The 69745-nt window shown below is 46.2% G+C and overlaps 3 protein-coding genes across 3 annotated transcripts; 1 reads left to right on the top strand and 2 right to left on the bottom strand.

Annotated features, from left to right (window-relative positions):
• Positions 1-22412: 22412 nt before the first annotated feature.
• LG07H18orf54 (linkage group 07 C18orf54 homolog) lies at positions 22413-36298 on the bottom strand. Its single transcript, XM_048504689.1, has 8 exons — positions 36269-36298; positions 34298-34543; positions 31146-31916; positions 29782-29929; positions 27879-27981; positions 25827-25958; positions 25524-25594; positions 22413-23626 (listed from the first exon to the last, which is right to left on the bottom strand). Exons 2-8 carry the CDS (start codon positions 34521-34523, stop codon positions 23551-23553), a joined length of 1527 nt encoding a protein of 508 aa, XP_048360646.1. The 5' UTR covers positions 34524-34543; positions 36269-36298; the 3' UTR covers positions 22413-23550.
• Positions 36299-36536: 238 nt separating this feature from the next.
• STARD6 (StAR related lipid transfer domain containing 6) lies at positions 36537-49777 on the top strand. Its single transcript, XM_048504069.1, has 7 exons — positions 36537-36611; positions 38948-39037; positions 39628-39677; positions 46291-46417; positions 47792-47906; positions 48998-49091; positions 49620-49777. Exons 2-7 carry the CDS (start codon positions 38948-38950, stop codon positions 49762-49764), a joined length of 621 nt encoding a protein of 206 aa, XP_048360026.1. The 5' UTR covers positions 36537-36611; the 3' UTR covers positions 49765-49777.
• A 676-nt stretch (positions 49778-50453) lies between these two features.
• Positions 50454-69106, bottom strand: POLI (DNA polymerase iota). Its single transcript, XM_048504068.1, has 10 exons — positions 68950-69106; positions 66937-67062; positions 64981-65145; positions 62813-62965; positions 60855-61091; positions 60139-60317; positions 58591-58682; positions 56748-56878; positions 55586-55785; positions 50454-52359 (listed from the first exon to the last, which is right to left on the bottom strand). Exons 1-10 carry the CDS (start codon positions 69062-69064, stop codon positions 51541-51543), a joined length of 2217 nt encoding a protein of 738 aa, XP_048360025.1. The 5' UTR covers positions 69065-69106; the 3' UTR covers positions 50454-51540.
• Between the last annotated feature and the right edge of the window lie 639 nt (positions 69107-69745).

The raw sequence follows: 69745 nt of genomic DNA, 5'->3' as shown, positions 1-69745 counted from the left end.
TAAGTGGTTGTTTCAGTGGTGAAGAAAAGTGCTCTCTCAGAATTGCTTGCCTCCTCCGCGCTTCTCAGCTTTCATGCACAACTCCCCCCTTCCAACCTGAATATATAGTAGGGTTGCCAGCCTCCAGGGGATACCTGGAGATCTCCTGTAGTTACAATTGCTCTCCAGATGACTGGAGTCAGTTTTCCTGGAGAAAATGGCTGCTCCAGATGATGGATTCTCACTCCAAAATTACTCCACCATGGGCTGACCATTGTATGTGAGTCTGGTGAAGTGGAAAAAAGAGGCGAATGGTTCGAACATGTGTCATTGCACAATGATTGCAAGGGAGGGGGGACAAGGGGGCCTGCTCCCTCCCTCTCTCCTGTTCCCTTACGCCCGGCAACTTGGCTGGTCCCTCCTAACGTTCCCCTTCCTCTGCTAGGGGTGGAGTGGACCATGTCAGGTAGCTGACCCTGCTTACTGCTCCCTTCCCTTGCAGGCCGAATTATCTAGCTTAAAACAGCTGGGAGGCATGAGCTTTCTGGTGTGACAGGAAATTTCCAGGCGTTTGGTCAGCAAACCCCTGGACCCTCCCGCACCTTCCCCTTCCTCCGCTAGGGAATTGGGTGGGCATGCAGATGGCCCGCCCCATCCCTTCCTCCATAAAGGAGGCATGGTTGGTTCCCTTGTATCAGAAGGTGTTGCTTTGGCAGCCAGCCAGATGGCTGTTGCAGAACAAGAACTGGTTTAACTCTCACAGGTCTGGCATGTACCTGGCCAACAGGCACAGTTGTGACATGCTTACACAGCAGGAGGTGTGGAAACAGTATGGAAGCCTGGCCGCCCGCGCCAAATCTGTGTTATTAATGAAAATTTCAATCATTGTTGATAGTTTGGGAGATTACCTGTCAGCAGAGAAACACACTGATAGATTTTTATATATATAGATTCTGCTGCCCTCAAGAGTCTGCCCCCAAAATCCTGCAGTATTTTTCAACCCAAAGTTGGCAACCCTAAAATACAGTCTAGAGGACACTATAATTTTATCCAACAGTAATCCTAGCCTCCAGGTGGGGCCTAAAGCCCTCTGGGAATTGCTGGACGGATCAGTTCCCCTTGAGAAAATGGCTACTTTGGAGGTAGCCTAGTCTATGGCATTATATGCCCTGTTGAGGTCTCTGTCTTCTCCCAACTCTTCCTCCACAAGCTCTACCCCCAAATCTCCAGGAGCTTCCCAGCACACAGTTGGCAACCTTAGTTTTAATGTATGACAGCTTATACTTGGGAAAACGTTGTTGGTCTTTAAGGTGACATGGGACTCAACTTTTGTTCTAATTCCACCGAGTAACCGACCTGGAACTAATGTCTCCTTCTCAGTAGAACTAGCCAAGGTCCTTTCTGCTAGCAGGACTGTCAACTCAACTGACTCTGCAAACCCCTTCAAAAAAAACCAACTGCCCTTTTGGAATGGAATTTATGTAAATAAACCTTAAAGTACCATCCACGCAGAGGTGAGATCCAGCAGGTTTTCACAGGTTCCCGAGAGTAGGTTACTAATGATTTGTGTGTGCCGAGAGGGGTTACTAGTGAAGTGATTTTGCCCGTGACTTTTTTGCCTTGATTCATGCCCCTCCTCTCAGCAGTAGCGTGCAGAACTTGAAGCAGTCTGGCAGGAGGTGCACAGTGGCGTGGCAGCCTGGCATTATAGATGCGTCGTTTCCATGGGACTGCAGCACAGCTGGCTGCGTCCTTGCCACAGCCCACGCCAGGAATGCCCGCCCCAGAATGCCGGCCATGCCGCCCGTGGAGTACCCGCCCAGCCCCATTGGTGCTACGCCACAGTTTGAATCCCACCACCATGGGAACCTGTTACTAAAATTTTTGGATCCCACCACTGCATCCACGTCTATCCTCGTGACTGTACCTGTCTGTGGAAACGGAGAAGACTTGAGTTTCTCAAAAATATGTTCTTCCATTTGCTCTTTGCTCTGAGTTTAGGATCGTGTTTTTCAGATTCTACTTTCAGGGAAATCTTTTCACATGGACTTGGCTGAAGGGATTTAGAAGATGTATTCAGAGTGCCTAGTTTTTACCAAGCCAGTAAACATGGCTTGGGATCGAGGTATCTGAAGGACCATAATCTCTCACATGTTTCTTCCTGGGAACGAAGGTTTCAGGAAGAGACCCCACTTCACTGTTCCATCAATTTAAGTGGCTCTTCTGGTGGAACTGAAGTGGCTCTTCCTGAGTGGCTCTTCCTGGTGAGAGCGCCCTGAGATGGCTGTTTCAGTGGCAGCCTCACATTTGTGGAAAAATCTCCCCAGGAACGAGTTCCTGGTCCCCTCATTGTCTATTTTCAGGAGTCAGTTGAAGACAGTTTTATTTAGAACTGCATTGATCGATTTAGTTTTTATTGGCAGTTCTCATTGGAGTGTTTAAATTTTTGAACTTTATTGAGTTTTTATTGTTGTTATTTTATTGAGCTTTTAAAAGCTGCTTTAATTATGTTTTATTTATTGTAAGCTGCCTTGAGCTGTGGAAGGGGAGAAAGGGAGGTAATGTTTTAAACAAACAATCAGACTTGCATCTGGACTATATCACTCCTGGCCTCAAGTCAAAATCCACATGAATGAGTTCTTCTCCATAAAGCTCTGCACTTAGAAAACTAGTATGTCAGGGAGGAAGCTAGACTAGAACTCTTCCCCCTGAGTTTTTCTTTTCTATGTGGAAAGAATGTCTTTTTCCAAAGAACCAAGCAGCAGTGGGAGATACGTTTTTTTAAAAAAGCTACATCACTTCTGGGGAAAACCAGGAAGTGACACTGAGTAGAATTTTCAGCAATTCCTAGAGCTACCCTACATCAAGTCCAGATGTAGAGTTTCCTGAGAAGTCATAGAGAATGTCATTGATGTTGTACATAGCTGGTGTGCTCATTGAATGTGAATGTATACCAATATGCACGGTAAGTATATTACTACAAGGGGCATCTTGTTTCCCCCCTCCCTCATTATTTCTCTTTCCTGAAAGCCCCCACAGCTTCTCCCCAGAGCCAGTGTGCTGTAGTGGTTAAGAGCAGGTGGATTCTATTCTGGAGAATTGGATTTCCCACTCCTCCACCTGAATGACAGAGGCTTATCTGGTGAACCAGATGTGTTTCCACACTCCTACATTCCTGCTGGGTGACCTTGGGATAGTCACAGTTCTTTGGACATCTCTCAGCCCCACCCACCTCACAAGGTGTCTGATGTGGGGAGAGGAACCCCCTCCTCACATTTCCCCCATTTCCCTTTTCTCAACAGTCCTGATATTCTCTCCCTATTCCCTGCCTCATTCTCTCCTTCTAATCCAACTCTGCTGTCCCCAACATTTCTCAGTAAAGACTGCAGCCAGTGCTGGGGAGCGTAGAGTTTGGGCAGGATGTGGTGGCACATCTAGTTACCCTATAGGCCCCCTCCCCTTGTCTCTATGCTATTTATGGTATTTACCACAAAGACTGAGGGAAGTTCCTCCAATGTCCCTATGTGGAGGCCATTTTCTTTTTTATCCTGTTCCATAGTTCTTCAGGGACGGGAAATCAGGGTTGTGGGCTGGTAGTTCCCTACTGTGTTGCAGGTAAATAGGATCTCTGGTTCTAGATCAGGGGTAGGGAACCTGCGGCTCTCCAGATGTTCAGGAACTACAATTCCCATCAGCCCCTACCAGCATGGCCAATTGGCCATGCTGACAGAGGCTGATGGGAATTGTAGTTCCTGAACATCTGGAGTCCCTACCCCTGTTCTAGATGAATCAAACTTTCGGGCACATACCTATTGTAGTCCCCTGACTGACAATGTTGCCTCAGAATAAAACAGAAGTTGCGACCAGTTTAAAGACAAACAGTTTTTTAGATATGGAGACTGAGGAGTGTAGGGTTTGGGGAGGGGAAGGGTATAATGCCATAGAGTCCACCTTCCAAAGCTGCCATTTTCTCTAGGTGAACTAATCTCTGTTGCCTGGAGATCAGTTGTCATAGCAGGAGATGTCCAGCTACCACCTGGATGGGGCTTTCCCCACTGACAGAGTTGAACTGGTTTCTACCTAGGTTCGCCTCAGTGAATCCCCACTGCCACCGAGCTCAACATTGTTTTGTCTCAGCCCCCCCCCCCACCCTCAGAACTGTGACATTCTTGTCACAGTTATGAATTCCCCCTTTCTGCCCGGAACAAAGGTGCGAAATGCAGCTTGAAGTGGGAAGCATCCCGAAGCTTGACACCTCATCTGTTCAACCAATCACGAGGCAGCTTTTGTGGCATGCGCCAGAAGCAGGAGAGTCGTGGCGGGCAGAAAAGCGCATGTAACTTTGTAAACTGCTTAAAACTGTTGTTGCCCAAAAAGGGCGGCTCCCGTTTCCTGCCCGTAACACAAAGCTCCAATCCGCGATCAAAAGGCGAATGATAGGCAAAAAGATGATCCAGCTTCCATTTAGCTGGGCAGGTTTGGGGGGCCAACTCAGTTGCTGTGAGGACAGCCTGGAATATCCGCCCTCCACTGGAAAAGAGGAACCCGAGTCGACCCAGAGGGCGTAGCTACCATGGGGACATCCGAGGACAAAGTGCCCCAGGCGCCACCCTTATGGTGGGGCGCAAAAGAGTGCAAGGTTCGTTGAGAGTAAGCCTTTTTTCCTATTTTTTTTTTCAGGGTTTTCCCATTTTGTAGCCTGCAGGGGCGCAGTTTTGCAGAGCTAGCAGCGCCAAACTTTCAGACTATTGTCAGGGTGAGCTCTCCTGATGTTACCAGCCAAGTTTGGTGCAGTTTGGTTCAGGGGTCCAAAGCTATGGACCCCCCCAAAAGTGGAAGTGACCCCATACTCCATTATTTCCAATGGGGAGCTAATGAGAAGTAAGCGGGGCTACCATTTTGAGGGGTCATAACTTTGGATCACCTGAATCAAACTTCACTAAACCTGGGTGAGGTATCATCGCCAGGATAGTCACCTGATGATACCACCCCAGGTTTCTCAGTGCGAGGGATTTAATTCAGAGGAATCCAAGATTATGGACCCCCAAAAGATGCTCCATCCTCCATTGTTTCCAATGGGGCCTTCAAATGAGTAGATGGGACTTACCACTTTTGAAGGTCCCATAACTTTGGGCTTCCTGAACCAAGCTTCACTAAACCTGGAGTGGTTTTAATCAGGAGGAAGTCTTCTGAAGACTAGCCTAAAAGAAGTTTGTTACTGTTAGCTTAAACATTGCTCCCAGCCAGGCACCCTCAAATTTTCCCCAGGTTCTCTCTTTAGAAGTCCACCTCCTTTGGAGTGGATTTAAAGGGAGAATCTAGACTCTCTAGGTAAAAAAAAGAGCATTAAAAAAGGTATTGTTGAAACTCCAAAACCAAGATTCAACTGGTAGTTGTAGAGTTTTACGGGCTGTGGTCTGATAGATCTTGTTCCTAACATTTCGCCTGCAGCTGTGGCTGGCAATGCTTCAAGAAGTGTATCACTTTTAGAGAGAAGTCTGGTATAGGAGAAGGCTGGACACAGTGTATAAAAGAATTATCGCTGTGATACACCCCTGAAAATCCCAGCCACAGGAATTTTGCAGGTGAGCATTAGGTAAAACAAGATGCACGGATACCCGACTACTACCAACCAGAAAACCACAATATAACCAGCATTGAAAATGATGCGCACTGTTTGGGGTGGGGAATCTACCCTGAAACATCACTCAATATTGTTTTAAACTTAAAGGGAGCAGAGTATCCCCTTAAGGTGGATTTAAAAAAAAGGAGAATCTAGGGCTCTGTAGTTTAAAACAACATTAAAAGTGATGCTGATGTTTCAGGGTGGATCCAACAACTAAAAAAACATGCTTTTCAATGTTGTTTAAACTAAAGGGAGCCCTGGGTGTGTTCAGATTTTGTGTGTTAGAACATGTTCTATAATGCAATGAGACTTTGAGATGAACTGGTGCAAAAAATGTTGTTTAATTAGGTGGTGGTGGGGAGGGATGCTGCCCAAATGGAAGCAAAGGCGCAAAACTCAGATTTTGCCCCGGGCTCCATTTACCCTAGCTACACCCCTGAGTCGACCTTAGCTCCCTTCTGTAGTGGGGAAAGCCCCGATGTTGGTAACTGTATGTCAGGGAGAAGGCTAAACGAGACCCAAGAGAGGACTATACCATTTGTTCTTAGGAATGTCTGAATGGCCTCTCCATAGTGTTTTCCTTCGTTGTCATGGCAATGCTCTCCCGCGCCTGTTGCCATGCAACCATTCCAGAACAACACCTGTTAGATTTTTCCTTTCCAGGTATGTTACCTATTGACTTTTTAAACGAAAGGTCACTTTTGAGAGCTGGCTTTCAAAGGCCTAGTCTGGTCTCACAAAGACCTTCGTCTGCTGTAATTCCTGCCTCCCCGTTTTCTCCTCTGGGCTGCATTGACTTTCGGTTATATTCTCAAGCTTCATAATCACAGACTCAGCAGTCCACGGAGACCGTCTGAGCAGGATCTTTGGGGGACAGTAAACATTTGCTTTTATTAGGCTGTATTTTAGAGAAGCATCCAAACTATAATCCAACTGGGGGAGGAAAACTGTGCCCTTTGATTACTTCCTGTAAACACTATAAGCTGGTGATCTTCTCGGCAATAGGGCCCGTTCTCTGGCTAAGCCGTCCAAACAGCTGCCTGAGGTGGCACAACGAAAAGGATGCGGATGGAACATGACGGGCATCACCTCCCTAAAGCCAGATGATGCCAGTGCAGGAGAAGGGGTGACAAAATACGGCCATGCCAATGCCAATTAGCAGCGCGCCTGTGCAAATAAGCTTTGAGGCAAGCACTGAAGTTTCTTTGCGGGTGGCGCTTCTGTATCAACCCTGGTAGGCCCCAACAACTGCAAGTGACATCTAGTTAAAAGCAACAAGAAGTTTAATGAGTATGTAAATCAGGAAATTTCATCTAAGAAGGAAAGAGAAGTGATAACTGAGTCCCAAAGGTGAGTCGTTGAACCTTTTGTGCTTGCCAGTAAAGTAGAAAATGCTCAATTAACAAGGTTGCCAAATTCCAGATGGGGGACAGGAGAACTTCTTGGCATTTCAACTAATCTGCAGACTGAATAAATCCCATGTTTATTTATTCAAAACATTTATTCTACTTCTATTGGAGAAAATGGCTGTGACTAGCCCAAGGGGCACCCAGCAGGAATGTAGGAGTGGGGAAACACATCTGGCTGTCCAAATTAGAGTTCGCCACTCATGTGAAGAAGTGGAGAATCAAACCCGGTCCTCCAGATTAGAGTCCACCTGCTCTTAACCACTATACCATGCTGACTTTCAATGGGGGAACCCGGTCCTGTGGACAAATTATATTTGCTGTGATTCATTCACCCAGACAAGTTACTAGATTAGGCTGACCAGACGTCCCGCTTTTGGTGGGACAGTCCCGCCTTAAAACAATTGGTCTTTTCAAGTGTCCCGGTTTTTGAAAGGCTGCCGCACTGCCTTCTGGGGCGCAAGGCAGTGCGGCAGCCTCCCGCGCATGCAGCCGCAGGAGCGCACGGCCTTCTGTGACAGGGTGGGAAACGAGAGCGCCACAGAAGGCCGTGCGCTCCTGTGGCCGCGCCCGCCTACCCGCCCGTCCCGGTTTACAAAGGTGACCATCTGGTCACCTTATACTAGATAAGGTTGCAGTTATCAGACAATAAACATTGATGCACAAATAAATAAGAACACCCTAAATTTATATAGCACTGATATAATTTTATATTAGAGTCAGCTTAGTGTAGTTGTGGTGCCCAATACTTCTTTACCAAATATCAAGCCAACAGAAGAGAGTTTTAAGTAGCTGTATTTGCAAAGAAAGGGGAACTGTCCCAAGGGCAGACTTCCCAAAACAGTATATCCACAACATATTTATTCCCTTCTCCCGGATTTTCCACACCCTCTCTGTTTTCCCATTGGCTAAGGGTATTTAGAGTCACAACTTTCCGGTCCACCTATTTACATGTTCCTCCTTGATACGTGGTCCCCTGCCATAGTCTTCCTGTATGTTCATTTTAATACAGTTTGCCGTCAGAGCAGGAGAAGTTAATATGCATTAGCCTATTAAGCATGCTCAATACGTACAGTCTGATACAAACCTTGCCTTCAGCCCAGTCATCCAGCAGTCTTATCTTGTCCCACCGCAAGCATCCTCCCTTATGACTCATCTCCTCATTCCTAATAGAAAACACATTTCTTGTTTATCATTAGTGATTAAAGCAACTGGAAGATCCAGGTTTGAAGTTCCACTCTGCCATGGGAGATCGCTGCAAGATGACATTGGCCCAGTCACACGCTCTCAGCCTAACCTACCTCTCAAAGTTTTTCTCAGGATAATGAGGAAAGGAGAACAGTAAACTGCTTTGGGTACCTGCTGGGGAGAAAACCACAGTATAAATAAAGTAAATACAAAATAATTTTAAGGCGGCTCCATTGAATATTTGTGGGTAAAAATATTTGTTCTACAAAGTAGGCTTTTGGGGAACAGAAATCTTCGCTGGCGGCCACAAACTGTAGATTCTTCCCTTTATTTGACTGGCAATTCATCTCACCTCAGTAAGATTATTTCTGACTTTCAGTCAGCCATTAACATATACCAGTGGTGGCGAACCTTTGGCACTCCAGATGTTATGGACTACAATTCCCATCAGCCTTTGCCAGCATGGCCAATTGGGGCTGATGGGAATTGTAGTCCATGAACATCTGGAGTGCCAAAGGTTCGCCACCACGGACATATACCATTAAGGAAATATCCTAGAAACATATTCACCGCTTTTGCTTGCGATGAAAAAGTAAAATAGTCAAAATCTTGGCTTGGAGGCAGTAGCAATATTAGACATATAACTCTTGAGATTGTCTTGGGCAAGTTGGAATAAAACCTAAAGCTCCAGAAAGCATCAAGTTTCTTCTTTTTAAAAAAATTACCACTGTGCAAATTGGAGGCTGAAGGGGATTTGGGGTGCCAGTAAATCAAAAAGCTGCACGATTATTTCTCCATGGTGTTAACCCTTTTTCTCCTCCTCTTCCACTCCTCTTCCTTCCACCTCAACTAAAAGCGCCAAAGAGAAGATTAAGATTTTCCAGCTGTCCCATTTCATTCTCTTGAGATAGATGGTTCTTGCAAAACCATTTTCCCTGGGTTTTTTTTTTAAAATAGTGGCAAGTTAGGTGAAAATATTGTTAGTGTGATTTTCATTGTCTGTGGCTCAGTGGCAGAGTGAATGTTTTGTATACAGATGATTCTCGGATCTCAGGTAGTAGAGTGCCAGCGTGGTACAGTGGTAGAAAGCAGTGATAGGTAGGCTAACCCAGCCTCCAAGACTTCTGCTATAGCACAGGTGTCAAACTCGCGGCCCTCCAGATGTTATGGACTACAATTCCCATCATCCCCTGCCAGCATGGGAACTGTAGTCCATAACATCTGATGGGAACATCTGATGGGAACTGTAGTCCATAACATCTGGAGGGCCGCGAGTTTGACACCTATGTGCTATAGAGTAGAATGGTTAGATCCTTTTCTTTCTGTCTACAAAGTGCAGATGCGAACTCCTCTCCTAGTAGAAGTTCCTGTGCTTTGAACATATGAGTATTAGTGACACACCCCCTCAGTATGCTTTCCCCACTATGACAAGAGTTTGGATTTATACCCCACCTTTCTCTCCTGTAAGGAGACTCAAGGTGGCTTACAAGCTCCTGTCCCTTCCACTCCCTACAACAGACCCTTTGTGAGATAGGTGGGGCTGAGAGAATTCTGAGAGAACTGTGACTAACCCAAGGTCACCTAGCAGGAACATAGGAGTGTGGGAACGCATCTGGTTCACCAGATAAGCCTCTGCCACTCAGGTGGAGGAGTGGGGAATCAGAATCTCCAGATTGGAATCCACCTGCTCTTAACCACTACACCACGCTGGCTCTCTGTGTTGTGAGCATTAGCAGTGCGACCACCCTACTCCTATTCCAACACATTCCATGCCTCTCCTTGGATGGCACAGTGGTCTCCATAGTAGCCAGCAATCGTGATCACTGGTGCCCTCGCGTCGAAACGCCATCGCGCGGCATTTATTTCAGCCCTCTCCCTTGCTTCCTGGCAGAGGGGTTTTTGATGTTTATATTCTGCTCCTTTCGCTCGCTGACTCAAAGGCTACAATGTTTTGTGGGAAGCCAGCAAGGAATGCACAGTTTGATGAGGAACAAACATCATTAGGAAAATCTCGGCTCACGGTCTGCCAAATAATTGCTGGCAGACTGATTCCAAACTTCCGTTCCCCTGCAACTGGGGGTGGGGGAGAGACAGTAAAAAAATGTTACCAGCTCTTCTGTCAGCGTCACCTGCCCCATGATTTGGTCATGCTGCGTGGGGGTATGAATGACAACACCTCTGAGCATTTGTTTGGAGCATGGCCAACACAGTGTTGCCAGGTGCCCCCTGGCCACTGGCAGGGGACAGAGAGTAGGGTTGCCAGATCTAGTTTGGGAAACTCCTGGAGATTTAGTGTTGGAACCAGAGATGGGATCCAGCAGGTTCTCACAGGTTCCCGAGAGTAGGTTACTAATTATTTGTGTGTGCCGAGAGGGGGTTACTAATTGGTGATTTTGCCACATGATTGTTGCCTTAGTTACACCCCTCCTCTCAGCAGTAGTGCGCAGAACTTGAAGCAGTCTAGCAGGAGGTGCACCGGTGTGCGTGGCAGCCTGCGCCTGCGTACATTCGTTTCCTGCCCAAGGACCGGCACAGCGGCTGCGTTCTTGCCACAGCCTCACCCAGAAATGCCCCGCCCCCGTAATGCCCAGCCACACCCCCATCATGCCCCACCCAGCCCCATTGGTGCTACACCACAGTTTGAATCCCACCACCATGGGAACCTGTTACTAAAATTTTTGGATCCCACCACTGGTTGGGACACAGGGAAGATAGGGACTTCAACTGAATACAATGCAATACAGTCCAGCTTCCAAAGCATCCATTTTCCCCCCCAGAAGAATTGATCCCTATAACCTGGAGATGCATTGTAATTCCAGGGGATCCCCAGGTCCCACATCTCTAGATCCACACGTTCAAGTGGATTCTTGAACATGTTTCATGGCAGTGGATTGCACAAACCTTGGAACCAGCTAATGCTCTTATGTACAAGGCATGTTTTAAAATGCTCAAACTGATATTTCAGCGTTAAGCGTCGTTATTAGAAAGGGTTCAATCCTTTTATGTCAATAAGGGTGATGATGATGATTATATTATAAAGGGGCAAAACTTTCGAGTCATCGCTCTTGGAACTAGGAAGTGATGTCACTCCGGCACCTGCGTGGACACTTTGGCCTATTATGCACGGAGCGCTTTGCCTGGTGCTCTCCACTCTGCAGTGGAGACCTAGTGTAGTCTCCTCACGTTTCCTTCTTACACGTGAGGAGGTGCCACCCCCACTGCCTGCTGAGCAGCTTACTTGCCTTTCCTTCCAGGTCACTCCCCATCAATTGCAAGATTGACAGCTTTTTATATAAGCCCTTTAAATTCTATATATTCTTCCACAGCATGGCCTCCCTCCCTCTGCTGTAGTGCTGGAGAGCCTGGGAAGGGGGCAGGCTGATCCATCATTGGCAGGGCAGGAGGGCCAGACAAGACCCTGCTCCTCCACGAGGAACCAACAGGACCCTGGGGGGTGGGAAAGGGGGAGGGAAGAAGTGGGAGCATGCAAACGGGGCTGTCTCGATATTCTTCACAATATCGCAAGATTGTTGGCTTGATTTTCTTTTGAGTCCTTTAAATTTCATATCAATATTCTTCATATCAACCCTCTGCAGGTTTCAGCTTCTGGCAAAAACTTTCCTATTCATCCTGGCCTTTGGCCTTTGACCCCCTAGATGCCCTCTGCGGTAGCTGCCATATATGGGTGCATATCTGGTTTTATGATTATATATATATAAATATGTGTGGCTCATTCCGCACATGCAGAATAATGCACTTTCAAACTGCTTTCAGTGCTCTTTGAAGCTGTGCAGAATAGCAAAATCCACTTGCAAACAGTTGTGAAAGTGGTTTGAAAACGCATTATTCTGCATGTGCGGAAGGGGCCTTAGTATGTTTTAATTGTATTTATTGATGTATTATTGTTGTTTCTTGTTTTGTAAGCCATCCTGGGACCTTCCGTGTAGGGTGATGAATGAATGAATGAATGAATGAATGAATGAATGAATGAATGAATGAATGAATGAATGAATGAATGATATTTCTAGTGTGCAGGCTCATTATCATTAATTTTTGTTCTTTGGGAGAAAGCTGACCATTGATCCCCTGGAAATACCAGCGAGGAGTGGTGGGCGGGGGGTCGGGGTAGAGATTGGAAGTTGCAGAAACCCCAAAGAAAGAGAAAACATCAGGGTTCGCCCACTCTCAGAAACTGCGAGGCTTCCAGGATATGCGGTGCTGTACGCGTAAGTGTGTCTGCGATGAAAACTCTACTGGGAAGGAAACATACCCACTCTGTGCAGCCCAGCACCAATATATAATCAGTCTCTGATATCTGGGCAAAGCTCCACGGTAAAAACAGCTTCTACCATAAAGCTGTTGCCCAGCTACAGTTGGGGCAAACTTACCTACAGGCCAAGATGTTTACGCCTCTAGTAAAAGTTATACGAGGTACTCTCTTGTGAGTATAACAAACACCTTGCGAACAATTTTTGTTGCTTCTGGTTTATTCTGGAACGGCCGTACTAATAAAAAGAAAAGCACAGTAGGGACATCTGCTGGATGTCGTGGGAATCACACCATCTGGACTAACTATAGGTGACCTTTATGAAGAGATAGTGGATGTGTCTAAAAAAGATCATTTGGATTCATTTTCGACTATGTGTGACTTTTCTTTTTTAAAAACATCCTAAAAGCACCTTGCAGTAAAAATGTTGACACACACATTTTTTACCTCAAACAACAATTCTAAACTTAATTTTAAGAAACTGACAACTGGTAGGTGTTCTATGTATTGTCGAAGGCTTTCATGGCTGGATTCAACTGGTTTTGGTGGGTTTTCCGGGCTGTGTGGCCATGGTCTGGCAGATTTTGTTCCTAATGTTTCGCCTGCATCTGTGGCTGGCTGATACACCTCTGAAGATGCCAGCCAGTGGTGGGATCCAAAAATTTTAGTAACAGGTTCCCATGGTGGTGGGATTCAAACAGTGGCATAGCGCCAATGGGGCTGAGCGGGGCACGACGGATCTTGGCCGGGCATTCCGGGGGCGGGGCATTAATAATTTCTCTGTTACTATAAAAAACTCTTACTGTAAAAAAAAGTTCCTAATTTCCAGCTGGTATCTTTCTGTCCATAATTTAAACTCATTATAGCAAGTCCTATCGTCTACTGCCAACAGAAACAACTACTTCTCCTCTAATTGACTGCCTGTCAAATACTTAATACTTTCAAATACTTCATTTTGTTTCTAGAAATCAAAAGAAGGATACTTTCCTTAAACCAGGAACTTTACCATATTTCTAAAACATGTTTTTAAAACAGCCCAACAGGGAGAATTATCCCGTTTTCTACCTTCGCTAGCCAGCCACATAGGAAACAACAGGACTTTATGATTTTTGGACCTAATGGAATTTCTAACGGAAAAGCAAACCCAATTAGTAACCCCCTCTCAGCACACACAAATAATTAGTAACCCACTCTCAGGAACTGGTGAGAACCTGCTGGATCCCACCTCTGATGCCAGCTACAGATGCAGGCGAAACGTTAGGAACAAAATCCACCAGACCACGGCCACACAGCCCGGAAAACCCACCAGAACCAGTAGGTGTTCTGCTGGTGGAATGGAATGAGGGAAATCCCTGGTGAGCTGCCACAGGAAGGTTCATCTTGAATTAGGTTGGCTAGCCATGTTTCCCTACATAGAGTGACTGGTTCAAAATCACCTAGTGAGCTTCCATAGCAAAGTGAAAAATTTATCTGGGTACCCCAGGTCCTAGTCTGAAACTCTTAAGAACATAAGAACGAGGCTGCTGGATCAGACCAGAGTCCATCTAGTCCAGCACTCTGCTACTCGCAGCGGCCCACCAGATGCCTTTGGGAGCGCACCTCTAACTCAGGTGTCCCCAACATGGCACCTGCAATACCTTTTCTGGCAGAAACCCAATGTTTTTAAGAAGTGGGTGGGGCCATAGCTTTGCCCAGCAAGGCTTCTGACCGGCTATGCAGCTTTTGTAAAATGTTGCTTTGGCAGCAGCTCTGTTACCAAGGGTCTGGACTGTGTTACTGAATTTGTGAGGCAAACATTTTGTGGCCGGCTCCACCTCCTGTGGCAGCCATTTTGTGGCCACCATTTTGTTGCTATACGACATGGGAGCAAGGGATCCCCAACTTTGCTCTCCCCCCAGTACTGCTCAGCCACTCAATGGGGGGATTTACCAGCAGTAAACTGAGGTCTAGGCCTCTGCCACCAGCAACATATTGACACCACTTCCCATGTGCACTGGAAGTGATGTCATCATGTCTCTGGCACCTGTGTGGACCTTCTGGTATTTTGGGCAGAACTCTGGGGTAAAAACAGCTTTTCACATGGAGTTTTTGCTCAAATATTAGAATGTCCCACCAACAATAGTAACATGATGATGTCACTTCCAGTGCACACCGGAAGTGACATCGCTGCATGGCTGATGACAGAGGCCTATGCCTCAGTTTGCTACTGGTAAGTTCGCACCTACCCACCCCATTCCCTGCTGTGGGTGGAGTCTGGCAACTCTACCCACCACACCACAGTGGCTCTTGCCTAGATGATGCCAGTCTTGAGCCTCAAGTAAAGGCTTCTGGTAATACAACTATAATAATAATAATAATAATAATAATAATAATAATAATAATAATAACAATAATAATAACAATAATAATAATAATAGACAGCAGGATCATTGAAAAAGAACACGAGAAGGTCACTAGATACCGTGATTTGAAAATCGAGCTTCAGCGTCTATGGCACAAGCCAGCTGAGGTCGTCCCAGTGGTAATCGGCATGCTGGGCGCCATCCCAAAAACACTAGGGCAGCACTTGAAACATCTTCGAATTGACAAAATTAACATCTGTCAAATTCAGAAGGCAGCCCTGCTGGGATCCGCACGAATACTACGCCGATACATTACAACTTCCTAGGCCTCTGGGTGAGGCTCGAATTGTAATGAAGGCCAACAACCAGCTAAAGATCTGGCAGCTGTGAAATCTACAACAATAATAATAATACCCATCTCCCACTACCAACTCACACATGTTTAATCATAGATCTCTTGGCCTTGGCATTTCCCTTAGGCTATTTTAGCTAAATCCATTCACACAAGACCTTTATGAATGCATGATGCCACCTGCTGGCCAAAAAAAAGTTACCCTTTGCTTTCTAAATCCTCCGCTCCCTTGTTCTGTTTCTTCCCAGGGTGGGTTTATGAAGTTCTATGTTGGCCGCCCATGTAATTTTGTTTAATTTGCTGTTTTGATGGGGTTTTAATGTAATTGTTGTTTTATTGTGTTGTTCACCGCCCAGAGCCCTTCGGGGGAGCGGCGGTATACAAAATCAATTGTATGTATGTATGTATGTATGTATGTATGTATGTATGTATGTATGTATGTATGTATGAATGTATGAACGAACAAACAAACAAACAAACAAACAAACAAACAAACAAACAAACAAATAAATTTCTACTTCTGGATAGCACGAATGGACAAAAGTAGGGACCGTTAAGGCCGTAGCTAGCCTACTGGCAGTAAAACTCCGATAAAAGTGCTGGTGTGAATCTTGTTAAAGTTCCCGAGTCTGCTTAATTCAAAGTATCAATACAAAGAATATTTAATTCGGTGAGCAGCCATCACGGTTCTCAAAATGTGAAAGAGCAAGCAATTCACATTGGCTAAGGCCCATTTGATGTCCCGACTTAAGTGGCATGGGCTAGCTTTATCTCATCAGATCTCAGAAGCTCAGCAAGGGTCAGCTTTGGTTAGTTCTTGGATGGGAGACCCCCAAGGAAGTCCAGTGTCTCTATCCAGAGGCAGACAATGACAAACCACTTCTGAACATCTTTTGCCTTGAAAACCACATGCGGGGTCACCACGAGTCCACTGTGACCTGATGGCCTTTTACACCCACAATGTCCATTTTTGATAGATTGACGTGATACCTCTCCGTTTGACTCGAGACCCAGTCCTATGCATGTTTACTCAGAGGTAAAGCCTGGTCTACACATGCAGCATAACACAGTAGTAAAATGCAGAGGTGATAGAATCGGTAACTTCAAACTGTAGATGGAAAATTTCACTTTTGAAAGCTACTCTGTCTTTTTTTAAAAAAACAAACCCTTGCACATAGAAAGCTAACATGCTCAGTTCTCAGTATGCTGTGCCAGTTTTCAATTGCTAGCAGTTGCCATACGTAGACTCTTCTAGTCCACATGAACAGCATGAAATTGCACAGTCCACAATGACAGAGGGGTTGTGGCCCAGTGGTAGTCTCCCTTGTATGAAGGTTCAATCCCCACCATATCCAGGTTCGATCCTCATTGTATCTCGTTCAAAGCATGGGTCGAATCCCCACTACCATCTTAGCCAGGTTTCAGAACACAAACTAACCAGGTTTGAGGGACGACCTCCCCATTGCTTACGTGGCAGATTCCGTTTCTGGCGCTCGTTCTCCCCGTTAATCTGCGTTCCAGCAGGATCTGGTTGCAAGTTGCACATACCCCATTATCACAGTTCAGAGCTGATCCGAGGGGAGGGATGAGGGTTGAAACCCTGACTCGTTTCCCGCCCTGGAGTGTGACGCAGAATTTGGGCAACCAATCAGCATTGCGATGCACACGCCATCTTTCCTTGGTTTCATTTCCGCTTTTGCGATCAGCCAGCAGAAGGGGATGCAAACATTAAACAGTCAAACGTTTACACAGGTAACGATTAACTGTTTGCAGAGTTTTTGATCACACCCCTACAATGTAAGTTTCTGCAGTGGGAAAAGGTCCCGCCCCATCAAGGCACGCCAGCCAATCAGGGGAGACCGGTGAAGCGAGCTCGCCTGGTAGTGGGGATTGCTAAGAGTTCTGCAACTGGGTGTGTCTGCTGTGTGCTCGCTGCGGTGGGGAGGGAGAAACTCCGATGAAGAGGACACAGTTTCACAACGAACAGGTTTGGATCTGCATGCAAATTTCAAGTGGGGATTTGACCATGTAGTCAGTGGTGGGAGTCAGCCTATTCGCACCAGTTTGATAGAGCCAGTAGCTAATCTTTTGTCTAGTTTGGAGAGCTGGTCATAATCCCACCACTGAGTCCTTATGGAACATTTTTTGTTGTTACATTTTTTTAATCCCACCACTGCATGAAGTAGTAGATGATGTAAAAGCCCTCTGTATGAGACCTTGGGGAGTTGCTGCCAAACAGAGTAAGCTATTTTGACCTTGATAGACCTATGGTCTGACTCAAGAGAAAGCAGTTTCGGAAATTACTTTCTGCTGTGAGCGAATGAAGCCCAAGAACCACAGTAATCATTGGGGTTTACCGCTCAGCCCCCGGCATCACTGATTTGTACACTGATGGAAGCCTCTGACTTAGGTAAACTAAATAATCACATCCCACAAATGCATTTCATGGTCTATTAATCCCTATTATTCCTAAATGGAAGCCAATCACTGGCTAATTATGGCGAAGAAAGCTACAACATTGTTCAATTTATAGTCATTAGGACATTATTTCCTAAGTTTGCTTACAACTCTCATAATGCGAAAGGTCTGGGGGAGAGAGAAAGAAATCTCTTGGGGGAGGAGTATTTATCACACTAGTGGTGGATAGGAGTACCATTTAATGAGAAATTGCTCATGTGGTGTGCAGGCGTGTAGGAGGGGAATGGGGCAATTTTTTTTATTTTATAAAAGTTTTATACGGCCCCTCCCAAGCTTGAGGCAGTTTCCAATAAGACTCTATCCATCTATCCATCCATCCATCCACCATCTACCTATCCATCTACACATATAATAAATGCAATAAAACTATAACTATTCAATATAAATTAAACAATTTAAACTACACATTTCCCTAAAACAAGGTGAAAATATTCAACTTCTTGAGCCCAGAAAAATCTTAAAAAGGATCCCTCCCTTATTAAAGGGAGTGGCCAGTGGGGAGAAAAGGGAGAAGCCAATGGGGGTAACCGTGGCTTCCTCAATTATATGCCTGGTGGAATAGAACAGGCCTTGTGGAACTGCATCAAGCCCTACATGACCCAGGTCTTGCTAGACAGACAGTCGAGGCCAGCCAGACTTCCCTAGAGAAAATTCATGAGTTTTCTCTAGGGAAGTCAGAGCTGAAGACTGAACATCTAGCATGGTGTAGTGGTCAAGAGCAGGTGCACTCTAATTTGGAGAACTGGGTTTGACTCCCCATTCTGCCACTTGAGCTGTGGAGGCTTGTCCGGGGAATCAGAGTATCTTGTGCACTCCAACATGTACCAGCTGGGTGACCTTGGGCTAGTCACAGTTCTTTGGAGCTCTCTCAGCCCCACCCACTTCACAGGGTGTTTGTTGTGGGGGAAGGGAAAGGAGATTGTCAGCCCCTTTGAGTCTCCTTACGGGAGACAAAGGGGGGATATAAATCCAAACTCTTCTTCTTCATTATCCCCAAACTGCAAAGATTAAATGTTTAATTGATCTCCTTCTACACATCTTGCCAAGAAGTCTTTTGTTCTCTTGGGTTGAACTCTGTTATGTTTGTTTTTAGGGCTCTGTTAGGATTTTTAACGTTGAAGGATTTTTATTGCATTTGTAAATCACTTTCATGCCAAGAAAAGTTGCTTATGTCAATGTTGAAATACAGGCACTGAAACAAATGACTTGTCTTGTGTCTTTGCTTGTTTAATTCTCTGTTTCCCTAGAGTAGCAGCCCTAACAGCCCAGTCCAGCCTAATTTTGGAAACTGAACAGGGTTGGCTATGGTCATTATTTGGATGAAAGACCTGAGGCTGCTATGCACAGGAAGGCAATGGCAAACCACCTCCGCTCACCCCCCTTGCCTTGAAAACCCTATGAAGTGGAACATCATAGGACGGCCTTGGGTTGATTGTGAGTGACTTCAAGGTACACTTTACCTTTTCATGTCTCTGGAAACAAGTCCAATTCAGTCCAGTAACAATATTCTTCTTAGTAATTATGTTTGAGGCTTGTGATACCATCCTGTTCTACTGCTGCAAGCTTAGAAATGGAGAAGCGGCAGAGGTGGGATCCATCAGGTTCTCACAGGTTCCCGAGAGTAGGTTACTAATTATCTGTGTGTGCCGAGAGGGGGTTACTAATTGGTGATTTTGCCACGCAGAACTTGAAGCAGTCTAGCAGGAGGTGCACTGGCGTGCGTGGCAGCCTGCGCCTGCGTGCATTCATTTCCCGCCCAAGGACTGGCGCAGCGGCCACAGCCCCACCCAGGAATGCCCCGCCCCGGAATGCCTGGCCACGCCCCCGTCGTGCCCCGCCCAGCCCCATTGGCGCTACGCTACAGTTTGAATCCTACCACCATGGGAACCTGTAACTAACATTTTTGGATCCCACCACTGAGAAGCAGCATTTGTAGGTGCTGTTTTGATGGAAATCCAGTTGGCAAGCTTTTGAGACTGACTGCAAGCAGAGGAACTCCTGAAATTTACGATCCTTAACCTATAGAAATGAACTGAAAGGGGGGGGATCATTGTATTGGTTCTGTGGCTCTTGCTACTCTGCGGGCTTCGAGCTACCAGTGTTTTCTTTAAGCTAGGATCCAAGGACTCCGATGATCTGTAAGAGTACTCCGGGGGCTCATGAAACCTTTGTAAGACATTGGAAGTGACTGAAGCCTATTCCACATGCACAACTTGCCGCAGATTTTCCCAGCGGTCAAACCTTATGTCTTGGAAACATTTTCTATTAAATCATTCCACACCTCCATTTTGACTGTCATTTCCCCCCTTGTTTCTTCAGCTGCATGTATTCCACACGCTACTGCTAAAACTGTACGATTCCTAGTGGGATATCATCCGTGATGCAGAAGTACAGCCCTCTCCCCCCACTTGTTTGCCTAGGCTCAGTAGGGTTACTGTGCAAATACAAGGCAACGGCAATTCAAAAATGTCTCAGCCTCCATTTCTAGCACTGAAAACTACCCACACAAAATAGAAGCCAAAACAAACAAACAAACCCTATTGGAATAGGCATCATTACCTGAAGGAGCAGAACTTTGCTCTTGATTGCCCTAATTGATTTCTTAAAACTATATTTAAAAAAATTAACAGAAAGATGCTTATTCAATTTTTGCTCGTGCACAGGACGGGGATAATAACTCTACACAGTCGCCCAAGGACTGCATAAGGATTGCGGTACGCAACCCCCCACGAACACTGTCTCTCTACAGGCACAATACAACTCGTGTTACTTGGTACATGGCCTTAGATTAATACTTTATGAGCTGCTTTTTGGCAAATTATAAGCCAATTGTCCTACAAATAAACACAAAAATCTGCCACTGCGTGTTTCAAAAAGATCAGCAATTTCTGTTTACCGAAATTGCACCCAAACGCATGCTGTTCAAAAACCCATTTTGTGCTCTGCAGAAATAGGTCGAGGTTCTATGTCATTCAGCATCCCATTTCTCACAATGCTCAGACAAAAGTCCCATACAAGCAGAGAATGAAGGCCACGAGGTTGGTCCCCAGAAACTAGTCTCTGCCCGATTTCTGTCACCATGAAACTTCTATAGATAAAAGGCTGTGGATGTACATTTTTCCTGAAGGATGTCAAAGTGACCTCTTATCTTTGGTCTATGTCAGGGGTCCCCAACCACTGGGAGCCTGTGGGCACATTTGGGATTCTGGCACAGCGTGGTGGGCGCAGCACCCAAACGGCAGTCACAAAATGAAGATGCCAGCCACAGATGCAGGTGAAACGTCAGGAGAGGATGCTTCTAGAACACAGCCATACAGCCCGGAAACCACACAGCACCCAAGTGATTCCGGCCGTGAAAGCCCTCGACAATACATAGTTACAAAATGGCTGCCGCAAGAGGTAAAGTCAGAGATGAAGTCAAATGATTGTCACAGCTTAACTTCAGTAATACAGTGTAGACTCTTGGTGATAGCAGCTCCTTTTAAAAATATCCAATCAGATCTCCAATAGCCAGTCAAAAGCCTTGTAAGGCAAAACCCCCAACTTGGTCCCATCCAAGGCAGGCTCTAGAAAAGGTGCTGGTGAGAGCCGCTGTGCCTATGGGCATCACATTGGGTGCCCCGGGACTCTTGTTTTCTCAAAGGCAGCCAAACCTAGATTTAATACAATGCAAATTAAAAAAACAAAATCTTAGCTTGGTGCCCTAGTGTGTCCCAGCATGAGCAACTTACCATTTCAGTCCATCAGATGTTTTGGGATTTATTTTTTGCTCCACTCACAGGCCAGAGAAGAAGAAGAAGAGTTTGGATTTATATCCCCCCTTTCTCTCCTGTAGGAGACTCAAAGGGGCTGACAGTCTCCTTGCCCTTCCCCCCTCACAACAAACACCCTGTGAGGTGGGTGGGGCTGAGAGAGCTCCCAGAAGCTGTGACTAGCCCAAGGTCACCCAGCTGGCGTGTGTGGGAGTGTACAGGCTAATCTGAATTCCCCAGATAAGCCTCCACAGCTCAGGCGGCAGAGCTGGGAATCAAACCCCGTTCCTCCAGATTAGATACATGAGCTCTTAACCCTACGCCACTGCTGCAGTGGTAGTCTTTAGAACACCTTCCCCCTTGCTTGATGTCTATCTTTTAGGAGCCACACTAAGTGGCTTATTTCCTAGCTTTAATGGGGGCGGGGGGTTCCTAGTTTTTGTATTGGCCTGCTTCTAGTCTGAGATTGTTTCATGCTGTTTATGTTCCTGTTCCTTATGTTCCTGTTATGTTCTTTGTTTTAACGACTTGTTGTTTAGTGATTACTTTAACTTTAAGCTCCCTTGAAACAGGACTGTGAAGAGGCAACAGAAAGCTAAATAAATAAATACCAACTTGCAGGCAACCAACTTCCTTCAGAAACCTTGATGTGCACGCTTCCGCTTCCAGACCCAACAGGGAGATCACAAGAGACAGGATACCTCAACAACTATGTTGCCTGCAGGATTTCCTCCCTACAACCATTCACCTGTTGCCTACGTTGTCACACTTCAAGGATTAGGTGACAGTGTTGCGTAGTGGTCACAGTGCAGGTTTAGGATCTGGGAGACCCAGGTTCGAATCTCCAGCGTGCCACGGAATCTCGCTCAGTAGCCTTGGGACAGTCACATGCTCTCAGCCTAACCTACCTCTCATGGCTGTTAAAGGATAAGATGGAGAAGAAAACCATGTAAACTGCTCTGGGTCCCATTGGGGAGGTAGGCAGGAACCCCCCTCCCCCCACCAAAAAAAGTATGGTGGAATAAAAATTAATTAGTATTTTATTTAACTGTTACAAAAACAAGGGTTGGAAAATGCTTGTGCGCAAAAGCTGATGGAATTGATCAACAATATCCAAATGCTACATGTTGCTTCCCAACAGGGGTAGACTGCACAGCTTACCTCTGCTGGTTTCCCACAGAATTGTAATAACCCAGACCATTAAAAAAATTAAAAATGCTCCGCAAGGCACACCTTGAATTTATTACAATGTTGAAATCTAACGTTACGTTGCCAAATGCGATTCATAGCGAAGGAAGCGCGATCTGCGTTCAGAGCGATCAGCATTTCCAGTACTGACAGATCAGACAAGGGTTTAGATCTAATTCAGCCAACATGGAATACCTTCTGCCACAATGCTCTCTTAACCTTGCCACTTCATGATCTGAGTCCTCCCTTTCTGACTCTACAGAACCAGATTGGGTAGTTCATGGCTGTTTGCTACCAATATTTATTTTAAATAATGAATGCTCCTGGCAACAGCCAGCAGGATCGAAAGAATTATTAAACTGGCTCCGTGTACCTGCAATAGAGCAGGGGTGAGCATGCGAGGTTACAGACTCCCTTTTTTTTTCCAGACAGTGGTTACGCAGGTTTGTGGTGGCCCAAAAGCAATTTTGCGGCATAGCGCAGAGGCCCTGGCTTTTGGAAGGAAAAAGAGCTCAACATCTTATTGGGCTGGAGGTCTGCAACCTGCGGCTCTCCAGATGTTCATGGACTACAATTCCCCTCAGCCAATTGGCCATGCTGGCAGGGGCTGATGGGATTTGTAGTCCATGAACATCTGGAGAGCCGCAGGTTGCAGACCCCCAGCCCCTTCTGTGGGCTTCGATAGCTCTTTGGATCCTGGTCTACAGGTTTTAAAGATTAAAATATTTCAGTGGAAATCCTGCAGACTCCAGAGAGATGGGGTTTTTTTTTAGGAATACACACCCTGGTTTGAGATTTTTCTTTTTTTAATCACCCAACACTGAAGATTTAAGAGGTTCTCTCAAATGTCCAGCAAGTGACCGGCTTGCCCGAAAGGTTTTCTTATTGCACTTGGTTATAGCTACAACTCTATAAGTGCCCAAGAAGTGACCGCATAGGGGAAGATTATGCTACTTTATCCTTTATGTCTTGTTACGATCTTTTCAACTCTTCTTTGCCACATGTATCTTCAACCAGCCCTTTCAGTCGAGACAAATGGTGTAAAGCTCTGCAAACAAACAGAAATAGGTGGACGGTTTTTACAAAAGCATGTTGGAGAAATAACAGTTCTCCAGTGATGCACTAATGCATTTTGTTCTAGGCAGCTAAAATACACATCAGTTCATTTGTCTGTAATGATGCAAAATAATATTTTGCAGTAACGCTCACACACACACAACCATAAACAAAGAGGGGGCCCCCTCCAATCCTATCAGCAGTGGCGTACCTAGGCAAACTGGCGCCCTAGGCAAAACCTAAGTTTGATGCCCCCTCATGGGCGGAGCAGCCCGGCCGCGGCACTCACCCTTCCCGGATGGCCCCAGCAGCCCAAGTTCACTGGAGGCGGAACTCCCTGTCCTCCTGCTCTGCCTCTGCTGGCTTGTGGGTCAGCGTACAGAGTGGGCGGGGCTTAGAAATCAGGCGCCCCCACGTGACGAAAAATTTCTGCGCCTTGGGCAGCTGCCCACTTTGCCCAATGGGCAGTACGCCACTGCCTATCAGATTACTTTTGAGCATTCTGCTTTCAATGTAGATTGTGAGATGTCTTGTCCGTCTTGGTGGGAAAAAAGTAGCAAATTCTCTTTGATGACATTTGTCAGTTTTGCTCAAGAGTACGAGAAGAATCCCACTTGAGCAGACTTAATCTGGCATCCTGTTTTCAACAGCAGGCAGTTAGAGGCCTCCAGGAAACTCAAAAGCAAATCATCATACATCTTCACGTATCTCCAACATTATTCCTTTCAGAATGCAGACAATGGGCTGTTTATGCAAGTCGCCTTGCTTCTAAACGAATATGATGAGTCATTCCAAACTGACCCAGTTTTTCAAACAAGACCAAAAAAGACATGCTCAGTTCTGCTGACTTATGGCACGATCCAGGAAATAGTTAAACCAGATAAGGGATTAGGAAATACAACCCTAGTTCAAAGAATTAAAAAGCCCACCTTGAGCAGCTTTGTCGAAGTAACGCGAGAAGAGTTGCTTTTGTGCAGCCTGCTTTTCTCTGCTGTAAGCAGTCTCAAAGCAGTTTACAATTGCCTCCCCACCCCTCCACACAACAGGCACCTTGTGAGGTAGGTGGGGCCGAGAGAGTTTGGAGAGAACTGTGACTGGCCAAGGTCAACCAGCAGGCTTCAGCTGTATTGCGGGTGGGGTTATCAGTCCATTTTTTAAGTACACGCTTTGCTAATTTTTAACATCTTTCTTTCAGAAGTTGTCCTGGTGTTTGTGAATTTCAATGGCCTCCCTGTGCAGTCTGACATAGTAAGCTTCTGAATTGTCCAGAATTTCAGTGTTCTCAAATAAAATGTTATGTCCAGTTTTGTTTAACACATGTTCTGCAACTGCAGATTTTTCAGGATGGTTAAGCCGACAGTGTCTTTCGTGTTCCTTAATATGGGTCTGAATGCTGTGTTTTGTGGTTCAAATATTTTATTTGAGAACACTGAAATTCTGGACAATTCAGAAGCTTACTATGTCAAACTGTCACAAACACCAGGACAACTTCAATAAGATGTTAAAAATTAGCAAAGCGTGTACTTAAAAAATTGACTGATAACCCCTCCCGCAATACAATGCACTCAACCACACCTTTGCATAGCAAGTTCCACCCAAACACTTAATGATTGGTTCCCCACCCTGGGACATGGACAATATACCACACTAAACTCTCCCTTCTCGCTTAGACACAGTGTGTAACAGACTTCCCTCTGTGACACACCTCTGAAGATGCCAGCCACAGAGGCAGGCAAAACGTTAGGAACAAAATCCACCAGACCAAGGCCACACAGCCTGGAAAACCCACCAGAACCAGTTGAATCCAGCCGTGAAAGCCTTCGACAATACATCCAGCTAAATCAGTTTGCAGATCTAAGATCTGAGCCTCGAAGCAACTGCATTCTTACCTCTGAAGGGACCTTGTTACAGGGATTATATCGTTGTCGCACTGCCTCAAATCAACGTCTTCGTGGGAAGCCTGAGAAACATTATTTAAGAGGCACTTTTAAATGTTATTTCTAAGGAACTACACAGGAAATATTTCAAAGGTTACTTAAGTTTTTCACCTACTAGTCAACATCTTGTTTGAATTGGATTAAGGTTGCTTTTTCAACCAGCCTTTTAAAGCAAGTTTTTTTTCTTAAGTGGGGGGACGGGATGCAGAAAAATTAAACCTCAAGGGAAGCTTTGCTTAAAATTGAATTACTTGCTTTTTCAGACTCTTCGTTTTGTTCAGCGGTCTTCTTCAGGTCAAAACTTCGCTGAAATGCTTGAAGATTAAACAGCATTAGCTTCAGAGCTTCCACAGGCCCATGATGGTTCCCCCCTGAAAAAGTACTCTCCTGTAAACAGAGGCAGGTGTCGCCAAAAAAAAGAAAGAAAACAAAAGGTGGGGGGTGGGGAGAGACAATGAGCTTAACGCTGAATAAGTTATTCAAGAGCCAGCATGGTGTAGTGGTTAAGAGCAGGCGGATTCTAATCTGGAGAACTGGGTTTTATTCCCCACTCCTCCACCTGACTGGCAGAGGCTTATCTGGTGAACCAGATTTGTTTCTGCACTCCTACATTCCTTCTGGGTGACCTTGGGCTAATCACAGTTCATTCAGAACTCTCAGCCCAGCCTACCTCACAAGGTGTCTGTTGTGGGGAGAGGAAGGGAAAGGAGCTTGTAAGCCGAGTCTCCTTACAGAAGAGAAAGGTGGGATATAAATCCAAACTCTTCTTCTAAATGAAAATTTAAGGTTGTGATTTAATGGACTTTCCATTTTTAGTAAGTATTTGGAGATATATACACATATATGTGTGTGAGTGTGCGTGCATATGAAAGTTTTTTTTAGCTCCTGTGAGGAATTACTGGGAATGCCTTTTTTACAGTTTTTGTAAAGTTTCTGTATGCTTCCTAACACAGGGCTGAGCCCTGGGGGTCTATTCTGCTAATGATGATGCTTTAATCTATCTCGGGGAGACTTATACTATGCAGGATGCTCTTATACTAGGGAAGAACTTCATATGTAAGAGAAGATCTTTGTGTTGGGAAAAGACCCACTTAATGGAACAGATCTGCAGGTTCCAACCCAGTGGAACAGAGGTCCAATGAACATCCAAAGTAACACCGGGCTAGATGTAATGCCAAAACATGGTTGGGCATGACAAGAACAAACCCGTGTTCCTCCCACTACTTGGTGCACATCAATTCAATTAATGCCTTCACCTTTAACAAAAACCAGAGTTTATTATTATTAGCAAACCGGCAAATTAAGGTTTGTTCATGCCCTGGTTACCGTATATACTCGCGTATAAGCCGAGTTTTTCAGCCCTGTCTAAAGGCTGAGAAAAGCCCCCTCGGTTTATACGCGAGTCACCATTTTCTATTAATCACAAGGAGGCTGGGGGCGGGGCCGGGACAACCTCCCTGCCACCTGGAAGTTGCTTGTTGCTGCCCTCCTCGGAGGGTGAAGGGGGAACCCCGAGGCACCCTGGCTGGCAGGGAGGCACCCTGGGAGGCAGAGGGAGCTCCTTATTTGGGCAGTGACATCAGAGGGAATCACTGCCCAAATAAGGAGCTCCCTCTGCCTGCCGGCTGGGTTTGACAAAGCCCAAATAAGGAGCTTCCTCTGCCTGCTGGCTGGCTGGGCTTTGTCAAACCCAGCCAGCAGGCAAAGGGAGCTCCTTATTTGGGCAGTGACTCCCCCTGATGTCACTGCCCAAATAAGGAGCTCTCTCTGCCTCCCAGCTTCCCACCCTCGGCTTATACCCGAGTCAATAAGCTTTCCCAGGTTTGGGCAGTAAAATTAGGTGCCTTGGCTTATACACAGGTCGGCTTATAAACAAGTATATACGGTAATATGGCTGAAGCATGCTAAGAAATACATTTCACCTAGATCTAAAAAAGGGTTCCATCTGAAATGTATGCATCAAAATGAGGACACTCTGGTTGCACCTGCACTCTTGAAACAGAAACACAACATTTCTCCAGTGCTTCCGGAGTTTTAGATGTTCTTAACTGCGGAGGATTCTGGATTCTGTTCTAGGGGCACAAATGCAATTGACACTGGATTGATGCTCACAGGCGTGTGTGAATTTGGATAAGCACCCTCCAAGGAACACCAAAGTCACCATGCAGAGGCAGGCAATGAAATATTACCTCTGAATGTCTTTTGCCTTGAAAACCCCACAGGACTGCTGTAAGCCAGTTGTGGCTTGACGGCACAAAATACACACACCTGGGTGTGTTCAAAGCAAAAACCAGGCTTTTAACTTACCTGACTACTATTCTGTAGACAATCTTCTAAAAACCCATTAACAATGCTTGCTTTGGAGGACGGTGGAGAGTTATCTTCACAGCACACAGGCACAGGAGATTTCCTAAAGAGAGATGCCTGAATTTTAAAGTCAGAAATGCTCCCCACCCCCACCCTAAATATAGACAGAAGAGACTGTGGAACTCCCTTCCCAGGGAATTTCACCTGTCTCATTCTGTTGACATCTCCAACCTGTAAGAACCTATAACTACCCTGCTGGATCAGACCAGAGAACAATCTGTCCAGCTCCCTCTTCTGCACTGTAAAGTTGAATCGGAGACTTCAGTGGACAACAGTGCCCTTAGGAGGGGGAAACTGAGTGGACTTAGGACAAGATACAACCATTATTTCACGATTATCTCCCAGTTTTCCAATCAGGTTCAGTCAGCACAACCTGGAGATTCTGAGAAATTTGCAATCTCAGTCTTCATGGGTGTCATCTTTTCATTTTCCTGTTGCTTTTCAATTTTGTAATTATAAAATAATAATAATAATAAGAGTTTGGATTTATATCCCCCCTTTCTCTCCTGCAGGAGACTCAAAGGGGCTTACAATCTCCTTGCCCTTCCCCCCTCACAACAAACACCCTGTGAGGTAGGTGGGGCTGAGAGAGCTCCGAGAAGCTGTGACTCGCCCAAGGTCACCCAGCTGGTGTGTGTGGGAGTGCACAGGCTAATCTGAATTCCCCAGATAAGCCTCCACAACTCAAGCGGCAGAGCTGGGAATCAAACCCGGTTCCTCCAGATCAGAGTGCACCTGCTCTTAGCCACTGCTCTTAGCCACTACGCCACTGCTGCTCCTTAGTGCTAATGCTGGTTTCTCCACTTGAGTACAGCAAGAGATAATATATCACCAACATGCTCCCTAACCATCTCTAGGACACCAGAGAGAGCAAGAAAGCCACTGATTCCAGCCACATGTTTTATTTAGGAGTATAACTCATGCTTGGTCATTGAAACAGATTATCTACAGCAGGGGTGTCAAACATGTGCTCCAGATCAGGAACAGCGGGAGGAGGGTTGTCTCAGCTGGCTTGCGAGCCTGACAAGCCTTCTCAAGGGATTCGGACCTGGACTGGCAAGGCTGCTGCAAGGTTGTTACCTGGGGCAACCATCTCCACCCCAGGAAGCCACCCCCTACCCCTGGGCCCAGCCCAACCAACTCAGATTTATGTCATATCTGGCCTTCACAACAAATGAGTTCGACACCCTTGATCTATAGCTTATAAACGATTATCCCAAAATGCTTGGGAAACCTCATTACTGTACGCCTAATACCTTGCTGTGCTATCCACAGTTTTTAGCAAGCCTTGCTGATATAATGCTCTGACATCTCTCTGTTGTCATCACAGGAGTGGGCCTATATTGGCGATTCAGTGACAGAAAGGATTGCAACAGCACTTAGCAGGATTTCTGTTACCACTTGGGAGAAGCCAAGACAATACTTCTCTTGGAAATAGATATCTTTTTGAAGGAAAATTTCTCTATGGTTTATTCATGAATTAGGAGTGGGGGGGGAGGGGCACAGGTGGGATGGTTGGAAGACTGCTGTAAAAACCAAGATGGCGCACCATCTATTATATTTTAGATCTGGCCTTCACTCAAGGAGCTCAGAATGACCCGCAAACTACCAGTGTGTTGTGGCACAACTGAGTGATAAATAGGGGCCTCTTGACAATGGCCCCTTCCGCACATGCAGAATAATGCACTTTCAATCCACTTTCAGTGCACTTTGCAGCTGGATTTTACTGTGCGGAATAGCAAAATCCACTTGCAAACAGTGGTGAAAGCGGATTGAAAGTGCATTATTATGTCCGGAAGAGGCCAATGTCTGCTATATAAAAAATGTATATCCTGCTACTCACAAACCAACTGGAACATTATCCCACGATCTTTCAGCCTCCAGGTTGTCCACCGTACAAGGACTGCCGCCATTGTTCAGGGCGCTGGCTAATTCATCAGCAGAGGACTCCGGCGTTCTCTTTACCTTCAGTGGGGCCTTGGGATCATTCTCTAAAATAATTCATTGTTAGCCAGTGCAAGATTCAGTGCAAAATCCAGCATATATGACTTGAGACATGTAATGCGTATTATTTGATGTTGAAAATCAAATGCAGATGCAAATATTTCAAGCTAAAAATCCTCTTGCCTTTTAGTGAAACCCAGAAAGAAATCTAAAAGAAGGGCAGCTGTGTTAGCCTGTTGAAGTAAATACACCAGAAAGGCTTTGGTTTGCTGCATTCATGTCTCTTCCAGACCTGAAACAACTCCACAGAGGAACTGGGAAGAGACGCTGCAAATAATGAGTGTATTGATTAAATGCCCATCTTCTCCTATCCTGCCCTATCTCTGGCTACTTGAGACAATTTCACACTCAATCCAGAAGGTAACACCGCAAAAGGAGACTAGCTATGGAACTACATGGCACCCGTCTCCCTTGGGGTTCACCCCACCAACATGGCATGCATGTGAATACTACCATTATGTGGGTGGAGCCAACTGCACAATATCCTGAATGAATCAGCATCTTCCCTCTCAGCAAAGTGATGACTGGGTGTGAACGTCTTGCACAGCATGGATATATGCATGTGTGCACGGCCCCTGGGTGAGAAAGCATCCCAACGAAGTATCTTTTGCTCAGTAGGTACTAGTGATTTGGGGTTTTGCAGGTCACCGTGGCAACAGAGCTCCGCAGATGAGGGCAGCTGAGATCACTCATGGAACCTCTCAACAGCATCATCATTACTGGGGCCAGAGGAGAAGCAAAGCAGTTAGCCAGAGTGGAGCAACCACTTCTTCAACAGCACTTTAAAAGACTTTCGACTGTACCCTTTATCATAACCTCACTGTGACTTGACAGCTAGTAGTTTCTTCTTGTTGATAAACAGTCTCAACATCTTTATACATAATTGGCTAAGGGTCTGAATGTGCAACAATGAACCCTTAGCAAGTTACCATGCAGGATGCACAGGACTCAAGCCCTGTGCATCCTGCACTCCCATTGGCCATAGCTGCTGGCGGGGCAGTTGCTCCACGGCTGGCAAAGCCCCCCTCCCCCTCCTCTCAAGTGTGCCAGGCCACGGAGGCCAGGCAGGTGCACCCCTCCCCCAACCACCAAATGCACCCGCCCCCTCCCACCTTCCCCCAAGCGCGTCTGACTGTAGAGGTCCAACAGATGCACCCCCGTGGATCATTGCACAATTCAGAGCTTTGCTCTCCAGGGAGTTACCTCTCCATGAATGCTGGTCCTCTCCCAAACCATCAGGTGCAAAACACACCCTCCGGCAATCATGGTGGCAGTTTCTCACAACAGTGTCCTTATTTTGTAGGTCCACCAAACCATTCCACTCAGGATGTCTAAAGTCGTTCGATCCGCTCAGATTTTGAACACTGGTCCGCTTCTGACTCCCTTGCAAATGGGAAAAATCACTTCCCCCTTCACTAGTCTGGGAAAAACTTTCAGTAGCTGAATCTGGCAGGAGATTATGGCTGTCGAGCCAAGCTGGGTACTTGAAATCCGGAAGGCTGCTTATCTCTGAAACACTCAAGTCAGATTTTTGACTCGTAAGCCACCTCGGATAGTTCTTATGAAAAACAGGCTCCGACTCCTCCTGCTCAGTCAAGCGATTTTGCAGAGGACGCCCTGAGGCGTCAGAACGGTATCTGTGAAACGTATGTTTTGTGGACACCTTTCTGCTAAAGTCTTTGTAAGAAGAGGAAATAACCGGATCTCCAGGAAAACTCATTTCTCCTTCGCTGCCAAAGGATGAGGTCTGGTGATGAACACACGAGGCAGAAGTCTGGGATTTCCTCTTCGATTTGCTATTCTGACGTTCGGGCCGTAAGGCGGTGACTTGGTTAAAAGACACGGAACCGTCAGGAGGAAAGGCCAGGAGGTCATCTGTTGTGAGACTGAGCATGTCTGGGTCACGAGTAGTTTTCCTTCTCGAAGGTGGAGAAATAGGAACTTTTATTGCCCGCTGTTCAAAGTCTTCCAGAGCTGAAAAACAAGCAGCAATTTAGCATAACCCACACATTAAAAAGGAAAAGAATATTTAAAAGCTGCAGCAACTGGATCTTCGCACTAGAAGTCAGCCCTGCAGCCACACATGTATCCAAGGCTGTTTCCACACACGCACGGAAATACAGCTCCACCAGCATGAATTGTGTCGGTGGAGGCTCGGGAACCGTTCGCACGCTATCGTGTGAGCAGCCCTGATTTTCCTCCTGGAGATGCGGCTCTGCACGGCTCCACAGACTTCCCTCTGTAGTACACCTCAGATGTAGGCAAAACATTAGGAACAAGATCCACCAGACCACGGCCACACAGCCCGGAAAACCCACCAGAACCAGTTGAATCCGGCCGCGAAAGCCTTCGACAATACATTTATTTCTGGCTCCCTGCAGTTTTCTAAGGAGAAAGATCCCCGTAAACTTAGGTGGGAAAGATCTCGGTTACCCCCTCTCACAATTCAAGGCCTGTTCCTTGCTAATTCCCCATCCTAATCGAACAGGTCCTACCACCTCGGGTAACACTGTTGTGTAAAATGGAAAACTAAAAACCTGAGAGGTAAATAAAGAGAACCCTGAGTTCATCAGAGTTTCAAGTTACATGACAAAGAATATTCAGATTAAACAGATATCCCAACGGTTGATAATCAAGAGCAAACTGCTCAGTGTGGACATTCTAAATAAAGAAGGAAGATAAAAGGTAAAGGTAGTGCCCTTTGCAAGCACCTGGTCACTACTGACCCATGGGGTAATGTCACATCACAATATTTACTAGGCAGACTATGTTTACAGAGTGGGTTGCCATTGACTTCACCTCAAAGAAGAGGGGGAACACTTTACCATCTCTCGCATCCCACATCTTGACCCTGGCATCTTCATCTGGCAGTGGTGTAGCGCCATGGGGGAGGGGCACGACGCAGTGGATGCGCGCCAGCACATGGGAGTGCCGGAGGCGTTCCGGGGTGTGGCGGGCAGGGGTGCAGGGAGCACGCATGCCCCAGGCGCATTTCCCCCTCGCTCCAGCCCTGTCGTTTGGAGATGGAGAGTACTGTCAAATCACAGCTTGACTGACATGTGACCTCTCAAAGGGTTTTAAAGGCAAGAGACAAACAGAGGTGGCTTTCCATTGTCTGCTTCTGCTTGGCGACTTTGGACTCTCCTGATCCGCTTGAAGGATCTCAAACAGCAAAGATCTTTCCCTGGCTGAGATCTGGGAAAGCAGATGACGGTCAGAAAACAAGTCAAAAGGTCTGATTCTGTCTAACGCTGCTTAGATGCGTGGGCATCTACTGACCACAAGCAGCCTGCTCACATGACCAGGACACTGTCCGGTTAGGAGCAGCAGCGGCGTAGTGGTTAAGAGCAGGTGCATTCTAATCTGGAGGAACCAGGCTTGATTCCCTGCTCTGCTGCTTGAGCTGTGGGGGCTTATCTGGGGAATCTAGATTAGCCTGTGCATTCCCACACATGCCAGCTGGGTGACCTTGGGCTAGTCACAGTTCTTCTGAGCTGTCTCAGCCCCACCCACCTCACAGGATGTTTGTTGTGAGGGGGGAAGGGCAAGGAGATTGTAAACCCCTTTGAGTCTCCTACAGGAAAGGGGGGGGATATCAATCCAAACTCTTCTTAGAAAACTCAAGGAAGCAGGAAAAGAATATTGGGAATGCAAAAATCTCCACTGACAGAAGCTAGTGTTCCGGATAGCGCAGCTACCATTTGAGTAGATTGCTTGCAGGAGCAGTGTGCGAACCTGAGCCAGCCGATCTCTACTGGGCTCACCATCAACAGAGTCACCACCAGAGATAACTACCCTTCATAACCTTTCCAGCGTTGTGTTTATGGATCAAGTACTTCCACTGCAAAACTGATTCTAAGCCAACGCTATTAGTGCATCAGGGCAACTTCTACTTGAGAACATGGATGTGCAAAGAGGTTATCAAAGAGAGCTGTGATAAGATTATACAAATTGATAGCCCAAGAGATGTTAGGAAGTGATAAACATATCAGCTTAGTGTATTGTCAAAGGCTCTCACAGCCGGAATCACGGGGGTGTTGTTTGGTTTCCGGGCTGCATGGCCGTGTTCTAGTAACACTTTCCCCTAAGAAAATGCTACTAGAACACGGTCGTACAGCCCGGAAACCACACAACACCCCATATCAGCTTAGTTTTCAATGAAATCCTATCTAACCCACTCTTCTCTCACTTGAAGTCTCATTAGAATTACAATGTGGGATGTACAAGTAATCTCAAAATGATATCACTACTGTGAAAAGAAAAGGACATTTTGGATGATGCTCATTCCACAGCAGCCCTTAATGCTGGCCAAGTTTTCATTCATCATGCATTTTGCTAAGGAAAAACACACCTACCACATTTTTGCTGGAAACGATCCTTCGGAGGTTTTAAGTCTCTAGGAGTGCTCTGGTTAATGCAGATCTTCCCAGGTTTTATGTCTGGAGACGCAAGACTGAGATCGTAATCTTTAATATAGTCCTCCAAAGCTTGCGATGCGGATTTGTACAGCCTGTCCTTGTACTGGATTGAGCTGCCTGACTCCAAGGAATTGTTGCTTCTACTGAGGCAACGCCTCGCCATAAGAGAGGATGTTGTCGATTCTGTAGAACAGATATTACCTTTTAAAATCAAAAAATGCCATTGCTTTTCATCCAAATGCACTCCACGAGTTGTCGTCTATGTTTCTGAAATCAATGCCAATAAATAAGGGGGAAAATTAAGCTGCCCTGACATTTATTAAAAGAATAATCTTGTCAATTCACTATGAATTTCAAAGTATGGTAAGCAGAAGTTGTTTTCCGATTGGACCATTGTGGTTAAAAGTTAATATTCACCATGACATGCTTAGAGTCATGTGACTATAATCTAGGTCTCAGCTGGGGTTGCCAGCCTCCAGGTGAGGCCTGGAGATCTCCCCGAATTAGAACAGTAGCAGAGATCAGTTTCCCTGGAGAAAATGGCTGACGGGAGTTATACTGCACTGAGGTCACTCTTCTCCCCAAACCTAATCCCCCTCCCAAAATCTCCAGGTATTTCCCAACTCAAAACTGGCATCCTTAGCTTCAGCTGATGGACAACATACTACACATAATCAGTATTCAGACTGAATGCAGAAACCCACCAGTCCATTTCAGCAAAAGAATCAACCTCAAAAAGACTGCAACAAAATATTTCTTTGCACCAAAATGCTCAAGAAGTACTCTAGGCAGTAAATTTCACAAAACTGCTCAAAATTTTCTATTCCTTGGCTCCACCCTCAACCAAAAGGGAGACGGCTACCAAGAAAGCAGAAAGGGGCTGAGTCTGGGAAGGAAAGCTGTGAAGAAGCTAGAAAGGATTCTTAAGTGCAAGGATTTGTCACTGGTGACCAAGAGCAAGATAATTCAAAGCACAGTATTCCCCATTACTATGTATGGGCGTGACAGTCAGCCAATTAAGAAAGCTGAATGGCGAAAAGTTTTTATTTGAAATTTGGTGTTTGAGGAGTTTTATCGAAATTGTGGACTGCCAAAAAGACAAATCAGTGGGTACTAAATAAAATCAAACCCGAACTCTGTAGAAGATAAAAGGCCTAAACCGAGACTACTATACTTTGGCTGTATTATAAGACAAGAATCAGTGGAAACGACAATAACGCTAGGAAAAGTCAAAGGCAAGAAAATGACCCAACATGAGATGGATTGACTCTAATAAAAGAAGCCTCAGTTTGCAAGTACTGCCTCCTTGAACTGGCAGCTATTCTCCAGGGTCTCTGGCAGGTTTAACATCACCTGATCTTAAAAATACAACCTGGAAATACCAAGAATTGAACCTGGGACTTTCTGTATCTCAAGCAGATGCCACTCCCCATTGTTTAAGCTGGAAATGGCTTCATGTGGTAGAATATCTTTCCCATCGCTTACAATCTGAACCTTTTCACTAGAACCTATGGCACTCCATATGTTCATGGACTACAATTCCCATCAGCCCCTGCCAGCATGGCCAATTGGCCATGCCGGCAGGGGCTGATGGGAATTGTAGTCCATGAACATATGGAGTGCCATAGGTTCGCCACCACTGCACTAGAGCAACCGGGGATTAAACCTGGGAGCCACTGAATGCATGCAAAACAGGGGCTCCATCAGTGACCCACAGCCCCTCCCCATGGCGACAGCCACTTCCCCCACATCCGCCTCCCAAGAAACTCTCCCTCCCCTCACGTTCCAAACACGTGAATGGAACGGAATTCACACGTTTGGTTGCCAGTCACTCTGAAAGCGCGCACCACTTGCAGACCCACACGTGTCAACCCACCCGCGGGGCAACACACTTTTTGCAACACCCACTGCTATCGCCGGCAGCTGCAGCTCGTCTTTTACCACCACACCCCCCACTCGAACCCCAAAAAAACAGCCGCTTCCCCGTCCCGCCCCTCAGTTTGAAAAGAAACCACCACCTCCTTCAAAATGGCGCCGCCGGGGCCCAACTGCGCATGCTCGTCTGCCGCGCCCTGCAGCCGCTCAACGTTCGAAAGAACCACAACTCCCGGCCTGCCCCGCGGCAGATGGCATCACAATGTTCGTGAGACACACTGCCCCCCAGAGGGGAAACACGGGTGCTTCAGGAGGGAGGAACAAAAGCGAGGAGGAGGGATGCAGCGACGTCCCCCAAACACCTACTTCCATTCAGGTGAGGAAGGAGGCTGCACCTGTGCAGCGTCTCCCGGGGATGGACCCAGTCGTATAGGGAAGTGCTGCAGCTTGGCACGAGCAGGATCTGCATTTAGACGCTGCCACTGCAATCCTATTCGGAAATACCCCAGCCTAAGCTATGGTTGCCAATCCCCAGGTTGTGGCTGGAGATTTCCTGGGATTACAACTGATCTTCAGGCAACAGAGATCAGTTCAACGTATAGTCAAAGGCTTTCACGACCAGAATCCATTGGCTGTTGTGGGACTTCTGGGCTGTGAGCTGGTAGTTTTGCTCCTAATGTTTCATCCACACCTACAGCTGGCATCTTCAGGAAATCCACAGCAGCCAAGAAATCAGTTCCCCAAGAGAAAATAGCCACTTTGGAAAGTGGATTCTATGACATTATGTCCTACTGAAGCACCTCCCCTTCCCAAACCTCGCCCCCACCAGTTCTACTCCCAAAAGCTACAAGGTATTTCCCGACCCAGACCTGGCAACGCTAGCCTAATCTCACTGATACGGACTGGAGTAACTCTAGTTCCTTGGTCTCTGCTTTCCTTCTCCTCTGAGAACCAGCATGATGTGTAGTGGTTAAGAGCAGGTGGATTCTATGGAGCACTGTGTTTGATTCCCCACTCCTCCACCTGAGTGGCAGAGGCTTATCTGGTGAACCAGATGTATTTCCGCACTCCTACATTCCTGCTGGGTGACCTTGGGCTCTAGTCACAGTTCTCTCAGAACTCTCTCAGCCCCACCTACCTCTCAAGGTGTCTGTTGTGGGGAGAGGAAGGGAAAGGAGCTTGTAAGTCTCCTTACAGGAGAGAAAGGTATGGTATAAATCCAAACTTTTCTTCATTATCATCATTTTCATCATCATCTTCTTCTTAGGAGAGGTACTAAGATTGCTTCTGGGCCACTTCAGACTGCAATTAATTCAGTGCCAACAAAGCAAGCTACCCAAACCAAACCAAACAAAAACTTCACACGCAGGAATCTATTATGTTGGAGAGAGGGTGAGGATTCGACCGTGATATACCAATACTGGGCGATACATGAGTCATAGGGACTGCGTACGTGCGGGAGGAAGCGTTCCTGTCCGGGCCTAATCCATACCTGGGGGTATGCACCTTTTGTTCCTTTGTCCAGGGCATCCCATGACCGTGAGTCATGGGGGTCTTGTGACAGGTGAGCTCACCTGCCCAGAGGGCAACAGATGGTGCAGGCATTCCAGTGCTCTGTCGGAAGCTCTGCTGGGTGAGGTTGGCTCACCCCAACAGAGGAACCTCAATGGGGTATAATGCCGTAGACACCAACTTCCAAAGCAGACTTTTTCTCCAGGAGAACGGATCTCTGCCAAAAAGACATAGGGTTGCCAGGTCCCCGTTGGCCGTTGGTGGGGGATGGTGGTCAGGTTGCTTGATCCAGGTTGGGAAACACCTGGAAATTTGGAGATGGAGGCTGTGAAGGACAGGAGCCTCAATTGGGTACAAAGTCTAGCCTCCAAAGCATCCATTTTCTCCTGGGGAACCGATCTATGTTATCTGGAGAGGAGCAGTGATTCTTGGGGATCTTCAGATCCCACCTGGAGGCTGACATTTCTAGCTGGAGACCAGTTGTAATTCTGGAAGATCTCCAGCCACCACCTGGGGATTGGCAACTCTAGGTGGAGCCGATCGCAAAATAGTTGCCCCAGAAAGTGGAACCCACCACAAAAAGTTAGGAAATGAGGTTATGAGCAACTCTAATAATAACTCTTCAACATTTGCCAAACATCCTTTAAAATCCACACAGCCGATGAGATCTCCAACGGCAACGGCCAATCAACAGCTAAAGTGCCCACTTTTGGTGGGCATCAGAAAAGAGCACTGTGGTGCCCATAGGTGCTATGTTGGGGACCTTTGATACAGAGGAACTGAGCCATCTGGTTTGCTGGTCTCCATACAATAAGTGCTTGGCACAAAGAGACAGCCCTCTACTTCTAAGAGGTAAGTAGGGAGGTACACAGAAAACTCATTGTGGCATAACACACAGACAAGACGGCGCTGCCATCTGTTTTTGCTGCAGAGGCTTATCTGGGGAATTCAGATTAGCCTGTGCACTCCCACACATGCCAGCTGGGTGACCTTGGGCTAGTCACAGCTTCTCGGAGCTCTCTCAGCCCCACCCACCTCACAGGGTGTTTGTTGTGAGGGGGGAAGGGCAAGGAGATTGTAAGCCCCTTTGAGTCTCCTACAGGAGAGAAAGGGGGGATATAAATCCAAACTCCTCCTCCTACTCCTACTCCTCTTCTTCTTTTTGTGATACACTCTGCCCTTTGCATTTGTGATGGATAGATGGAGTATAAGAAAATTTCAGAAGAGGTATCTAAGAAAATACTGGCATACATCAAGGATACATCAGGATGGACAGAGATTAAAAAAGGAGTAAGTGGAATTAATTATTTTTAAAGTTTTTTTCTCTCTCTTGCAAGTAACATTCCCAAAGTTAGCAGTGTGCCTAAAAGAATTTATGCCTATTGAGAGCCAGCGTGGCACAGTGAATACGTTGGCCGACTAGAAACCTGGGTGACTTTGAGTTCAAATCCCCGCTTCTACCGTGGAAGCTCGCTGGGCGACATTGGACCCATTTCAAACTCTCGGTCTGGCCTACCTCACAGGGATGTTTTGAGAAAGTGGAGATGCTCTCAAAACTGTTTTGAGCCAAAGTGGGGAGAAAAGCAGAATATAAATAGATGCGAATAACGTACTTGCACTTCAAATGAGGGAGAAAATGAACCCCTATATTTTTAAAAAGTTTTCAATCTGATAACTGGGAGAGAATTTTTATTTGCTATGGGTGGTCAGAATGGTCCTTGAAAGCTACTTTGAAACCAGGCCTGAACTAGCCACATATAAAGAAATAACTGCTTTCCATCCAAAAGTAATAAATAGTTTAGTCTTGCAATTACATTACTGGTGTTTCTGAAGTAGAAGCATTTGATTGTTTGCTTTCTTTCCTTTCCTATCAACCTGAGAAACATATTACAGTGTCAGTAAGACCTTCAACAGACTACCCAGGAAATATGTAAGTACATCAGTTTTGCTTTTAGTGTAGTAAGTAGAGACTTTTCCTCCATACAAACTATATTGGTGAGCAAAGTTGACCAGAAAAGGAGCAGCAGTGGCGTAGGAGGTTAAGAGCTCGTGTATCTAATCTGGAGAACAGGGTTTGATTCCCCGCTCTGCCACTTGAGCTGTGGAGGCTTATCCGGTGAACAAGATTAGCTTGTGCACTCCCACACATGCCAGCTGGGTGACCTTGGGCGAGTCACAGCTTCTCGGAGCTCTCTCAGCCCCACCTACCTCACAGGGTGTTTGTTGTGAGGGGGGAAGGGCAAGGAGATTGTAAGCCCCTTTGAGTCTCCTTACAGGAGTGAAAGGGAAGGGGATATAAATCCAAACTCTTCTTCAGAAAAGCCTTGCTGTTTTGAGGAAGTGTTAATGGCAAAGGCCATACTCACCACAGGCTTGGAACTGTGGGAAAAAAACAGTCTGATGGCATCTTAAAGTCTAGAGTTAGATCCACATGGGGATCATTCCCTCTTCTGTTCTCATTGCATTTTCAAAAGTAGTGAAGAGTCTGCACAGAGATTTGCTACATTCCCCCCCTTACCTATACAGGACATGTCTTCACTACTTGCTGTTTTCTAAAAAAAAAAAAAAGGTAAGTATATCACTACTAAATATGTACACGCTATCCTGTCCCCTGCTACTGCTTGATTTGGCAATGGAAGTAAACATGTGAAGGGGCCCAGAACCACATTATAGATCTGTGGTGGCAAACCTTTGGCACTCCAGATGTTATGGACTACAATTCCCATCAGCCCCTGCCATCAGCAGGGAATTGTAGGGAATTGATGGGAATTGTAGTCCATAACTTCTGGAGTGCCAAAGGTTCGCCACCACTGTTATAGAGGGATGCTCTGGGAATTCCCCCCAATCTCTGTGGCATTTACCATAGAGATTGGAGAAATTCCTAGGACATTGTTCAGTGCAATGATGTCACCTCAAAGTTTTCACCTGGAAATTATATAGCCAGGTTGAATGATGCTCCCTCCTCCCAAAACATCATTGTATATTTGTTTCTCATTGCTGGTTGAGGAAACTCTCATCCAGAAATTTGGAAATTTTACAACAGATCATAACATTATGAAGATTATTGTGTGAGTGCAGGAACCATGTGAAGGAATTCATTGTCTGGCTTATATATCTATGTCAGGGGTAGGGAACCTTTAACACCCAAAGTGCCATTTGGACCCGTTTTCCATGGGAAAAGAAAACACTTGGAGCCGCAAATAATTTTTGACATTTAAAATAAAGATAATACTGTATATATTGGGTTTTTTTTACCTTTTGCTCCACTCATTCTGAGAAGCACATGGATGCGCCCGCCCTGCTGCCTGCAGGGCGGGCAAGAATGGGGCCAGTGGCTTGGCCTTGCCGGCCACCGGGAAAGCGCCTGCCCCGCTCGAATGGGGTGGGCGAGAGGGAAAGCCTGCGGCACTGCCCAGCCGGCCATGGGCAATTGGTGCGCCTGCCCTGCTGCCTGCAGGGCGGGCAAGCATGAAGCCGGCGGCTTGGCCTCGCCGTCCGCCAGGAAAGCGCCCACCCCACTCCAACAGGGCGGGCGAGAGGGGAAGCCTGACTATGGTTAAAATATATTATTTTCTGTATGTGTGTGATAGAAAGCAATTTACTTTTGACCAGTGAAAATTGCCTTTGTGGCTGAAACACATATTGCCTTGGTCACTGGATAATGATATCAGCTATGTATGTTGTAACATTACAACTTTTGTAAAGCTAGCAGTTTGTATTTGGGATGTGAGAGCTTTTATTCATTTGCCTATTTGTGTACACCTTATAATAAATATTAGTTTGATTTTAATGTTGCAACTGAGCCTTTCCTCACTGTGGCCACTGAAGAGCTTTTTCAGAATTTCTAAATCAGTATCGTATAAGTTGCTGTAGTGCAATAATGTTAATCCCCAGCTTTCATTTTTCAAACAGCAAGTCTTTCGTCCTTTTCCTTGAGAAGTTCTGAGGGGAAATATGCTGCTGGAATATTTTATTGTATTTATTGTCATAAGCAAAAGGAGTAACGACCCACTTAAAAAAAAAGAAAGTTAGGAACTAGACTGGTACATTATTAGACTACTTTGCTACAACATGATTGCACTATAGGGATCTATTCAGAGGTGGGATCCAGCAGGTTCTCACAGGTTCCCGAGAGTAGGTTACTAATTATTTGTGTGTGCCGAGAGGAGGTTACTAATTGGTGATTTTGCCACGTGATTTTTGCCTTAGTTGCGCCCTCCTCTCAGCAGTAGCGCGCAGAACTTGAAGCAGTCTAGCAGGAGGTGCACCGGTGTACGTGGCAGCCGCTGCGCCTGCGTGCATTCGTTTCCCGCCCAAGGACCGGCGCAGCGGCTGCGTCCTTGCCACAGCCCCTCCCAGGAATGCCCCGCCCCGGAATGCCCAGCCACGCCCCCGTTGTGCCCCGCCCAGCCCCATTGGCGCTACGCCACTGTTTGAATCCCACTACCATGGGAACCTGTTACTAAAATTTTTGGATCCCACCACTGGATCTATTGATTACTGATTTTCATATTAGCCCCCCCCTCCCCCGATCCCTTTGGTGGGGGGAATGGTGACCATGGCAAGCGAACTGATTAAAATGGTGCCCCTGTGGGCAGGACTTGTAGAGCAGCACACTTTAAGAACATAAGAACATAAGAACAAGCCAGCTGGATCAGACCAGAGTCCATCTAGTCCACCTTTCCCTCTCCTCACAGCATCCAAAGGCAAACTAACAAATATTTTCCAAAAGCTCATCACAAACCAGGTTTGAGAAAGATTCCAGAAAAGGGGGGAAACACAAAAGCGGGACAGGCAGATCAGAGGTGTCAAACATGTGGCATTAGGGGGTCAGATCCAGCCTTTTGAGGGGACTTATCAGGCCCATGAGCCAGCTGAGGCAACACCCACTCCCAATCTGTCCTTGTGGTGGTGGGGGTGTGTGTGTGGCTCAGCTGGCTCATGGGCCTAATAAGCCTCTCAAGACAGCCACCCACCCACCCAGCTTCAGGTTTGCCAATCCAAGCACCACCCCCACCCCACCCCGTGCCAGCTGAGGCAGTCACACACACCTGCCCCCCCGGGCCTGGCCCGACCAAGTCACATTTATGTCATATCCAGCCTTCATAACAAGTGAGCTCAACACCCCTGAAGTAGAGGATGACATTATGAGGATACTCCCTAAAACTGCGCTATTGTAAAGAGACGAAAGTGCCCCCTGAACAATCCATGTTTGGGAAATAATGCAGCAAAACTGGGGAAAACCCAGAAGGTAGACTGTTATGTCATGATGTGTACAAAAGCCCCTGCTCCCATCAAAAACCACAACAGTTTTGGCTGAATCGTGGAGCAAGGGCTGTCTGGAAGCAACTTGGTGGCATAAGATTGCATGAAGTATGAAGTGAATCAGGGTGGAATTCGGGAAAGCCTAATATTTTTCACCTCGAGGTCTCAGTTCACCCTTTACTTGTGTTGGTTAAACCCAAAGAAATGTAAGAACATTTCCAATTTTTTTTTAAAAAAGGAACCATTAAAATTTTGGCTATTGTGGGTTTTCCAGGCTTTATGGCTGTGATTTGATAGTTTTAGCTCTTAACGTTTTGCCCACATCTACGACTGGCATCTTCAGAAGTCAGTCATGGTAAGATATATGAATGTATCTACCAATAGATGTCTATTACAGTGGAATTCTAATTCAAGGAGATGATAGGCTACCTCAGACATTATTAAGTCATCACTGTCAAGCTACCATAACTCAGATTGCTACTATGGGCCACAAGCACAAAATAACATGTCAGAGGTGTATGGCCTATAGGGATACAGAGTCACCCATGTCCCCAGGTGCACGCCTTCGGGTCATGTGGAGAGGTGCCGGATGCCCCCCATGACAAAACGGTGTGCACCCCAGCTGCACACCACCGAGCCCTGCCCCCCTGCAGGGAGGCAGGGAATGGGGATTAGTTAGGCTGACCAGACGTACTGCTTTTGGCGGGACAGTCCCGCCTTAAAACAATTTGTCCTGCGGGTTTTTACAAGTGTCCCGATTTTTGGAAGGCTGCTGCACTTCCTTCTGGGGTACAAGGCAGTGCAGCAGCCTCCTGCACGCGCAGCTGCAGGAGCGCACGGCCTTGTGGGGCGCTCCCGTTACCCGGCCTGTGACAGGGTGGGAAACGGGAGCGCCTCAGAAGGCCGTGCGCTCCTGCGGCCGTGCGTGCACGCGGCCGCCCGCCTACCTGCCCATCCCGGTTTACAAAGGTGACCATCTGGTCACCTTAGGCTTGGTGGTGGGCGGCCACAGCACCTGCCTGTGTTGCCTGCTGCTGCCGAGCTAGCTCCCCAGCCTCCGTGCAGGCAGGCTTTTACCCTCTCCAGGCCCTGGGGACAGCAGGAGCCGGCCTGCAGAGAGGCGGGGGCAGGGGGACACCCAGAGGAGGTGTTGCCCTTGGGTGCCGTTTTCCCTTGATACACTTCTGCCACATGCTGGCGTATTGTCAAAGATTGTTATGGTCATCCCCTTCGGGGACAGAGCAGGATATAAATGTGATAAAATAAACAAACAAATAAATAAATAAATTTAAAAGTATGTTTCTCTCCATGGCATAGTGTGGTATGTTTTGTGCAGCTGGGAATTTTTAAAAAAGACTTAAACAAAAAAATGAAAAAAAGAGGAAATACATTTAACAAAAACGCACCTGGTTTCACCTGCACTGAGTATTGACACATAAAGAGGTTGCTATTTATTTCTTTAATAACTTATGTGAAATTAGTCCTTAATTGTTTTTATACACTTTTCTCTATTAAATCATATGTTTTGGTGATCTTCTATCCTTCAGTTCCACAGGTTATCAACTGATTTTTTTTTCTGTTTTACAAAGCTGGAGTATTTGTTTTGTCTACTTTGTGAGTATTTTGTTCTCCAGGACATATGCATACAAATGCAACCGCAAATGAACTCCACCTAGACACATACAAATGTACCCCATTCCCCTCCCATGTCAAGGACTGACCAAATACCCAACTACACAAAACACCACACTGTGCCATGGAGAGAAATCTCTGAGAGAATGCCTCTGAAGATGCCAGTTATAGATGTGGGTGAAACATTACTGGCTAAACCATTCAGATCACGGCCACACAGTCTGTAAAATCATAACAGCCAGTTGATTCCAACCCTGAAAGCCTTTGACACTACATCAACATGTTGTTTTGGTCTTGTGGCCCATAGTAGTAGTTTGAGTGATGGTAGCTTCACAGTGATGACTTCATAATGTCTGAGGTGGCCTGTCATCTCCTTGAATTAGAACTCCACCCTAGTAGGCCTCTATAATTAGATACATTCATATATATACACACACACAATTATCCTGAAAATAACAGTAAGTTCAAAAGACCAGAAAAAGCAAGAAAAGCAATGACGTTATTGTGCAAAATGCAAATTATTCAAGGTAAACTTTGGGCACCAACGGCATGAGAATTTTTCAGTTTTGCGAGGTGGGCAAACACCGACAAATGCTTGGCCTTCATTGAACAAGCCCTAGGAAATATTGAGATAGAGAATTATTATAAGATGTTTCATCGCTGGTACATAATACCTCACAAGCTGGCTAAAATGAAGAAAGGTTCTGACAGGTCAGAGGCGTAGCTCCAAGGGGATGGGGGTGTACGTGACGCACCGGGGGCGCGTCCAGGTGTTTTTCCCCCCTCGCTCCATCCCTGTGACAGGTGCTAGAAATGAGAAGAAATAGATAGCTTTGGGCTGATCTGCCATCAGTACGCTGATGACACTCAGCTCATTCTGTTGATGGAGGGGGGAGCTGTCGCCGCCCCTGCAGCTCTACAGCATTGTTTGGAGTCGGTCGCTGGTTGGTTACAGCAGAGCAGGTTAAAACTTAATCCATCGAAGACTTTGGCTTGGTCAGGGGGGAGAGGCTAGGGGGGAGAGGCTAGGGATTTCCAGCCGCCGGTGTGGGAGGGGGTCACATTGGCGCCGACCTCCTCTGTCCGCAGCCTGGGGGTCCACCTGGAATCGTCTCTTTCAATGGAGACCCAAGTGGCCCATAAAACCTGGGTTGCGTTTTTCCATCTCTGACAGGCCCCTCGGTAGGCTCCCTTCCTCTCCAATGCTGATCTAGCCACTGTGATCCATGCAACGATCACCTCCAGGCTAGACTATTGTAACTCGCTCTACGCGGGCCTTCCCTTGCGCTTGATCCGGAAACTGAAAGTGGTCCAACATGCGGCGGCCCGTCTGCTCACAGGGGGTGCCTTCCGAGAACATATCCACCCTGTGTTGTGCCGTAAATAAATAATAAAATAATAATCAGTGGTGGACATACAGGAAGGCTAGAGGAATAAGATAGAGATGAAGCCTGAAATGTGTTTGCTAGGTATTTTAGATTCAAAGAAAGATATGCTGACCTGTTTAAATACTTATCTACTGCTGCAAGAGTAATTTGGCCCCAGAATCGGAAAACTTCAAAGATTCCAACAGTGCAAGAATGGCGACTTGAGGTCATGGAGCTTGTAAGACTGACTAAACTGACAGACTTCTATATCGCACCCAGATATCGCGTGGAAGCCACCATGGAACAGCCGGCTGAAAAAGTCTTTCCGTTTATGTACCTTCCTGAGTATCGAACCAAGTGGGACAAGTCATTGCAGTCGTACAAGATTGTAGAAACGATTGACCAGGTGATTCTGTCAAATTAACACAGCGCGTTAGAACCCTCAACGTGATAGCCATGTTTAGATATCTGAAGGGGTGTCATGTTGGTGAGGGAGCAAGCTTGTTTTCTGCTGCTCCAGAAACCAGGACGAGGAGTAATGGGTTCAAGGTGAAGGAAACAAGATTCCACCTAAACATCAGGAAAAACTTCCTGACAGTAAGGGCTGTGTGACAGAGGAATGCACTACCTCGGAGTGTGGTGGAGTCTCCTTCTTTGGAGGGTTTTAAAGAGAGGCTGGATGGCCATCTGTCAGGAGTGCTTTGATTGTTTGTTCCTGCATTGCAGGGGGTTGGACTTGATGGTCCTTGGGGTCTCTTCCAACTCTATGATTCTATGAACCCTGGTGTGCTGCCGAATGTCTCCACCCTGAACTTGGAGAAACAAAATATCAGGGCGTGACTGTAATAGAAACTCTTGCTGCATAACTGTAATAGTAACCGTGATACTGTAGGCAGAACCGCTGTATAAAATGTACATATTGTTTAAAAATATTTCCTTGTGCATGTACAGCTGAGTGAAGATTCTTGGGGTGTGTTGGCAGCGGCTTCTGAAGACACTCTTTTTCAATACCCCCCCCCCCCCCCACCCCGCTGGCAAAAGCCCCATTCACTTTCTAAAATCACTTGGTAGTGCCGGTAAAGGTGTAGGCCGGTGCCATGATTGGAGAGCCCTGTCATAGTTCATTGGTGAAGCAGCTGCTTTGCCTGCAATATGTAGGAGATTCAGTTGATGCCCTTTTAAACACTCCCAGAAAGAAGTAGTAGATGGGAACGATTTCGGACTGAGATTCTGCAGAGTTTCTGTTAGAATACTGGCCTAGATGTACAAATCTAATGACTCTGCAAGTACATATGTTATGACTTCTATCCAGTGGTGGGATCCAAACATTTTAGTAACAGGTTCCCATGGTGGTGGGATTCAAACTGTGGCGAAGCGACGAGGGCGTGGACGGTCATTCCGGGGGCGGGGCATTCCTGGGCGGGGCTGTGGCAAGGACGCAGCCGCTGTGCTGGTCCTTGGGCGGGAAACGAATGCACGCAGGCGCAGGCTGCCACGCACGCTGGTGCACCTCCTGCTAGGCTGCTTCAAGTTCTGCGTGCTATTGCTGAGAGGAGGGCCGTAACTAAGGCAAAAATCACGTGGCAAAACCACCAATTAGTCACCCCCTCTCGGCACACACAAATAATTAGTAACCTACTCTCGGAAACCTGTGAGAACCTGCTGGATCCCACCTCTGCTTCTATCCATGTTCACCCTTCCCCCTGGAATCCTGTTGCCTGTTCATTTATTGTAGGAGTCTTTTATTTATGGCTTGATTTTTTAAAAAATGTAATTGCAGGACACATACATTTATCACAGTGTTACCCACAGTTTTGGCTTGGGGCTGGTTCCACCAAGGGATTTTGTCTACCTTGTGCATATTAAAAAATACAACGGTCTGCTCACTACCAACTGTAAGTAATCTTTATTCTTGGGGAACAGCATGAATCGGGTATGTGTATGAATGAGACAAATGTGTGACCCCTTGGTAGAATATCTCACTGGGATAACCCTGTGAATGTGGAGGCATCTATATTCTGTTCCACAGAAAGATGATAGTTTGGACAGTTGAGGTGCAGCAGTTGAGAAAGTTGTATTATGCTTCCGCATTAGAATGTAATCCCGAACAAATATGAGAATTATTCATTTTTAGGTGCTGCCTTTGTCAAAACCATTATTGAACATGATACTTCGGTACAAGTGCATTTATGCCAAGATGTATTTTACTTTCAAATGGATGCAGGGAGCAGGGCTATGTAGGCACTAGGACCCAGGTGGAGCGTTCTACAGCACAGAAGGTCCGGCATGCTTTGTTCTGTGGGGGAGGAATATACATCTTGACTATCATCTTTCTGTGGAACAGAGTATAGGGCAGTGATGGCGAACCTATCGCACGGGTGCCGGAGGTGGCACTCGGAGCCCTCTCTGTGGGCACGCACACACAGAGTTCATCATGTGGGGGGCGGAAAATCACACACACCCCACACACATCTACGCTGGCCTTGGCCACTGAGTTTGATGTTCGCACACCGTGGTGAGCAGGGAGGACTTGGCTGGCGGGCCTGGTGCCTGTGCTCTGGGTGGCTGCTGCCCGAGGGGGGGGGGGGCAGAGGAGGCAGAGATGCCAGAGCGGCACTTGCTGGAGGCTAGAGCAGGCTGGCCTTCTCGAGCCTGTGGGGCGGAGGAAGAGGGAGCCAACTGGTTTTTTCTAAATTTAAACCTCAGCATTCAGGTTAAATTGCTGGGTTGGCACTTTGTGATAAATAAGTGGGGTTTGGGTTGCAGTTTGGGCACTCGGTCTCAAAAAGGTTCACCATCACTGGTATAGGGGGTGGACAACATAAATGATGCATGGGTGTGCTGATAGACATATTGGTGACTGGTCATATACAATTTGCAGAAGTCTTACACTGCGTTGCAGAAAACACAGGTGTTATTTTGAGACGTCAGATTACATTCATCCACGTGCTTGCTCTTTGAACAGATTTTAAATCCTGTTTTGCAGCTACCAGCGTGGACCATTACAAATGCCCCCCGTGTCGTTCTTATGTTCGTGGTCAAACTTTTCCTTCCAGCTATGCATGTTACCCCTTACCAGAGTAAGTGTTTATTCTGTATTGCAGAAGAATGTCCTTATATATGCCCCCTTATGCTTTATGCACTTATTTACCATCTTAATTCTGGTTCCATCTATGTTACTCTCCTAGAGAGGAGTCTGGCCTCTCCTTCTTTTTGGGGAGATTTTAATGAACTGGGTTATAGGACGCCTGTTGTTGTTATGTGAACCGCTGTTTTAATAGATTTTAATGGATTTTAGTTATTATATTGATTGTTGTGTGGTCACTATTGTGAACCTCTGTTTAATTGTGTATATATCGATGTTGTGCACCGCCCAGAGCCCCTTGGGGATGGGGCGGTTTATAAATCGGAAAAAATATATAAATAAAAATAAATAAATATATGCTATGTTATCTACTGCTAGCAAGGATGCCTTCTTGGAGATACTTCCCTCAGATCACCAGGAATGGCTGGAGTTGGTAAACCAAAAAGCGGCAATATTATATTTGACTCCAAAGAGTGAACATTTGGTCAAGTCTTTTATCAACCAATAATTATGTCTCTTTCAGAAATCCAAATCACTGCAGGATGATCGCGATTATCCAAGCGGATTTAGGAGGCATGCTTCTTCCTTCAGTAATACAGTCAGTGATGCCAACTAGCCTCATGAACTTGATCACGGATTGCAGAGCAGGAATAAAGGCCTTGAAATAATGAGAAAAGCCTACCAGAGAGCAGGAGGGTGGTTTTTTTTAGTTAACACATGTGCAGTTATCATTGATGTTTGATTTCATTTAAAGGGTATCTTTTCAAAGGGAGCGAGCACAGACGGCGTAAAAAGCTTTGCCACAATGAGGAAGGCCAACGGTCCATCAAGTCCGCCATTTTGTCTCCAAAATGGCCACAGAAAATGCATCAAGGAAGTTTTCACAGAGACAGCCATCTGCTGGAGACTTCAGGGGAAACACAAATGTGTAGGCCCGCCAGCTGAAAATAGCTTTCAAAGGAAACAATTTGTTTCTTTTTTCCTTCTCCAAGAATCTTCTTTACTTACCTGTTGTTATGAAACTGCTCTGGCTAAATCACACATCCCTTGTTTATCAGGTACACTTCAAGGTGACCATATCCCGTTCAGAGCACCAAAGCAATCTGAAACACAACTGCATTGCTGAGGTAGCTGCCACAGGTCAGGCCAAAAAAGGGTCTAGGGCAGTGGTGGCGAACCTTTGGCACTCCAGATGTTATGGACTACAATTCCCATCAGCCCCTGCCAGCATGGCCAATTGGGGCTGATGGGAATTGTAGTCCATAACATCTGGAGTGCCAAAGGTTCGCCACCACGGGTCTAGACCACAGGTGTCAAACTCGCGGCCCTCCAGATGTTATGGACCGCAGTTCCCATTATCCTCTGCCAGCATCATGCTGGCAGGGGATGATGGGAACTGTAGTCCATAACATCTGGAGGGCCGCGAGTTTGACACCTGTGGTCTAGGGATTCCACTACAATCTGGAATAAATGAAATAGGCCTACACAGCTCTCCAAATGAGTTTTTCCAAATCTGGAAATTTCACAAGAATTGCGGGTTTTTTAAATTAAAAAAGCAAGAGGTATATGAGGGTATCAGAACTTGTATATAACCAAAGCAAATCCCTCCCCCTCCCCACCATCCCAATTTCAGACACAAAGCACTCCTGTATATTAACAAAATAAAATTCAAAAAATATCCTACCAGGTAGAAAAATAGTGCATTGCAAAATTCTAGCCTAGCTTCACTTTTAGGCACTTAAGCACAGGAAGTATTTCACTGCCATCCCTATATGAAGTCTGGTGTATATGCCCTGCCATGGTACATGTTTTTCCAAATATGCATATTCTTATCTTATTCGTTACGGATTTAGCATAACACCTGAAGGAGGACACAACTGACACATTCCAACAAGACTGAGTTGTGTTAGGCCCTTTCCCCACTTACCTTAAGCCCCGCGCTACTCTCCTCAAGTAGCGCGGGGTCCAGCTGCACTCCCCATTTCAGGGGCGGCGAGAACGCAGCCGCCCCAACGCTGCCTCTCTCGCGCCCCCTCAGCGCGTAATTCCTGGCGGCTTTTGAAATGGCGCCTTTTGATGACCCTGCAAGCGCGGGGTTGTGGGGAAGCCGGGGCGCGTGCCAGGAGTTACGCACACTGGGAATTGCATGCAGCAACCCTCGGACAAAGGTAAGTGGGGAAAGGGCCTAAGTCTGAGGAAATTAGGGCTCAAAGACCTCACAGTGCACTCTGCCAATGTTATTTAGGATCCAATCCCCTTATTCAAAGAAAAGGCCTTTCCTTTTGGGCTGTCAGACTTCCTGAGGAGATCCAGCTAGCCACAAATATCACATTATTGTTCCAGATTCACTCAAACATACAACTTGACTAAATGCTGGATTGGCTTTCCGCCTCATTACATTACAGTTGTATCCAAACGACTGCTGGGCCAAACGCGCGCCATAGTCAGGCTGGTTTAAAATATCTTAATAAGCTGTTTGACTGCTGAGGTGAAGGCCGGCCGACTGTTTTTTTCGTTTTGAACTTGGTGGGAGTCACTGCGGTACGCGTCTTGGAAACTGGTTCCCGGCTCTCCCATTCCACCAGCAGTTCCTTCTGTATCTCTGCAGGCAGCTCGGAAAACGTTTTGGCATCCACGCTGGAAGGGAGGACACCTTTTGACCCTCCTTTCCAATCTCCATCACAGGGACTTCTGTCACCAGTTTGCTTCTGCAGCTCTGGAATGCCGGCTTGGTGAAACGGAGACTGAAGCGGGGATGAGCTTTTAAAAGCCGTGCATGTCAAGTGCTCGCTTCCCGATGCATTCGCAGCCACCTCAAGAGGTCCATGCTGTGGACCAAGGCACCTGGGAGCAGACCTGGGTGATGCTCCACAGGGGGGTACAATTTCTGATGGCACCAAAGCAAAGATGTTTCGTTGACCGTCCCTAGAACACAGAGGAGCACAGTTTGTTTGGTCCGGTGCCTTATTTGACTGCTCTTCCTGTGAAGCAAATAATGACTGACTCAGAACATTTCCTGCTGCACTGCTTTCCTTTTTTGGGCTAGAAATAATTTCCTCTTTAATTTCCCTTGGAAGTTGATTGAACACATCATGGTCAATACCGGCAGGAAGCAAGTGAGCTGGGAATTCAAGACCTCTGGTTTCGTCTGGAGTCTCTGGCGGCATTTGCGTCACGCTTCTGCTTCTTTCTGCCAGTAAGCTTTCACAGCCCCTCTCTTGACCTTTTGGAGTTGCAAGTTCCCCACTGCCGTCTTCCGTTTTCTGCAATGCAACGCAATATTTCATACATATGTCTCACACATTTTAAAGAGGTGTCCAACTCTGGCCCTGCAGGTGCTCATGAACTACGATTCCCATCAGCCCTGAACATCTGCAAGGCCAGAGTTGGCCTGTTAAAGAGCATCCTTCATTTTGCTGAAAGAACTTCAAATGACTCATCCTTCACTACATTTATGGCATGTCCATATACACAGCACTGTGGCACCATTTTGAAAATAAATCCACTGAAATGACTATTCGGTCAAAATGGCAGCTAGCCTACCTCCTGCATGGATGCGTATTTACTTTTTTTTGTTTTGTTCTCAGATCAAGGAACCAACTCACTCCTGGGTTTCAAATGCTTCTGGTCACCTGGAGGAAATGTTTATTCCCCAGAGGTGATCAGGCTTGTCTGCAGCTTTCTCCAGCATTTAGAAACAATTATTAAAAGCAGATGGGGCAGGTGGAAGTGGTGGCAGGACCCTGCTCTTCCCGTTTGAGGGGGCACAGTTGTGAGTAGTTGCTTCCCAGGAAGAAGAAGAAGAAGAGGATTTGGATTTATATCCCCCCTTTCTCTCCTGCAGGAGACTCAAAGGGGCTGACAATCTCCTTGCCCTTCCCCCCTCACAACAAACCCCCTGTGAGGTAGGTGGGGCTGAGAGAGCTCTGAGAAGCTGTGACTAGCCCAAGGTCACCCAGCTGGCATGTGTGGGAGTGTACAGGCTAATCTGAATTCCCCAGATAAGCCTCCGCAGCTCAGGCAGCAGAGCTGGGAATTAAACCCAGTTCCTCCAGATTAGATACATGAGCTCTTAACTTCCTACGCCACTGCTGCTCCTGTTGCCCGCTGGCTAAGACCCATACCCTGGTTGTGGGTGGAGAATGATTCCCCCCTCCTGCCCAAATGTATATGTTACTGCATATCTGATGAATCCCAACAGTATACAGAAATACTTTCTGAGGACAGCCCCACCACTAGCTTTTACCACCCACCCAGGCTCCAGCTAGTTTGCTATTAGAGTGGTTATGACTGATACCATCCAATAGGCCAGCAGAAGCTGCAGCTGTGATTTATTAAGAAGAAGAGTATGGATTCAAACCCCATTTTTCTCAACCATAAGGAGTCTTTAAGCAGCAAAAGAAGCTCCTTCCGGTCCTCTCACCACAGCAGACACCTTGTGAGGTAGGTGGGGCCAAGAGAGATTCTGAGGCAATGCCACAGGGCCATATTTAAATACCAACAGAACTTGCAACTGTAAATATGGCCAGTCCACAGAGCCTGATGAGTAATATCTAGGAGTCGCAGGAGACTCCTTATAATTCCAGACAGGACTACAATTCCCATCAGCCCCTGCCACCATGGCCAATGCTGGCAAGGGCTGATGAGAATTGTAGTCCATAACATCTGGAGTGCCAAAGGTTCGCCACCACTGATCTAGATCTTTGCTGGAAAAAAATGACAAAAAACATATCCTTACAATCTGCCAGTTGGTCTAATGTACAAATCCCCCTATCTGTCTAAGCCCGTGGTGGCGAACCTTTGGCACTCCAGATGTTATGGACTACAATTCCCATCAGCCCCTGCCAGCATGCCATGCTGGCAGGGTCTGATGGGAATTGTAGTCCATAACATCTGGAGTGCCAAAGGTTCGCCACCACTGGGCCTTCCATGAAAAAAGTTTCTTCCCAGTTTTTTGTTCTGATTGGCCCAGAACGTTAATTTAGCATGTGAAAATAGATCAAATTGAGATTGTTGTGGCGTTATGAACTATTGTTCCCTAGCTGCCAAATGGTCAACTGGAGATGCCACTGTGACCGGCCCAAGGTCACTCAGCAAGCTTCAAGTGCAGGAACGGGGAAACAAATCCAGTTCACCAGATAAGAATCCGTGGCTCATGTGGAGAAAAGGGGAACCAGCCGCAGTTCTCCAGATTAGAGTCCGCCTGCTTCTAACCACAACTAGCATTATTTTAAAAGTTACCCAAAAATGCTGCTTGCACCAAATAGCATATACTGCATATTCAAGCAAAGCACAGGGGAAAAAAAGGCATAAAAATGTGAATAGCAAGTTGGTTAAAAAAAATAATAATGATGGGTGGGGGTGGGGGTTTGACATATTTAAAAACACCATGAAATAATGGTAAGAGTGTCAGACTAGGATTGGAAAGATCCAGATTCAAATCCCCATTTGGCTATGAAGTTCACCGGGTAATCTACCTCACAAGGGTGTAAGCCTTTTTAAAAAGAGGAGGTGGAGCCACGTATGTTAGCCTAAGATATTTGGAGGAATTGCAAGACAGAAGTGTGATGGATAGGAAAACTACATCCTAAAACTTGATCTGTATCTAGATCAGTGGTGGGATTCAAACTGTGGCGTAGCGCCTATGGGGCTGGGAGGGGCATTCTGAGGGTGTGGCCGGGCATTCCGGGGGTGGGGCATTCCTGGGCAGGGCTGTGGCAAGGACGCAGCCGCTGCGCCGGTCCTTGGGCGGGAAACAAATGCACGCAGGCGCAGGCTGCCACGCATGCCGGTGCACCTCCTGCTAGACTGCTTCAAGTTCTGCGCGCTACTGCTGAGGAGCGGAGGAGGGGTGTAACTAAGGCAAAAATCACGTGGCAAAATGACCAATTAGTAACCCCCTCTCGGCACACACAAATAATTAGTAACATACTCTTGGGAACCTGTGAGAACTTGCTGGATCCCACCTCTGATCTAGATCCTGCAAAAAGGGGAAAGAGTGAAGAACGTGGCATTGGGCACAAAATGTTGGTCCAATTGGTCCTGCAGGATTCTTCTCTGCAAGGCCTATGAGACAGAGCTGTTCCACCAGGCCTATAGCTGAGGGTAGCAACAAACTGTGATTCATTCTGACTGGCCTCCCTTCCTCTCCCATTTGGTACTGGTAAGATTGTATGGTATATGAATTGGGGAGAATGTTTTTGTTTACATTTTTAACGGCGTCATGTTTTCCATGTTTTTAACAACATTTGTTGGCAGCCGCTCTGAGCCTGCTTCAGCAGGAAGAACGGGATATAAATCCGAAGAAATTAAATAAACAAATAAATAAAATGCATCTTTCATGAAATGAAGGTCTCAATTCTAAGCTCCCTCAGATCTTCCATGGCATATTCATTTTCTTAGTGGAAGAAAGAAAAAGCAGATTTTTTTCCCCCAGTTAATTCAGGAGGCAACAAAATAGAGTTCTCAATAAATTGGTTCTGAACTTACATGAACAAGTTTGTTGCAGTTGGACGAAGATGGACGAGTCAAATAAAATCCAATTGACTGCTTGGCAGAAGCAGGAGCGTCTTTCAGGTTGGAGAAGCAGACACTCAGAAGGGTTATATGAAACAAAACTTTCACATTTATCATCTTGTGAAATAGTTTCATAGCTAAGGCAACTAGTTGATTCTGGACACTTGAGTCACCTGTACATTTAAAGAAGAACATTTCAGTTACTCAGACTCTACAGTATCAGGTAAGATCTGAGCTGTGCTTCCAACAAACATCATCTTATTGTGTTATGCTTGTGTCGAGGAAGCCTCTGATACTCATTGGTTGAACTGGTGTGACATCATGGAATGTTCGGCAAATGGAATTAAGCATGTCAAAGTCCAACTTCCATGACGCAAGAGACAGTTGTCAGAAAGGTTGAATAGATCCCATTAAGCAGAGAAACTGACCCAAACGGAAGAAGTTTAAGGACTGTTATGTAGCACGAAATGAATGGTGAAAAAAAACACGGAAGGAGGGCTAAGTGGAAACAGGAACTGAGATAGTGTGGTGTAGTGGTTACTGGTAGACTAGGCTCACTGAATAACTTTAGGACAGGGTGTTGTGAAAATAAAATGGAAAAGAGTACAGTCATCTATTTCTCTTGGCTTGAGTCCAATATACCATGAGAACTATTTTTATTTTCAGAGGCTAGATGGGTAGCAATTTGAAAAAGGGCCTTCTGGGTCATGGCCTCTTATCTTATGCCAATGAGAAAAGACTTCGCTGTTTCGACTGGCATTCCCTCACTGACCCTTCTTCCTATGTTTCGTTTTGCTGGTGTTTTCAATATTATATATTCCAAAAACGGGTTTCAATATTTTTGATGATCTGCCACTAGTATAAAACATTTTTTTTCAACTAAATAAATCTATTCTGCTCTGAGCTCCTTAGGGAAACATCAGTTGTGGCTTCTCCCATCACTGGAAGACTGGTTCTCAATGCTTGCAGAAAGCAAAGTAGAGATTTATGATTCTCTTTACTTGCCTTAATTCTTTGCCAGGAAGTCCCGCCCAAGTGATGGGCAGGAAACACATTTACAAATAAATAAACACTGCAATCTATCAGCTGTGCCCATTCACAGGGATAAAATGGAGCCATCCTACCGAACGATTACCTGTTCCAATCTTCTGGACCACATGAGGTGGAATTGGACACTGGCGGCCCTCCCGATTAAGCCATCGATTGGTAATACACTTGCGAAGGGTTAATTTTATTGTATGTGGCTTTCTTCCATCCTTGTACAACCTAAAAGACATGGAGAAGCAGAGAGTGGCCGATACGAGCGGCATTTTGCAAATGTCCCTGTTGCCTCAAGAAAGGAATTCTTTTCCCAGATAGGGAAAACTAGCAAATTTAAGCATAAGCATTTTATTGTCATTGTGCACGCACAACGAAATTTACAGCAGCATTCCTCGATGCGCACAATTTCAGACTCATACCTCATCCTCACTTTCCCCTTCCTCCACCCATCCCTACACAGCCCCAAACACAACAACACGAAGCCGCGGAGTTCAGCATAGCCACAGCTCTAGAATAGAAGCTGTCTCTAAGCCTCTTTGTCCTAGTTTTTATAGACCTGTATCGTCTGCCGGATGGTAACAGTTCAAAAAGAGAGTGTGCTGGATGAGACAGGTCTCTCAGAATATTTTGGGTTTTCTTTAGGCTTCGGGAATTATAGAGTTCTTCCAAGGAGGGGAGAGGGCAGCCGATAATCCTCTGTGCAGTAGTGATCACCCTTTGGAGCGCCTTCCTATCTGCCACTGTGCAACTGGAGAACCATACACAGATGCAGTAGGTTAAGACACTCTCTATAGCACAGCAGTAAAAGGACAACATGTTATGAACATGTTGCACTTAAATACTACGAAGTTTTAAAACATGCTTTGTTTACTCAACAATTCATGCTGCCATCCAGATCATTCAACATTTGTGATAAGTCAGCATTGGAAAGTTGTGGGGATAATACAGGGAACTGAGACTGAAGGATGGGATTTTGTCTAAGACCGGGGTCACTGAAGGTACAACGTTTCTTGGGCCTGCATTTTTGTGCTGGGCTAAGACGTTCATGTGGCTTACTGTACTCTTCCAGGCTGTTTCCTGGCACAATGTCTGTAATACTGGAGATTCAACAACAGCTAGAAGCCTCTCCAGAGATGTATAGAAGTGACACAAGGTCACTCTAGAGATCACCAGAATCTCTTTGGTAAAGCCATAGAGCTTCTGGTGATTCCTAGAGCTACCCTATATCCCTTCCAGGTTTTCTCTAGAAGTGATGTAGAGATGCCTCTCTTACAATGTCCCTGTCCCTGAACCATCTACCAAGTGCCAATCTCTGGGGGCTCCCACCTTCTAATAGGGTCACTTGAGGAAGTCAGGAAGACCCTCATACTTCTATAGATCTGCAGAGTGTTCAAAATAGAGATATTCAGGAGGGCATTTTAATGTGGAGATTATAACTGTAGTAGAATGGAAGAGTCTGAGACACTTTATAAGGGGCAGCTTTATTGTCGAAGGCTTTCACGGCCAGAACCATTGTGGTGCTGTGTGGTTTCCGGGCTGTATGGCTGAGTTCTAGCAGCATTCCCTCCTGATGTTTCGCCAGCATCTGTGGCTGGCATCCATAGATCCTCTGAAGATGCCAGCCACAGATGCAGGCGAAATGTCAGGAGAGAACATGGCCATACAGCCCGGAAACCACACAGCACCCCGGCAGCTTTATTCTTTATTGCTATTTTTATACGGATTACCATCCTTTAATTGTGCCATTTTCCACCTTGGTAAGCACTGTCTGTATGATGATGTACCAGGCTTGCAATTTGTTTTTTGATGGCACTCTTATCCAAGACTGTAGCCCTAGTCTTACTGCAATATTTACTGGATGTTCTGATGCCCGGTTGAACTGTTGTTTTGCAAACTGCCTTTGAACCTCAATCAGAAAGAAGTACGGTAAGAATCACCTGACCAAAAGGCTAGCAATCAGCTCTCCCACTTTCTTTTCAACTTCCACTTCCGAAGAGCACTTTTTAAAGGAATCTTCATCACTTAGAGACTGCAAAATATGTAAAAAAAAAATTGAACTCTGTTATAATAAAAGGGACAACCAGATCCACAACTTGAAAATGAAGGGATGGTCTAAGGTGTCTATGAATTCATGTATTTTAAAAACAGCCGGTTACCCTTTCTCTGTTCTGTACTTTATGGAATCATTCGTAACATATTCTGCACTGAACTGACCACAAACATGTTTTGTGATAAATCACCTGCCTTTATTTCAAAGCGAGGAAAATGCATTGCATGAGAGTGGTTAGATGCATATGTGTGAGGAAGGAGAATACTGATTGTAAAAATCTGAGCCATTGTGAGTGGCAGCAGTGTGCCTATATACACAGACACTCATACCATGCAGCCAGCATGGTGTAGTGGTTAAGAGCAGGTAGATTCTAATCTGGAGAATCAGGTTTGATTCCCCACCCCTCCACCTGAGTGGTAGAGGCTTATCTGGTAAACCAGATGTATTTCTGCACTCCTACATTCCTGCTGGGTGACCTTGGGCTAGTCACAGTTCTTCGGAACTCTCTCAGCCCCGCCTACCTCACAAGGTGTCTGTTGTGGGGAGAGGAAGGGAAAGGAGTTTGTAAGCCACCTTGAGTCTCCTTACAGGAGAGAAAGGTGGGGTGTAAATCCAAACTCTTCTTCTTCATCATCTAGTTTATGGTCAGTAGAATCTCAACCATTCATTGTCAGGGATGGAGGGCAGGATTTGCACTCACCACAAGACTTTCTCCCAAGTGGAATTACTTAACATTCCCCCCATTCAGTTTGATGGGAGAAGAAAGTGGGAAAGGTTTCATTTGGGGAGATAGAGTCTTGAGTGGGAGTTTATAGCCTGCTACTATTGGTCTCATCTCCGGGTGACAAAGCGTTAGGAATTGCCATAGAATTTCTCAAGGTATAAGACATATCTGTCTAACCAGTGTTATTTTGCTTTTTGTTCCCCAAGGAGGTTAGGGTGGCTTACATGAATCTCTGCTTTCCAATTTTAGCTTCACAACGCCAGTATGAGGTCAGTTAAGATGAAACAGACCTACATAAAATCATCTGTTGGGTCTCATGGCAAAATAGGGATTAGAATCTGGGTTTCTCCCGTCCTAGTCCAACACACCAGCTAGCTGGGTCTGCCAATTCCCATGCTGGGGTGAGGAATTCCATCCACCACTCCTGTGGCCCAGGCAGCAATGGGATAAATTTTTAAAATTTAATTTTAAAAAAATCTGAAGTGCAGCCTGTGCATCTCATCACTTCTGGCAAAAAAAAAAAAAAAAAGGAAGCGATGTAGGGAAGCTCTAGGAATGACTGGAAACTCTATGGTTTATCATAGAATTTGCAGTGATTCCTAGAACTACATTGCTGCGGTTGGCACTGTCCCCAGCCTTCCCTGGCACCCTTATATCTGCTAAACTGCCTTTCACCATTACAGCCGTCACACCGTACTGTCACACGTATACCTGAGGAGGCCCAGATGGGGTAACTGGAACATCGTCTTCTCCACGACACACTTTCTGTAGAGTCCGTGCAGCCGAAACGCCTAGCTCTTTCTCTAGTACTGCAGCTGGACACATCTGGAGGCTGCAAATGGTGGTAAGTCCTAGCGCTGCAAGGCGTTGTGCAGTTTTAGACCCAATACCTATTCAAGAAAAAAAAATTGCTACAACCGTCATACTGCAATGAGGCACACCCGAGGACTCCTAATACTGTGTTTCCCCGAAAATAAGACAGTGTCTTATATTAATTTTTGCTCCCAAAGATGCGCTATGTCTTATTTTCAGGGGATGTCTTATTTTTCTGTGTTCTGTTCGTCAGGCATGCTTCCAAACAAAAACTTTGCTACGTCTTACTTTTGGGGGATGCCTTATATTTCGCATTTCAGCAAAACCTCTACTACGTCTTATTTTCCAGGGATGTCTTATATTTGGGGAAACAGGGTATTCTAGTAAAATTCAATGGCATTAATGTTTAGGAGGGAAACACAGAAAAAGAAGCCCTATAGCCCCCTTGTTGTGCTGAGTGTTGAACTTGGTCACGCTGAAGTGTGACAGAACTTTGACAGGGAGATAAAACGGGGATCCGCTAAACACTACCAGTTCAGGGGAGGAGATTCTCCTCCCCCCAAAATGGCCCTTCTGTCATAGATATGCAAAATAAGGCAGAGGAATTTGCATACCTGGCAATTTCTTTATGTTGTCAAGGTGGGCTATCAAATCCCGCCGGCTCTCGGGTAACAGGATCGTCTGCTGATTTGGTCTGAAGGTCCCAGACACCATCTTGGCTAGCAGCTTGTTAGAAGCTATGCCAGCACAACCCGTAAGGCCCAGCCTGGAGCGCACGGATTCTCTCATCTCCGCCGCTATCTGAGATCCAATCGCCAACTTCACGTGTGCCAGATCGTGCAGACTGACAGCTGCAAGGCACAAATGAGAAAGAAAGAACAACGTTAGTCACAGAGAGGGACTCATCCCCAATCATGACGCCGAACAGGTCATATTTAAATTCAGCAATTTTTTAAAATTCTTACAGAAGTCCCCTGTCTCACTTAGTTTTTGTCCATGCAAGTCTCATAATCCCTAGCACGGCCATTCTTGCCAGTCAAGAAGTTTCCCTCTTCACCAGCAGGAATAGCTGGTCAGATCCAACCCACAGTAAGGGAAGATGTTGGATTTAACTAGTGGTGGGATCCAAAAATTTTAGTAACAGGTTCCCATGGTGGTGGGATTCAAACTGTGGCGTATTGCCAATGGGGCTGGGCGGGGAACGATGGGGGTGTGGCCAGGCATTCTGGGGGCAGGGCATTCCTAAGCAGGGCTGTGGCAAGGACGCAGCCACTGCGCCGGTCCTTGGGCGGGAAATGAATGCACGCAGGCGCAGGCTGCCACGCACACCGGTGCACCTCCTGCTAGACTGCTTCAAGTTCTGCATGCTACTGCTGAGAGGAGGGGCGTAACTAAGGCAAAAATCATGTGGCAAAATCACCAATTAGTAACCCCCTCTCGGCACACACAAATAATTAGTAACCTGCTCTCGGGAACCTGTGAGAACCTGCTGGATCCCACCTCTGGATTTAACCCATGACAATGCAAGATATTGGGTTCAACCCATGGAAATGCAAGGTATTGGATCCAACCCATGGTAATGCAAGGAACTATCTACCCTGTTTCCGGGTCATTCCAGGGAACCTTTTCGAATTGTAGACTGTGAAGGAGGTGCAAGACAAAGTTCCAGCAGAAATACTGTTCCAAGGATTCTTTGTGGGAAGCCATGAAAATTGAAATGGGGCACAACTAGTATGAGTTTAGGGCGCAGACATGCCATATGAATTACACCAGCATGGAGTAGCACTGAGAATTATTGGAATAGGATCTGGTGGTTGGATCCAGCAAGTTCTCACCAGTTCCTGAGAGTGGGTTACTAATTATTTGTGTGTGCCGAGAGGGGGTTACTAATTGGGTCCACTTTTCCATCTCCACGCCCTCGCCTCCCCGAGAGGCATACTGCCTTTGAACGTGAAGGTTCCATATAGCAATTGCGACTAATAATGTAACTCCCTGAACTGGGTTAATCCCTTTCAGGTACTGAGATGAATTGATTCTCAGCCTTTCGTACCTTTTATCTCACCAGTCTCTATCAAAGAACTTGTGTGTTTCACCATTGCTGTGTTCAGATTTGTGAGTTGGGGCATTTTCTATAATGTGATGATGATTTAGAAATGACCTGGTGCAAAAAAAATTTTGGGGTCGTGGTGGGGTGGCTGCCCATGGTGGGGGCATCCAACTCAGGTTTTGCCCAGGGCTCAGGTTTGCCTAGGTACGCCTCTATGCCCTTTGCTGAGGGGGGGCTGGCGAGGGAACCTGTTACTAAAATATTTGGATCCCACCACTGGTTCCACCCCTCCCCTTTCCCCCCGATATGACACTTGGACCAATCACAACATCTCAGCTTAATTTTCTTCAGTGCGTTGCGGTGAAGAGAACATAGGGAAAGGACAAACATGTGTGCTACCCTGAGCATCTCAGAGGAAGAACAGGATAGAAAAGTCCGCAAATAGACAGATTTCCTTGACAGACCACAAGAGTCACATAACAAGTTGCGTCTCCATCACTGATGGTGGGACTTAGACCAACTTACTCCGGTTACCGTAGACGTGACCAGAGACAGGCATTTGAGAAAAAGCATCCTTTCCCCACTCTTCCAGCCTCTTCTCTACCATCTCAGTGACGTCCATAAAGTTTTCGTCCAATGCAAGCCTTTCCACCAGCGGCGTAAATTCTTCCAACAGTGCTACAGATTAGTACCAAAACAAAACACGCACGCATAAAACGGAGTTAATAGGGTAACTTCATGAAACACAGGAGATCTCCCATAAGTAGAAAACCTAAGTTCTTCAGTATATGATTGTAAGAGATCATCTTAGAATCTGTGGCTCGTTCTGCACATGCAGAATAATGCACTTTCAAACTGCTTTCAGTGCTCTTTGAAGCAGTGCGGAATAGCAAAATCCACTGGCAAACAGTTGTGAAAGTGGTTTGAAAACGCATTATTCTGCGTGTGCGGAAGGGGCCATAGAGTTGGAAGAGACCCCAAGGGCCATCAAGGTCCAACCCCCTGCCATGCAGGAATACACAATCAAAGCACTCCTGACAGATGGCCATCCAGCCTCTCTTTAACAACGTTCAAAGAAGGAGACTCCACCATACTCCTAGGTAGTGCATTCCAATGTTGAATAGCCCTTAGTGTCAGGAAGTTTTTCCTGATGTTTAGGTGGAACCTCTTTCCCTTCACCTTGAACCCATTACTCCTTGTCCTAGTCTTTGGAGCAGCAGAAAACAAATTTGCTCCCTCACCTCAAGCTATCCCTTCAAATATCTAAACATGGCTGTCTGGTCACCTCTTAACCTTCTCTTCACCCAACTAAACATCCCCAGCTCCCTAAGCCTCTCCTCGTAGGGCATGGACTCCAGACCTTTCACCATTTTGGTTGCCCTCCTCTGGACCCGTTCCAGCTTGTCAATGTCCAGAACTGTACACAATGTCCAGTGCCCAGAACTGTACACAGTATTTCAGATGAGGTCTAACCAATGCAGAATAGAGATCCCATGAAGCAAGAATGCAGGTTAACAGCGGCGTGAAGAAAGAAGGTCTAGGGCCCAAGCATTTCCAACCATCCTGGCCAATCCAGAAGAGAAAAGGGGATGGAGTCCATCAGCAGAGGATCTCCTTGGCACCTAGGTTCAGACCTTGGCATATCCAATTAAAAGAATCAAGCACCAGGTGATGTGGAACACCTCAGCCTAAGACCATTGAAAGATGCTGTCCATATCCATTACAAAACTGCTCCCAGACACCTACATGTGGTTTCTACAGTCTTGATTTAGTACAGTTATCCCTCCCATATCGCGGGGGATAGGAGCACGGCGCTCCCGCGATCTGGAAATCCACGTAAACTTGTTTGCCCCTCCCTTTGTTCCAGAAAAGAAGTCTGAATTTTGTATTTTAACTTTTTAAAAGAAATGGTGTATGTTTATGGTATTAAAAGATAACATATGTTGATATTATACAATACTATACACATTTTCTTATGCTTTCCTGAGTTTCTAAACTTTTCCTATGTCATCCGCTGGCCTTCGCGTGGTGTCTGCGACTTCCACAAAACTAGGCGGATTTAAAGCCATCCACGCTTGTGGCCACTCTGTACGCTAGCAACGAATTCCACACTTCAATTAGAAAAAGAAGGAAAGTTTTGATTTATACCCCCAGCCCTTTTTGGGGGAAGAAGTTTCTAAGCTTTCTTTCTGAGCCACTTTCTAAGGCCCCTTCCGCACCCGCAGAATAATGCGCTTTCAAACCACTTTCACAACTGTTTGCAAGTGGATTTTGCCATTTTGCACAGCTTCAAAGAGCATTGAAAGCAGTTTGAAAGTGCATCATTCTGCATGTGCGGAAGGAGCCTAAGTTTCTAAGCCACTTTCAGACTCCTTGCAGTTGAGGAAAAAAGCAGGGTATAAATCTAAGGCCCCTTCCGCACATGCAAAATAATGCATTTTCAAACCACTTTCACAACTGTTCGCAAGTGGATTTTGCTATTCTGCACAGCTTCAAAGAGCACTGAAAGCAGTTTGAAAGTGCATTATTCTGCATGTGCGGAAGGAGCCTAGGCTCTTCTTTTTCTTCCGACAGTTCATCCAGCACACTTCTATGGCAGAGTGGAGATTTAAACCTGGGTATCTCAGGTGCTAGTCCAATATTTTAACAATTACACCACATGGGCTCTGGTCCACAAAGAAGAAAAGCAATACCTGTAACCTTGTAAGACATCTCCCTGTATTTCGTCAAGTCTTCTCCTTTAACCAGCAAGAGTTCTGGGCACTTTTCTTTTGCTTCCTTGACAGTCGTGGTTTTCTTCACTCCGAGTTTCCTGGCTTCATAATTACAGGTGATGAGCAGGTTTTTCTGCTGCACACCTGAGTGAGAGAATTACGTAACTGAAAGAACACATTTGCGATTCTCAATATATCGAAGAATCTTTAAATACATCCCAAGCTGGGATTGTTCCTACCTTCCGTTCCCCCACGACAACAAGCATTACAATTCAGACTCTCAACATCCTGGGTTAACGGTATGCAATAAAGTAGTGAAAGAAAATCACTGTGGCATATTTAAAAAGTGTTAATAAATTCCAGCCTCCATCAAGAAGAAGAAGTTGTGACTAGCCCAAGGTCACCCAGCTGGCGTGTGTGGGAGTGCACAGGCTAATCTGAATTCCCCAGATAAGCCTCCACAGCTCAGGCGACAGAGCTGGGAATCAAACCCGGTTCCTCCAGATTAGATACACGAGCTCTTAACCTCCTACGCCACTGCTGCTCAACCTTTGAGCTCTCAACAAAACCTTGGAAAAGTGGTAAAATTTCAGCTGGTGAAAGGGAATCTGTGCTGGTTGCATTTGAAGCTACTCAACATCTACAGTCCACGAGAGCTGATAAATGTATTTTGTGATCTTGTCTCAACGCAGGTAGACTCTCCAAAACATTTAATAGAAACTTTGAATGGCCAAATGCACCAAAGTTAACTACAAGTTTCTGTCTAGCTCTTACAATGCACAGGCCAACCAAATAAGAACAGGAAGAGGGAAGATGACCGTCCAGTTGTAATATAACAAATGGGATGTTTGAAAGTGCAAATGCAGACAGTTGCACTAATAACTGTGTGCCGTCAAATTGCAGCTGTCTTAAGGCAACCCAAAGGGTTTTAAGGCAAGAGATGAACGGAGGTGGTTTTTCATCCCTTCCTTCTGCAAAGCAATATCAGCCTTCCTTGGTGGTTGCACATCTAAACTCCAACTATGGCCCACCTTGCTTAAGCCTCTAAATCCCCGCGAGAGAGACGGCATGGTAGATTGGACAGATTATTTTCAAGCGTTATATTCATACAAGGAGGGAAGACAGCATGGTATAGCTTGATCTCATCATGTCTCAGAAGGACAATACTTAGAAGGGAGACCACCAAGGAAGGCTCTGCAGAGGAGAGCAATGGCAAACCACCTCTGCTTCTCATTTGCCTTGAAAGTCCCTTGCTAGGATCATAATAACAGTGGTGACTTGATAGCACTTCACACACACACACACACACAGAGTCATATGTACAATTTTTTAATAAGAACACAAGAACTAGCCTACTGGATCAGACCAGAGTCCATCTAGTCCAGCACTCTGTTACTCACAGTGGCCCATCAGGTGCCTTTGGGAGCTCACCTGCAGGATGTGAAAGCAATGGCCTTCTGCTGCTCCTGAGCACCTGGTCTGCTAAGGCATTTGCAATCTGAGATCAAGGAGGATCAAGATTGGTAGCCATAGATCAACTTGGAAACTATAGAAACTTGTATGACTATCTGCCACTATTGTTAAAATTTTGCCTTTATTAATATCTCCTTCCTTTCTTTTCTTTTCTTTTTTAAAGAATGCAGTTGCTGGGTTTCAGGTTTTTTCCCCTTGTCCCTTTTTCCGTTTTTTAAAAGAAAGAACTTTTTAAAAATTCTAATGAGAGTGAGACAGAGGGAAAATGCGCAAGTCCAGTTATTCAACCTCCTCATATGGCGCTAGAAGTGATTGCAAAATTTAGAAGGAACTCAACATTTCTGTGAGTGAGAAGGACGGAGCTAACTACTTAGAGGGGAAAAAACAAAGTAAGTAAAACACACATCCACAGTTCTAAGGCACATGCGACTTCAAAAAAGTTTGGCAACCAAATAAAATTACCTAAAGGCTTGCCTCTTAATTCAGGATTACAGATGGTTTCAACCTGCGCATAAAAACAGTCCAGGTCCAAGTGTACTATGACCCGACGCAGATCGCTTCCAGATCTCATCATGTTGCCATGAACAGCTGTAAAGAAAGGCTGGAACTCAGCGGGTTCATTTTCACCAGATCCACACCAATGTTCTGTGCTCTCTTTCCTTCCCAACTGGACCACTTTTCAAGACGTCCACCTGACGTTATCTACTAATCATTCCCTTTCCTGGTTTCCTTCCACTTTGCTCCAATCTCTCCCAAACCTACTTTGCTTCATTTTTTAAAAAGAGCACAGCTCGAGCATGCTTGCTTGGCATTTGGATGGGAAGGTGTTAATTTCTCAAGATACACTTCCTCTTCGACCAGACTCTCAAAGTCACCTTTCCCCCCCCCCCCCACTGCCAGAGGTGATTTTTTTAAAAAAATAAATTGCTATTTCACATCATAATGACCTACTGCCATCATCAACCAGCTCCTCTGAATTTACAGCTTAAAAAAATAGATAAAAGTGAGCCTCCAACCCTTTTCATTGCAAAGATATAATGAGAAAGGTGCAGGCTGTTTTTGTGCAGACTTTCTGGAAAAGATAGAGGAAACTGCAAGATGGCTGAAGTTGGACAGGAATTCACCACTCAACTGATCATACAGCTGCAACAATGAGAGCAACCCAGAGAATTGTTACTTGGTGGATACAGGAAGAACATTAATTACATGATAACTGCCACTTTTTCTCCCTAACTCTGCTTTGCCACTTTGGTGATGAGACAGAACACAGATGTTTCATAGGGGAAGCTTTTCCAAGCATGGAGTTGGGAGTGGGGAGGCTCCCCCCTGCCATATTTCTGTGAGTCTAGCTGCTGTTTTAAGAAACACAACAGGTTTAAAGATGCACTTTAAATGCAGCATTTACAGATCGTCATCATCTCTCCAGCCAAACTCTGCACAGCAATTCAATTGTCAAGACACAATTGATTTACTATTTATACCCTGCTTTGCTCCCCAACAAAGCACCTTATAACCAATGGTGGGATTCAAATAATTTAACAACTGGTTGTTTACAAGCACGATTTTAACAACTGGTTCCGCCAAAGTGGTGTGAACCTGCTGAATCCCACCACTGCTTATAACATCATTCGCCCCCTCTACGTTTTATTATCAGGCACGTCACCCAGTATAAATGCAACGAGTTCGCAGCAATGACAAGAAAGTAGAAACCAGGTGACTTGCCTGTTGCCAACAAACCGGGAGACTGGCTCTTTTGAGATCTATATCTTTGGGCCTACTCAAATGAAGCGGGCCTGGTAATTTTTACTTCTTGAATGGCAGTGATTCAAGGGCCGTGGACAGCGGCTGAATTGGAATTATTGGACTAACATTCATAACATTTTCCCGGTTGTGGTTTAAGCGCACCTGTGCTGTACAGGCAGCTATGCGCGTTTTGCACTTCTTTTGCACTGGTCTCTATTGCACATTCATAAATAATTGAACTAAGAGCTTTGCTTCTTATTGTTACAGGCAGGCTCCACTGCACCCATTTGGATCTTCAGAGGCACGTCAGGGTGAAATGCGCAAAACTTGCCGGATTGCCAACAGACCGGGAGACCGGAAAGCCCCCAAACAGCCAGTTGATTCCCGCCGTGCAAAGCTTTCGACAGCACAGATTCAAAAAGGATGCAAGGCGGGAGGGAGCAGAGACAGCCTTTCTAACCGGCGCCTCGATGCAAACACCTTTGCACGCCCCAGTAGGCTGGCTTGTGCAAGAAGAATCCCCCCGCGCGCATTTGCAACCGGACGGCTTTTGGGGGGGGGCCAAATGCACCTGACGCCCCCCAAGTCCCAACCAGCTCTTGCTTAATGGGAAGCAGTCCCATTTCCCCCCTGCGCCCATAAAGGGGAGAGGGATCGACCCGATCCCTCTCCCAAATCGCTCGCCCAGGGGCGCTTCCAGTCGCCTCCGCCCCCCAATTTTGAAGCACTCACCCCGCACCCCCAAGATAGCGGGTTTACACGAGACGCTCCCGAATCTGCCGCGGGGCTCCGGGAGCCACCAATCCGGTTCGGGCGCCTCCTCGTCCTCTTCTCCGCAGCTCTCCATTTTACGCCGCTTCTGCGCACCGGGAATCCGGCGCCGCCTCCCTCCGGGGCAGCGGCGCAGGGCAGTGGCTGGTCGGGCTGCAAAGGCGGAGTTAAGACGGACTCCTTCCTTCCTTCCCAGCCTTCTTCTCCCTGCAGGGTTTCCAAGGTCCCTTCCACACCTGCAGAATAATGCACATTCAACCCACTTTCCCTATTGTTTGAAAGTGGATTTTGCTATTCCGCACAGTAAAACAAAGCTTCAAAGTGCATTGAAAGTGGATTGAAAGTGCATTATTCTGCAGGTGTGGAAGGGGCCCGAGTGTAACCTACTTCTCCTTGGCCACATCAATCTCCACTGGAGACCCAAGGGAATTAAAAAGTTAATATAATGACAGCCCCTTGCGGCTTGACAAACAAATATGGAGCTTTATTGTCGAAGGCTTTCACGGCCGGATTCACCTGGTGGTTGTGGGTTTTCCCATCACATTATAGAACATGCCCCAACACACAAATCTGAGCATACCCTGGTTTAAACAACATTGAAAGTGATGCTATTTTTGGAAGAGGGGGAGTCCACCCTGAAACAGCATCACTTTTAATGTTGTTTAAACCAGGGAGCCCAGATTCTCCTTTTAAATCCACCTTAAAGGGATGCTCTGGGCTCCCTAGTTTAAACATTGAAAGTGATGCTGTTTCAGGG

The sequence above is a fragment of the Sphaerodactylus townsendi genome, linkage group LG07, assembly GCF_021028975.2.
Source record: "Sphaerodactylus townsendi isolate TG3544 linkage group LG07, MPM_Stown_v2.3, whole genome shotgun sequence".
NCBI lineage: Eukaryota > Metazoa > Chordata > Lepidosauria > Squamata > Sphaerodactylidae > Sphaerodactylus > Sphaerodactylus townsendi.
This window is presented reverse-complemented; position numbering and strand designations above follow the sequence as displayed.

Excerpts from the sequence above, each read along its gene's own strand:
- LG07H18orf54 (XM_048504689.1), bottom strand. The coding sequence starts at position 34,523 with ATGGCGAGGCGTTGCCTCAGTAGAAGCAACAATTCCTTGGAGTCAGGC. Across the intron at positions 27,982-29,781 it reads GATAATGTTCCAGTTGGTTT|GAAATCTCCTGTGCCTGTGT; the intron begins GTGAGTAGCAGG and ends ATCTCTCTTTAG. Across the intron at positions 25,595-25,826 it reads AAAACGAAGAGTCTGAAAAA|GCTTCCCACGAAGACGTTGA; the intron begins GCAAGTAATTCA and ends AATGTTTCTCAG.
- POLI (XM_048504068.1), bottom strand. The coding sequence starts at position 69,064 with ATGGAGAGCTGCGGAGAAGAGGACGAGGAGGCGCCCGAACCGGATTGG. Across the intron at positions 65,146-66,936 it reads ATTAAGAGGCAAGCCTTTAG|GTGTGCAGCAGAAAAACCTG; the intron begins GTAATTTTATTT and ends TCTCTCACTCAG. Across the intron at positions 56,879-58,590 it reads ATTGCTAGCCTTTTGGTCAG|GTTGTACAAGGATGGAAGAA; the intron begins GTGATTCTTACC and ends CATGTCTTTTAG.
- STARD6 (XM_048504069.1), top strand. The coding sequence starts at position 38,948 with ATGGAGTATAAGAAAATTTCAGAAGAGGTATCTAAGAAAATACTGGCA. Across the intron at positions 39,038-39,627 it reads GGACAGAGATTAAAAAAGGA|AAACATATTACAGTGTCAGT; the intron begins GTAAGTGGAATT and ends TATCAACCTGAG. Across the intron at positions 39,678-46,290 it reads ACAGACTACCCAGGAAATAT|ATATCGCGTGGAAGCCACCA; the intron begins GTAAGTACATCA and ends TATCGCACCCAG.